At 41.0% G+C, this 72,089-nt stretch overlaps 1 protein-coding gene across 1 annotated transcript; it reads right to left on the reverse strand.

Annotated features, from left to right (window-relative positions):
* Positions 1–14,496: 14,496 nt before the first annotated feature.
* Positions 14,497–59,352, reverse strand: LOC148803180 (uncharacterized). Its single transcript, XM_088894341.1, has 16 exons — positions 59,290–59,352; positions 58,621–58,866; positions 48,729–48,993; positions 48,526–48,578; positions 48,160–48,273; positions 47,760–48,096; positions 47,398–47,525; positions 46,802–47,219; positions 46,533–46,693; positions 45,901–46,354; positions 36,266–36,469; positions 35,529–35,810; positions 35,262–35,408; positions 35,014–35,105; positions 34,741–34,833; positions 14,497–14,742 (listed from the first exon to the last, which is right to left on the reverse strand). Exons 1-16 carry the CDS (start codon positions 59,350–59,352, stop codon positions 14,497–14,499), a joined length of 3,303 nt encoding a protein of 1,100 aa, XP_088750467.1.
* Between the last annotated feature and the right edge of the window lie 12,737 nt (positions 59,353–72,089).

The raw sequence follows: 72,089 nt of genomic DNA on the forward strand, positions 1-72,089 counted from the left end.
AAGCTAGTTGCACTCGTTGGTCTGGTACAATATTTTTGAAATCAAAATATTTCTCTGCTTTGTAAATCCAGCAACTTGGGTCATCCCCTTTAAACATTGGGAAAGACAATTTGAGGTGTTGATGAGGGCGATCATTGGTGAGGTTGGAACGAGAAGTATGTTGGTGTGAGGACTCTTCATGTGTGAAGGGGTTGGTCTCGGGAGGGGTTTGTATGGTTCGAAGGTCTTGGAGCTCAGTTAACACTGCTTGTAAGGTAGCGTTCACCTGATCGAAGCTTGACTCATGCCGTGCTAAGATCTCATTGACTTCATTGCAAAATTCTGCGTTGGTTTTGCTGCGAGTGTCCAAGGTCGGAACCGGCTCTGATACCACTGATATGACTGAATTTAAGTAAAAGGAGAAGAGGGTCAGAGAGAGGGAGAAAGAAAGAATTCTACGGCACAAAATGCTAATGATTTTTATTCACTTCTTCAGGCTATATTTATAGCCTTACTGTGTAACAACAATGCTACAAACTAGGAAATAAAATAGGAACCGCTCACCCCTGGGACTTATCTACTAAAAAAACTAAGCTTATCTACTACTAGCTAAAAGATATTCAAAGATACTAACAGACTAAAGAAACAAACTTGACCAAGTCTCAAGCTGCCACTACCACATAATTTGTGCACATATCAGTTACATGTCCATTATTATCTATGGCTAGGTCTTGACTTACATTTGTTTCAACTAGCTTTGGTCTTTGACGGATTGTATGACAAGTTTGAGGTCTAGGCCTAGTTGTCGATGTTAGACAGTTTTGTATGCCCTTAGCTTCAATCAGAATGATGTACTTTATGAGTTTATTGTAAATTAATAAAAGTGCATATTTGATTCATGTTCCCTTGGTATGTTTCTGTGTAATACCCTTAAACTGAACACTTAATGAGACTCGTGTTAGTTTAGAATGTTCACAGCCAGTGGGTCAATCTGGGGAGATCTATCCTGACAAGGCTGACACTGTGGTGCCACCAAATCGGTTGGGGTGGCCTGTCTCAACTACCAGGGTGAGACCCTAGGCACATACAGTGTAGGATTAATTGAATCTTTGAACTGGACCAGATTTTCAGAATTGCCTTGGACCTTGGAGATTGATGGGCAAAACTGGGAAGTTACACCCGACCCCTAGACTCGATTATGATACTGCACTAGGTGTCAGATTAGGCTGTCTTTGATATACCAATCAGTGAGATCCTTAGCGGGGGTCAAAACCTAGGTATGTTGTGACTGTCTGAGAATTCATCTGAGTGGGTGATCATAGTGACAGGATCAGCCCCTTTGTTGGACAAAGGTAATGATCGGGGATGCACTCTCACTGATGGAAACCAAGACTGCCGGCAGCCGATTTCAATCGTTGAGATTTGTTTTTGCAAAATATATTTTATATGAGATATAAAAGTATATATATACTATGCTTTCTAAAATGTTTGCAAGAAGGTTTAATTCCCGGGATCCATATAAGTAGAGAGTGCAGCACTGTTCCCTGTAGCTGAGGGAGAGGTCCTCTCTTGTCGGGCAGTGTATGATCATCATGGGCTGAGAGGTTAAGTGTAAGGCCATTGAGGATAATACCTAATGGGCTAATCTTGCATCCGCCCACAGTCCCTAGGTGTTACAAGGTGGCTTGGCCCAAGGACCACTTAGGGTAAGTGTTGGGCTCATAGAGCCCATTTGATGGGTTTCAGGGGGTGCACTGTCCAGAACAGTGTATTCGGCCAGGCCTTGTAACAAAGGCTGGGCCGAACCCATGTGGCTGATGTGTAGATCAATGCTTGGGTCCCACGCCATACAAGGAAGCCCACCTTGGCAGCAGTTAGGATGGTTAAGTGAGTACATAAGCTTAATGGGCCTAAAGCCCATTTCGAACTGGGCTATTTATTTAATTAATTATGGGGCGAATTCTGAGATAGATTAGCAGAATGTGATTCAGATCTAGAAACCTCCTAATGAGATTAGGAGAAAGCTAATCTAATCTGCAGATAAGATAAGGGTTTGTCCTTATCACCTGAAGAGAAGGTTGATCCAAATATGATTTGGATAAGCTGCTCCTAATTGGATTACGAGTAGACCTTTTAGTTTAACAAAAGAAGGGGGCGGCAGCCTAAGCCTAACAGACATCAGATTTTCTTCAGTGCTGAAATCACAAGAAGAGAGATTTCTGCACCTTGCGAATATTCTCTTGCCGCCTCCCTGTTCTTGCCGCCCTGTTTGCCAGTTCGATCTCCAGTTGTGGGAGAAGTCAAGATTGGATCTGGACATCAGTTCTTGGAGGAAGAATTGATAGGAAGCTATGCTCACGTGCCATCCTGCTATTTCTTGCGAAGGACAGAGTTCTTGGAGAAGAACACTGCTGATTCTGCTCCATCCTGCACTGCGCCATCTTCAGTGGGAGTAGTCTTAGGATCCTTCCTTGGGCGTGAACACCTTCGTTGGGGGATATTATTTCTCCGTACCAGGTATAATCCTCCCCTACTCCTTTTGGTTTAGATCTGGTTCAATTTAAGGTTCAAGAATGATCCTTGAAAATATGATTTTCTAAATAGAGAATGCGATTCCTAGTTGAAGGGAGAGAAAAAATTTTGAAATTCGCCCCTAATTCCGCAATCTTTGGGCGTCCATGGCATGGATCTCTCATCCCTTCAGTGGTATCAGAGCCATGGTTCAAATCTTAGACCTTTTTGTTTCAGATCTGAACCTGCACAGATGGGCAGAAGGTGTTCTACCCGATTTGCGCAGATATGGGTTTTGGGAAATCTGTTCCCAAAATTAATGGGCGAATAATCTGAAATTATTTTTACATAAATCTGATTGAATTCTTGGTTTGCGTAGGGAACGTGCAAGATTTGCAGTTTCTTGATTTATTCATTACATTTGGTCTGTAAATAATTTTTTTTATTTTTAGACACAATGTATTAGGTATTCGATCTGATGTAATTATAAATAGAAGTAGGATTTCTATTTATTTTTATTTTTGGATCGAAGATGGCGGCAAAGAAAAGGAGATTTCATAGAGAAGGAGATTTCGTAGATGGGAGAACTGCAATCTACGATTTGCAGTTTGTGAAACTGCAAACTGTGATCTAACCTCTGTTTTGCAGGGTGGATTGTTCGAACAACCCTGATTGACTGATTCTTGATTTTATTTTATCAGTATTTAATTTCAGATTATTTTCTTGAATTAAAGATCAAACCCTAGACCCATTCGAACCAAGATTGGTTCAAATTGTTTGGACCGAATCTAGGGTTTAATCGAGGCTGAAAGTCAGCCCTAATTTTCCCACTAATGGGCCTCAGGATTGATGTTTAATTAAATGGTTAATTCGGCCCAATCTATAAAGGCCCAGTTTTAAAAGGTTAAAACTGCTAAAAGCCCACTTAACATTTAAAGCTATATGGGCTGAGCCATTCGGCCCATGTACCTAGATAACATTAATGGTTAATATTATGGATTTAAAATGGGCTTCAATTGGGCCTTACAGATGATTAATTGATTGGATCAATTTATACCTGCATGTGATGTATGGATGTGTGATGTGCAACGTACATGGGCCATAATAAGAACTAGGGCATAAATGGGCCTTACGTGCGGAACCCTAGCCGATTTAGGCCCACCGAAATCTAACTTTATGAAAGTCAGTGGGAGCCACTTTGGTTTGACCTAAAATAAGAACTAGGGCGTAATTAACTGTTCCCTCCGGCTAATATGAGTGCATGTGATAGGAAGATTCATATGATTAACTCTCTAAAGGCCTTCCATCATTAGCATGAGGATGGGTCCTTCAGTGTTTCATAAGATGATTGGGGCTATCCATTTGCTGTTGGGCTTGTCTGAGTGTTTCATAAGATGATTTGGGCATCATAGACCGATGTGGGAGGGTCTTCACCAGAAAATGGGAAATCTCTCACGGTACCTTGGTGTTCACGAACATGATGGGTAAGCACTCACTGGACAGAATACATGAAAACAGCTCTGAACGTTGTCTGACAGAGGCCAAAGGGAAAGCTCATGTGATGAGTGGATATGATCCTTCACAGAAAGGTGGTGGGGTTATGCAGCTGAAATAGTTGGCTCCATGCACCCTATGTGATTTCCCACATTTCCAGAGACAACCCGTAGTCTCCGTCACTGAGAAAGGAGGAAAATCTCAGAGACGAATAAATGGAAATGGAACATAGATTAAAATTCATATCTATGAAATGAACATGAATCAAATTAGTTTGTGGACTGATGTTTGCTCTTTTATCAGAAAATGGCAAACGGATCATTAACTGCTTGATGACAACAAGTTGAAGGGCCCAAACTATGCTGACTGGTACAGAAACCTTATACTGGTCCTAGCTTCTGAAAAGCTGGACAAAGTGGCAAAGAATCCTACCCCAGAGCGTCCGGCTGATAGGGCTTCTGAGACCCGAAGGAGAGACTATCAAGAATGGGAGGAGAAAAACTCCCTTGCCCGGTGTTACATCGTTGCCTCCTTAGACAACCCGATACAGAGGCAGTTCGATCAGATCGAACTTGCCAAAGACATATTGGACAGTCTCAGGACAATGTATGAAGAGCAGAATCGTTCTACTCGACAAAAGGTCTTGAAACAGTTCATGACCGCACAAATGTCCAAGGGTCAACATGTTCACGACCATTGTCTTCGGATGATTGGATACATCAATGAACTGGAGGCTCTTGGATCCGGGCTGGACCTTACAACCCAGATAGATGCTATCCTTAATTCCTTGCCTCCTTCCTTTAATCCGTTCATCTTGAACTATAACATTAACAAGCTGAATGTCAGCTTACAAGAGCTCAGCAATATGTTGCAAAGAGCTGAAGAACTGATTAGAAAGGATGAGCCTATAGCCATGCTTGTTGAAGTTGGCAAGACAGGCAAGAGAAAGAGGAAGGCAAAGAAGCCTCAAAAGAAAGCCACTAAGGGGAAGAAGCAGAAGAAAGACAAAGCATCGGATGCCTGTCACTTCTGCAAGAAGACCGGCCACTAGAAACTGAATTGTCCTCCCTACCTAGAATCCAAGAAAGGGGTTCAAAGTAAGCAGAAAGCTGAGTGGTGGAGAAATCACACTCTACTTGGGGACTAATGCAACTGTTGCAGCCGCGGCCATAGGAACCGTGGAGTTATTTTTTAGAGAAGGAACAATTGTATTGAAAGATTGTCTTTATATAATAAATTTAAGGAGAAATTTGATTTCTGTTTCAAAACTGTGTGCAGATGGTTATTCTGTCTTCTTTAGTAATACAATTACTATTAAAAGAAACAACAAATTCATCGCATACGGGGAACTAGAGAATGGTCTCTATGTTCTACATCCTTCTCTAGAAACTAACATAACCGAAACTACGTCGGCTGAAATCCCCAAGAAGAGAGCCCATGATACAGTTAATCCCATGTGTCTGTGGCATTACCGACTTGGCCACATCGGAGTTGACCGAATCACAAGGTTGGTAAAGGATGGTCCTTTGGATTTTCTAACTGTAGAAGATCTTCCCACCTGTGAGCCTTGCCTACAAGGCAAGATGACGAAATGGCCATTGAACGGTAAGCCTGAAAGATGCACAGGCACACTTGACCTAATACATACCGAAGTATGTGGTCCCTTGAGTATTAGGACACGAAATCAACACGTGTATTTCATCACATTCATAGAAGATTTTTCATGATATGGTTACGTGTACCTAATGAGACACAAGTCCGAATCCTTTGAAAAGTTCAAAGAGTTTAGACAAGAGGTCGAGAAATAGTTAGGGAGAGAAATTAAACCCTTCGATCAGATCGAGGTGGCGACTATCTCTCTGACGAATTCAGGGACTACTTAAAGGACAATGGGATAGTATCACAATTAGCTCCTCCTGCTACACCACAACTTAACGGTGTTTGAGAGAGGAGGAATAGGACCTTATTGGATATGGTCTGGTCGCTTCTTATACACTTAGAGTTACCCACATCCTTTTCGGGTTACGCATTAGAGACTGCGATTTATGTGCTGAATCGGGTTCCAACCAAATCGGTTCCGAATATTCCATATGAACTTTGGACCGGAAAGAAACCAATTGTCAGACACTTGAAGATTTGGGGTTGTCCAGCACACGTTAAAAGAACGAGTGCAGACAAGTTGCAATCCAAGGCCAGTCGTTGCCTATTTGAAGGCTACCCAAAAGGCTCTGTAGGATACCTATTCTATGACCCAAGTGAGTAGAAAGTGTTCTGCAGTCGAAATGCACAATTCTTGGAAATCGATTACATCCTAGACACCCATCGTCAGGAAATTGTTCTTGATGAAGAGAGCTCAGGAGCAGTGGGAGATGTCCCACCAGGATAGTTACCTGGTGGAAACCTTGACTAGTGAGGAGGATCCTGTGACTTACGTGGAAGCTATGTTGGACATAGATTCCCAGAAGTGGGTGGAGGCCATGAGAGCAGAGATGGACTCAATGGAGACCAATAGAGTCTAGACTCTAGTAGATCCGCCCTCTGGGTAAAAGCAATTGGTTGCAAATGAATTTACAAGAGGAAGAAGGGCCCCGATTGTAAAGTTGAGACCTTCAAAGCTCGTCTGGTGGTGAAAGGGTACACTCAGAAAGAGGGCATCGATTATGAGGAAACCTTTTCGCCTGTGGCCATGCTTCATTCCATTATGATCCTGCTAGCTGTAGCAGCATACCATGATTATGAGATTTGGCAAATGGATGTCAAAACTGCATTCCTGAATGGAGATCTTACTGAAGATATCTATATGCAGCAGCCGCAAGGCTTCATTGCTGCAGGACAAGAAAACATGGTATGTAAACTTAACAGATCCATTTATGGACTTAAGCAAGCTTCTAGAAGTTGGAACATCTGTTTTAACTCTGTTGTCAAATTGTTTGACTTCGAGTAGAATCCGAATGAACCCTATGTCTACAGGAAGTACAATGGAGATAAGGTTACCTTCTTGGTTCAGTATGTAGATGACATTCTACTCATTTGGAATGATGTAGGAATGTTAACTACGGTGAAAGTATGGCTATCACAGCAATTCTCCATGAAAGATCTTGGAGAAGCCTCCTATATACTGGGTCTTTGACTCTATAGAGATAGATCGAAGCAGATAATAGGATTATCCCAATCTGCTTACATTGACAAAATAGTCAAGAGATACAGCATGGAAAACTCCAAGAGAGGAAGTGTTCCTTTCAGGCATGGAGTCACTCTCTCCAAGAAGATGTCTCCCAAGACTTCTGAGGAGATTGATGGCATGAAAGACGTTCCCTATGCCTCTACCGTAGGGAGCATCAAGTATGCCATGCTTTGCACTCGTCCTGACATTGCTCAAGCAGTGAGTGTAGTAAGCAGATTTCATGCCAACCCAGGGCAGGAGCACTGGACTGCTGTGAAAAACATACTTAATTACCTTCGACGGACAAAAGAGTTTTGTCTAGTATTCGACGGTAGCTCACTACAGATCAAAGGTTATATAGATGCCGATTTCAAATCGGATCCAGATGATAGAAAGTCTACATCTGGATATGTTTTCACGATGGGATCATGGGTTGTTTCCTGAATGTTAGCAAACAGGGGTCCTAAGTAGCAAATTAAAATTCCTCAACCGAAGCCGAACACATTGCCGTAAGTGAGGCTGCCTTATGAATGAAAGTGTTCATTCCTGAATTAGGAATTCAGCACATCACCCATTCCACTGTTGTGTGACAACAAGAGGTTGATGTTAAGAGGTAGCATCAGTGGACCACTGTCACAGAAAGTGTTTGAGAAATACGTGGAAAGCATGGGACTCCGGCTAGCACTTGATTGGACCTAAGTGCCAGTGGGAGCTATTAGACAGTTTTGTATGCCCTTAGTTTCAATCAGAATGATGTACTTTATGAGTTTATTGTAAATGAATAAAAGTGCATATTTGATTCATGTTCGCTTGGTATGTTTCTGTGTAATACCCTTAAACTGGACACTTAATGAGACTCGTGTTAGTTTAGAATGTTCACAGCCAGTGGGTCGGTCTGGGGAGATCTATCCTGACAAGGCTGACACTGTGGTGCCACCAAGTCGGTTGGGGTGGCCTGTCTCAGCTACCAGGGTGAGACCCTAGGCACATATACTGTAGGAGTAATTGAATCTTTGAATTGGACCAGATTTTCAGTATTGCCTTGGACCTTGGAGATTGATGGAAAAAACAGGAAAGTTACACCTGACCCCTAGACTCGATTATGATATTGCACTAGGTGTTGGATTAGGCTGTCTTTGATATACCAATCTCTGAGATCCTTAGCCAGGGTCAAAACCTGGGTATGTTGGGACTGTCTGAGAATTCATCTGAGTGGGTGATCATAGAGATTGGATCAGCCCCTTTGTCGGACAAAGGTAATGATCGGGAATGCACTCTCACTGATGGAAACCAAGACTGCCGGCAGCCGATTTCAACCATTGAGATTTGTTTTTGCAAAATATATTTTATATGAGATATAAAAGTATATATTTACTATGGTTTCTAAAATGTTTGCAAGAAGGTTTTAATTCCCGGGATCCATATAAGTAGAGAGTGCAACACTGTTCTTTGCAGCCGAGGGAGAGGTCCTCTCTTGTCGGGTAGTGTATGATCATTATGGGCTGAGAGGTTAAGTGTAAGGCCATTGAGGATAATACCTGATGGGCTAATCTTGTATCTGCCCACAGTCCCTGGGTGTTACATGGTGGCTTGGCCCAGGGACCACTTAGGGTAAGTGTTGGGCCCATAGAACCCTTTTGATGGGTTTAAGGGGGTGCACTGTCCATAACAGTGTATTCGGCCAGGCCTTGTAACAAAAGCTGGGCCGAACCCATGTGGCTGATGTGTAGATCAATGCTTGGGTCCCACGCCATACAAGGAAGCCCAACTGGGCAGCAGTTAGGATGGTTAAGTTAGTACATAAGCTTAATGGGCCTAAAGCCCATTTCGAACTGGGCTATTTATTTAATCAATTATGGGGTGAATTCTGAGATAGATTAGCAGATAGGATAGGGTCTTAATCCTATCCACTCAGAGATTCTAGATCTGAATGTGATTCAGATGTAGAAACCTCCTAATTAGATTAGGAGAAAGCTAATCTAATCTGCAGATAAGATAAGGGTTTGTCCTTTTCACCTGAAGAGAAGGCTGATCCAAATATGATTTGGATAAGCTGCTCCTAATTGGATTAGGAGCTGACCTTTTAGGTTAACAAAAGAAGAGGGTGGCAGCCTAAGCCTAACAGACATCAGATTTTCTTCAGTGCTGAAATCACAAGAAGAGAGATTTCTGCACCTTGTGAATACTCTCTTGCCGCCTCCCTGTTCTTGCCGCCTTGTTTGCCAGTTCGATCTCCAGTTGTGGGAGAAGTCAAGATTGGATCTTGACATCAGTTCTTGGTGGAAGAATTGGTAGGAAGCTGTGCTCACGTGCCATCCTGCTGTTTCTTGCGAAGGACAGAGTTCTTGGAGAAGAACACTGCTGATTCTGCTCCATCCTGCACTGCGCCATCTTCAATGGGAGCAGTCTTTGGATCCTTCGTTTAGCATGAACACCTTTGTTGGGGGATATTATTTCTCCGTATCAGGTATAATCCTCCCCTACTCCTTTTGGTTCAGATCTGGTTCAGTTTAAGGTTCAAGAATGATCCTTGAAAATATGATTTTCTAAATAGGGAATGTGATTCCCAGTTGAAGGGAGAGAAAAATTTTTGAAATTCGCCCCTAATTCCGTAGTCGAGGCAATTTAGGACCGATGCTGAGTGCTTTAAATAAGAATCAACCAAGGCCAAGGGCGAGAATCAAAAATTAAAGGTGAAGCTCAAAGAGGACGAGTCCAGGTTGTGGGAGGTCAAAGAGAGGTGCTAGAAGTCCAAGGATGAGGCATCGTCTAAGAGGGAGCTCCTAAAGGAATTGAGGGAAGTTCTATGGTCCTTGTAGCGAAGGCTGTAGGAGGCACCTTTAAATGCCATTGAGGAGTATAAGGCCTCAGACTTGCACAATAAGGACTTGGTTGATTTTGCGTGTTGGTCCTATTTGGAGGGTTTCGAGCTATGCAAGGGGCATGTGCTGGCTACTGTCCTTGACTTTGATGTTAGTGTGTTGGACCCATTTGCAGAGGTTACCCAGGACAAGGTAGGTTTAAAGACAACCAAAGATGTTCAGGAAGTCATGACATCCAACGTACAAAACAAGGTCCGAGGTGATAACGCTCTTCTGGAGGCAATGGTGGCCGAGGCTGAGGAGCAGACGAGAGATGCCCCATCTTAAAAGTCTTCTTCAAGCTTTTATAGTTGGTTCTACATACCCTTTTGGATTTTAGTCTTTTTTTTTTAAGGGGCCGAGGTGCACTCCTTTTCGTATAGTTGTAAAGCTTCACTAAAGATATCAATGAAAATGAATTTTCTTGTTAAGTGTAGTTGTACTATGTTTTTTGACGAGGTGTGTCAGTAGTCAAACTTGTAGTGTTCATGGGGGCGCAAAGCGTCGGCTTACCGAGCCCTTTCCCTATTCACTTAGTCCTCACAAGCGATTGAGGTGTTTAACCTATGGTGGAAAAGGTTAATTTAAGCCTTGTCAATTATCGACACCTTAGTGATTGTTGAGATCTCAAGTTCTTTGGTCTGGCCGAGGTGTCCCGTTAAGCATGTAACTATAGAGGTTGTTTGCCAAAGACCGAGGCCAATGTTAAATAAGGCTCATAGGGTGCAGTGAAGAGGAACACATGCTTTTCTTATTATGATTTGGGTACATTGGCTTATGTCAGTGATAGTATATATGGAGATTTTCTAAATTCCATGTATAAGGCATTGGTCTTCTATTGAGGTGTTCAAAAGAAAAGGTTTCTAGTCCCACTACCTGTTTGACTATGTAGGGCCCCTCCTAGCTGGAGCCGAGCTTTCTCGTGCCAAGTTCTAGAATGATGACTTTGTTGAGGATGATATCACCTTCCTTGAATTAACGGTTTTTGACTAGGGAGTTGTAGTATCCTGCCACTTTCTATTGGTAGGCCACTACTCTTATCTAAGCTTGTTCTTAGATGCCTTCTAGTAGGTTCCGATCTCTGCTAGGATGATTGCCTCCATTTTGAAGGTAGGATTAAATGGGGTTTCTCTTATGGTCGGCCTTCTAAGGTGTTGTTTTCTAAGCCCACAACACATTGGGTAATTCATCTGCCCATAACCCTTTAGTTATGTCAAGTCTAGTATTTAGGCCATCAAGGATGGCTCTATTGGTGGCCTTGACCAAGCCATTGGTTTAAGGATAGCCGACCAAGGTGAACTACTACCTTGTCCCCAAACTTGCGCACCACTTCCTAAACTTAGAGTCATCAAACTATTGACCATTGTTTGTGACCAGCATCTAGAGTATACCAAAGCAGTAGATGATGTTGTTCTAGAAGAAATTTTGTATGTTCCTTGTTGTTATAACTACTAGGGGTTCAACTTTCACCTATTTGGTAAAGTTGTCAACTACCATTATTAGATGTTTCTTCTAGCCCATTATTGGGGAAAGGGGCCGAGGATGTCCATCCCCCACTTAGGAAAGGTCCAAGGGATGAGAGTGTCATGGTGGGCCGATGTGGAATGTTGGATTGTTGTTGGCATCGGTTGTAATTTTGGACTAATTTGGTCGTGTCTTCCTTCATGGAAGACACAGAGGCCTTCATGTATCTCATAGAGGACATGATTTTCCTCATTTGGACGTAGGCATTTGAGGTGGGGAAGAGTAAAGGATCCCTTGTAGAACTTGTCCTCTAGTAGTATGTATCAAGCTAATTAACATGTGACCCTTTGGGCTTCATTCTTGTCATCAGGTAGTGGGCCATGCCATAGACAAGAGAAGATTAGGTTCATCTAGCATGGCTCCGTCTGGATTGGACACTCTGGCTTCTCTTTAATAGTAGGCAAAGCAAGTTCTTTTATGTCAATAGTAAAGTTGAGGTTCGATCTCGAGGAGCAGGCGAGCTTAGAAAGGGTGTCAACTCTAGTATTCTTGGCCCGTACTACTTGTTGCAAGGTGAAGTTTTGAAACTATTCAATAAGTCTCAAACTTTTCTTAGGTATTTGGCCATGGTGGATTCTCTTGCCTCGTACTCCCTGTTCACCTAGTTGACCAATACCTATGAATCACTGAAGGTCTTAATTTGTTTTGCCCCTAGGTCTTTGGCTAAGTGTAGACCAGCTAGTAGGGCTTTGCATTTAGCCTCATTGTTTGAGGCGAGGAAGCTAAACTAAAGTACATATTCTAATTTTTTGTGGTTTGGGGTCAATAAGATGAGGTCAGCTCCACTCCCCCTAGTGTTTGAGGATCCATCAACGTGCAATGTCCAGGTGGGTTGGAGTTCTTTCAGTGTTAGGGCGAATTAGTACTGAAGATGCATTCGATCAAGAAATCTGCTGGTGCCTGGGCTTTAATTGTAGGCTTGACTTATGGTGATGTCAAACTTTGAAAACTCTATTGAACACTTTGTCAACCAACTTAAGGTCTCTAGCTTATATAGGATCTGCTTCAAAGGTTGGTGGGCTAAGATGACTATGGAGTGAGGTTAGAAGTAGGGTCTCAACTTTTTGTAACTGAGGTTACGAGTGCAAAGGTTGTTTTCTCCATGATAGGGTACCTAGTCTCCACATCATGAAGGATCTTGCTGACATAGTACAGAGGTTTTTGTATCCCATCATCTTCTCTAACCAATACTAAACTGATTTCTTCATTACCCACCAACAAGTATATGAAGAGTTCTTCTCCTAGGTTCGGCTTGCTTAGTAGTGGTGGGGAGGCCAGATATGTCTTTAGCTATCAAAGGCCTTGTAATAGTCCTCCATCCACTAGAAGGTCTCTTGATGGCCCAGAAGAAAGGTAGGCATCAGTCGGCAAATCGAGACATGAACTTGTTGAGTGCTACTATGCGGCTTGTAAGCTTTTGGGGTTCCTTGGCCAACCGCGTGGGATCCATGTCAAGGATGGCCTAGATATTTTTGGGGTTTGTGTCTCAATGCCTTTTTGAGTGACTACAAATTTGAGGAACTTGCCCGAGGTCACCCTAAAGGCACACTTCATAGGGTTCAACTTCATATGGTATTTCTATAGTATGTCGAAGACTTCGTTGAGGTCAGCAATGTGTTGGTTAAACTTAAGGATTTTCACCACCAAGTCATCAATATAGACTTCAACATTGTGGTTGATTTATTCCTTAAACACCCTCTTGACTAGCCTCTAATAGGTGGCATTAGTGTTCTTTAGTCCAAATAGTATCGCCTTGTAGTATTATGTGTCTACTATGGTGAGGGACATCTTTTCTTCATCATGGGGGTGCATCCTGATCTGGTTATAGCCGAAGAATGCATCCATAAATTTGAAAAGTTCATACCCTGAGGTGTTATTGACAAGGTGGTCTATTCTTGGTAAGGGAAAGCTATATTTGGAGCAAACCTTATTGATATCTATGAAATCAATGCATATATGCCATTTCTCGTTACCCTTTCTTACCATAACCATGTTAACTAGTCATTAAGGGTAGTGTACCTCTCTTATGAAGTCATCTTTAAGTAATTTGTCTATCTCCTCTCTGATTGCTTCCCAATGCTCTGTTGCAAAGTTCTTATTCTTTGGTCGAACCTGCTTACAGATCGTATCCATGCTCAGCCTGTAAGTAATAATCGAAGGGTCAATTCTTGGCATATTAATGGCAGACCAAGAAAAGCATTGGCATTGGCTTTGAAGAAGCTTACTAGTTCAGAAAGGGTGTTGTGAGGGAGGAGAAACCTGACTTGTATGGTTATTTTGGGCTTAACCTCATCCAAAGTGATAGTGATGAGGTTTTTCATTGGTTGATCTCAACTAGCAAGTTCATCCCTGAGGTCGAGCCTTTTTATCGGAAGGGCTTATTCATTCTTTCCTTTTAGTGCTGCTACATAACATTGTCCCACTGTCTACTACTTACCTCAGACCACCCTGATGCCATGTTCCATAGGGAACTTCATGGAAGGTGTTATGCAAATACCTCCAGTTTGAGAGCATGTCAGGACAATCAACGGAGGATGGCCTTGTAAGGTAAGCTGACCTTGACAAACAGAAACTCAATCATCAGGGTAGATGTGATGTGGTGTATCGCTCTTGAGTCCAGATATCAAGTTGGACCAAACTAAGATGAGTTGTCGGTGTGAAAAGTTGCTGGTTCAGGGTAGATTGATGATCACCACCAAGATAAGAAATATCAAATCGGCGACGACAATTCCAAACTTCATGACCATGAAGGTTATATAGATGACAAACAATGGTGTTGCACCCTCTACCACATCCTGAGCCATCAATGTAACCACCACGACTGCCTCTGCCTTGGCCATGATGGGATTTGTTGCATGGCTTCTGAGAGTGATTCTTATTGCCAAAGGAGGCAAGATTGGCAGAAGCATTATCATTGGCCTTAACAGATTGGTTCTCTTGGAGCCAAGATTTATGGTTATGTAATTAACCAACAATATCAGAAATTCTTAGTTTATCAAGATCAGATTGAATAGTAATAGCAGTAATAATCGATTCATACTCAAGTCCAAGTCCACCCAAAATAAATAGCACAAGATCCTGTTTTGAAACAGGTTCAACAACGACTGAAAGATTATCGACAATACCTTTGCCTTTTTGAATATATTCAGAAATAGAAAGAGTGCCTTTCTTGAGACTTTGAAGTTGTCTCCTTAGTTGAAGAATTTGGATCTGGAGTGTGAAGCAAATGAATTTTTAAACACACCCCATACTTTGGTTGATGAAGACATTCCTATTACTTGCACAAGAACTCCTTCTGTGAGAGATGAAACTATCCAGCTTCCAATTGGTACTAATGATCAAAAGTTGGGTTAAAATTCTTCATTGATGGATCCTCTAGGTCATCGATCTCTTCAAGAGGAGACTTTGAAGTTGTCTCCTTAGTTGAAGAATTTGGATCTGGAGTGTGAAGCAAATGAATTTTTAAACACACCCCATACTTTGGTTGATGAAGACATTCCTATTACTTGCACAAGAACTCCTTCTGTGAGAGATGAAACTATCCAGCTTCCAATTGGTACTAATGATCAAAAGTTGGGTTAAAATTCTTCATTGATGGATCCTCTAGGTCATCGATCTCTTCAAGAGGAGTAGGAGCTTTTCCTTCTACTATTCCCATGAGTTTATGGGCTCTGAGGATTGATAGAAGTTGTGCATGCGAAAGAAGATAATTGTCGTTGTTCAGCTGATGGACAAATAATGTGTGATGTTTGGAATCAATGTTGGTGCCCCTAGAGTTACTGCTGAAGCCAATGATCCAAGACTATTAATATCTCCTCCGGTCAAACTGTTGATCAATGACACGATGAATTTGGCTCTGATACCAAATTTGAAATAAAGAGGCATGATTTTGAGAATGGTTCGAATGAATGGGGTCATCGAACCTTGTTCTATTTATAGATAACTAGATTAAGTTTGAATACAACATAACTATTAGAGTTTGTGTACAATACTCAAGTTAGGAGATTAGTCTGATTTACAATAGGAGTCTGTCTAGGGAGAGATATAGAACTTATCAAGATAAGAGAGCAAATATCAAGATAAGAGAGCAGAGAACAGTTCAAGATTAAGTAGGTTGCAGCAATGTTCCATATAAAGTGATTATATGGTATGGATCCCATGTATGGATCGTGCGATTATATGGTGACATGTCACCATTATCCTTGATAAGGCCTATAGGTTGCAGCAATGTTCCATATAAAGTGATTGCAAAAGCTATCTCAAGAAGACTCAAATCCATACTTCCCTAACTCATTACTCCTCTTCAAAATGCATTTGTACTGGGTTGACAAATTTAGGATAATAAATTTATTGCAGCTGAGATCATCCATTCCATGAAAAGAAAGAAGGACAGGTATGATATTTTTTTTATTAAGATACAACTTTCAAAAGCTTTTGATCATTTATAATGGGATTTCATCATCATGTGGAGTAGTGGCAATTGGGCGGGTTGGGTAGGGTTTAGTTTGGGTTGAGCTTCAACCCAAACCCATCTAACCCGCCAACCCATTACTGACCCAGTTATATAGAATTAAATGGGATGGGTTCAACCCAAACCTGCTTTAACCCAGTCCAACCCACCCAAACCCATTAATCTTATACTTATGGACTACAAATAAGTTGGTCATAGCTTTGTGGTAATAGTAATTACTATTTACACAGGTGGTGAAGGTTCAAATCACATTACATGCATGTTATTTTTACACAAGTGACAAAGCCATTTGACTATGTTCGGATTTCGGGTTTGATAGAACCACGTAGGTTCAAACCAGTTGGACCGTTAAGATCTGGATCAGTCTAGTCAGACTGGACCGGTCCAGTCAATGGCTGATTGACTTGGTCTGGCCCATATTAGGATTGTGCACGGGTTTGGGACCAAACCGATTAACCCAAAGTGGGTCAATGGGAGTAAATCAGCTCCCGGATTCGGGTCGGGTTGTATGAATATTGGTCAGAGCAAACGGTCCAAACCGGGCAAAGAAAACAGACATTGAACCATCCTACATGGAACTGCTTCGGATTCGGGTGAACCGATTCGTCTCGAATCGGGTCGGGTTAGGATGTGGGGAAACTGGTTGGACCAGACAACCCAAACCAGGTAAAGCAAGCGATACTGAACCATCCCGCCCGAGGTCTATTTCGAATTCGAGTCAACCAAGATCATTATATGCTGGAACGGGTTAGGCACGTTGAAATGGTCTGGACTCGGGTCAAATTGATTTGGATTTATGTTTGGTGAAGTGTGTTGATTCAAGACAAAACTAAATTTAGTCAAATAATTAATAGAAAATTAATGCATTAATTATAAATTATTAAATTCAAATGAAGAAAAATCAAAAAAAAGGCTAAGGAATTAATACTTATGTCTGTAATGGTTAACCCAATGGTTATCCACAACCCAACCCATTTAAATGGGCGGGTTGGGGTATGGGTTGATCACACAACCCACCAAGTAAATGGGTGGGTTGGGTGAGTTAGATACTAGGTGGTGAAGGGATGAGAGATCCATCCCATGGACGACCAAAGATTGCAGAATAAGGGGCGAATTTCAAAAATTTTTCTCTCCCTTCTAACTAGGAATCGCATTCCCTATTTAGAAAATCATATTTTCAAGCATCATTCTTGAACATTAAACTGAATCAGATCTGAACCAAAAGGAGTAGGAGAGAATTGTACCTGATACGGAGAAGTAGTATCTCCCAACGAAGGTGTTCACGCCCAAGGAAGGATCCAAAAACTGCTCCCACTGAAGATGGCGCAGTACAGGGTGGAGAAGAATCAGCAGTGTTCTTCTCCAAGAACTCTATCCTTCGCAAGAATCAACAGGATGGTACGTGAGCACAACTTCCTTTCAATCCTTTCTTAAAGAATTGATGTCAAGATCCAATCTTGACTTCTCCCACAACTGGAGATCGAACTAGCAAACAAGGCGGCAATGAAGGTGTTCACGCCCAAGGAAGGATCCAAAAACTGCTCCCACTGAAGATGGCGCAGTACAGGATGGAGCAGAATCAACAGTGTTCTTCTCCAAGAACTCTGTCCTTCGCAAGAATCAACAGGATGGTACGTGAGCACAACTTCCTTTCATCCTTTCTTAAAGAATTGATGTCAAGATCCAATCTTGACTTCTCCCACAACTGGAGATCAAACTAGCAAACAGGGCGGCAAGAACAGGGAGGCGGCAAGAGAGTATTCGCAGGGTGTAGAATTCTCTCTTCTTGATTTCACCACTAAAGAAAATCTGATGATCTGTCTCTTAGGCTGCCGCCCCCTTATTTTTGTTAACCTAAAAGATCAGCTCCTAATCCAATTAGCAGCAGCTTATCCAAATCATATTTGGATAAGACTTCTCTTTAGGTGATAGGGATAAACCCTTATCTTATCTGCATATTAATTGAGCTTTCTCCTAATCTCATTAGGAGGTTTCCAAATCTGAATCACATTCAGATCTGGACTCTCTCAGTGGATAGGGTCAAGACCCCATCCTATCTACTAATCCATCTCAGAATTCGCCCCTTTGATTAACTAAATGAATAGCCCAGTTCGAAATGGGCTTTATGCCCATTAAACTTATGTGCTCACTTAACCTTCCTAACTGCTGCCCAGTTGGGCTTCCTTGTATGGCGTGGGACCCAAGCATTGATCTACACATCAGCCACATGGGTTCAGCCCAGCCTTTGTAACAAGACCTGGCCGAATACACTATTAAAGAAAGTGCACCCCCTGAAACCCATGGAATGGGCTCTATGGGCCCAACACTTACCCTAAGTGGTCCCTGGGCCAAGCCACCTTGTAACACCTAGGGACTGTGGGCAGATGCAAGATTAGCCCATCCGGTATTATCCTCAATGGTCTTACACTCAACCTCTCAGCCCATAATGATCCCACACTGCCCGACAAGAGAGGACCTCTCCCTCGGCTGCAAGGAACAGTGTTGCACTCTCCACTTATATGGAACCCGGGAATTAAAACCCTTTTGCAAACATTTGAAAAACCATAATATATATATACTTTTATATCTCATATAAAATATACTTTGCAAAACAAATCTCAACGGTTGAAATCGGCTGCCGACAGTCTTGGTTTCCATCAGTGAGAGTGCATCCCTGATCATTACCTTTGTCCGACAAAGGGGCTGATCCTGTCACTATGATCACCCACTCAGATGAATTCTCGGACTATCCCAACATACCCATGTTTTGACCCCCGCTAAGGATCTCACGGATTGGTACATCAAAGACAGCCTAATCCAACACCTAGTGCAGTATCATAATCGAGTCTAGGGGTCGGGTGTAACTTTCTAGTTTTGTCCATCAATCTCCAAGGTCCGGGGCAATACTGAAAATCTGGTCCAATTCATAGATTCAATTAATCCTACACTATGTGTGCTTAGGGTCTCACCCTGGCAGGTGAGACAGGCCACCCCAACCAACTTGGTGGCACCACAGTGTTAGCCTTGTCAGGATAGGTCTCCCCAGACTGACCCACTAGCTGTGAACATTCTAAACTAACACGAGTCCCATTAAGTGTCCAGTTTAAGGGTATTACACAGAAACGTACCAAGGAAACATGAATAAAAAATGCACGTTTAGTCATTTACAATAAACTCATAAAGTACATCATTCTAATTGAAGCTAAGGGTGCCTGTACATCTTTCAGGCTTACCGTTAAATGGCCGTTTCATCATCTTGCCTTGTAGGCAAGGCTCACAAGTGGGAAGATCTTCTACAGTTAGAAAATCCAAAGGACCATCCTTTACCAATCTTGTGATTCGGTCAACACCGATGTGGCCAAGTCAGAAATGCCACAGACACGTGGGATTAACTATATCACGGGCTCTCTTCTTGGGGTTTTCAGTCGACGTAGTTTCGGTTATGTTAGTTTCTAGAGAAGGATGTAGAACTTAGAGACCGTTCTCCAGTTCCCCATATGCGATGATTCTATTGTTTCTTTTAATAGTAATCGTATTACTAAAGAAGACAGAATAACCATCTGCACACAGTTTTGAGACAGAAATCAAATTTCTCTTTAAATTTTGTACATAAAGACAATCTTTCAGTACAATTATTCCTTCTCTAAAAAATAACTCAACGGTTCCTATGGCCGCGGCTGCAACAGTTGTAGTAGTCCCCAAGTAGAGTATGACTTCTCCTTCACTCAGCTTTCTGCTTACCTTGAACCCCTGCAGTGAGTTACACGCATGAGTTGAAGCCCCAGAGTCAATACACCAGCACGCAGAAGCTACCAACAAATTGGTTTCTATAACACAAGTTTTGAAGTTACCTTCCTTGGATTCCAGGTAGGCAGGACAATTCCTTTTCCAGTGGCCGGTCTTCTTGCAGAAGTGACAGGCATCCGATGCTTTGTCTTTCTTCTGCTTCTTGCTCTTAGTGGTTTTCTTCTAAGGCTTCTTTGCCTTCCTCTTTCTCTTGCCTGTCTTGCCAGCTTCAACAAGAATGGCTACAGGCTCACCCTTTCTAATCAGTTCTTCAGCTCTTTGCAACATATTGCTGAGCTCTTGCAAGCTGGCATTCAGCTTGTTCATGTTATAGTTCATGATGAACGGATTAAAGGAAGGAGGCAAAGAATTATGGATAGCATCTATCTGAGTTGCAAGGTCCAGCCCGGATCCAAGAACCTCCAGTTCGTTGATGTAACCCATCATCTGAAGACAATGGTCATGAACCTGTTGACCCTTGGACATTTGTGCGGTCATGAACTGTTTCAAGACCTTTTGTCGAGTAGAACGATTCTGCTCTTCATACATCATCCTGAGACTGTCCATTATGTCTTTGGCAAGTTCGATCTGATTGAACTGCCTCTGTATCGGGTTGTCTAAGGAGGCAATGATGTAACACCGGGCAAGGGAGTTTATCTCCTCCCATTCTTGATAGTCTCTCCTTCGAGCCTCAGAAGCCCTATCACCCGGACGCTCCAGGGTAGGATTCTTTACCACTTTGTCTAGCTTTTCAGAAGCTAGGACCAGCATAAGGTTCCTGTACCAGTCAGCATAGTTTGGGCCCTTCAACTTATTGTAATCAAGCAGTTTTGCAAATGATCTGTTTGCCATTTTCTGATAAAAGAGCAAACATCAGTCCACAACCTAATTTGATTCATGTTCATTTCATAGATATGGATTTTAATCTACCTTCCATTTCCATTTATTCATCTCTGAGATTTCCCTCCTTTCTCAGTGACAGAGACTACGGGTTGTCTCTGGAAATGTGAGAAATCACATAGGGTGCATGGAGCCAATTGTTTCAGCTGCATAACCCCACCACCTTTCTGTGAAGGATCATATCCACTCATCATATGAGTTTTCCCTTTGGCCTCTGCCAGACAAGGTTCAGAGCCATTTTCAGGTAAACCTTTCTGTCCAGTGAGTGCTTACCCATCATATTCGTGAACGCCAAGGTACCGTGAGAGAGTTCCCATTTTCTAGTGAAGCCTCTCCCACATCGGTCTATAACGCCCCTATCATCTTATGAAACACTTAGACAAGCCCAACAGCAAATGGATAGCCCATTTTCTGGTGCATTTCCTCATTACTGAAGGACCCGTCCTCATGCTAATGATGGAAGGCCTTTAGAGAGTTCATCATATGAATCTCCCTATCACATGCACTCATATTAGCTGGAGGGAACAATTAATTATGCCTTAGTTCTTATTTTAGGTCAAACCAAAGTTGCTCCCACTGACTTTCATAAAGTTAGATTTCGGTGGGCCTAAATCGGCTAGGGTTCCGCACATAACCTCTTGATGAGGTGTGGGGCCCACCACTGAGGCAGGTCATCCAATGACCAAAAAGGGACACCATGACAATGATGTGCATCCAGCCATGGTGTGCGCAAGAGCCACTGTCGATTGATAATGGGCCAAGTATTTATGGCCCATGTACGTAGCACATCACACATCCATACATCACATGCAGGGATAAATTGATCCAATCAATTAATCATCTGTAAGGCCCATTTGAAGCCCATTTTAAATCCATAATATTAACCATTAATATTATCTAGGTATATGGGCCGAATGGTTCGGCCCATTTAGCAGTTTTAACCTTTTAAAGCTGGGCCTTTACAGGTTGGGCCAAATTAACCATTTAATTAAACACCAATCCTTAGGCCCATTAGTGGGAAAATTAGGGCTGACTTTCAGCCTTGATTAAACCCTAGATTTGGTTCAAACTATTTGAACCAATCTTGGTTCGAATGGGTCTAGGGTTTGATCTTTAATTCAAGAAAATAATCTGAAATTAAATACTGATAAAAGAAAAACAAGAATCAGTCAATCAGGGCTTTTCGCACAATCCATCCTGCAAAACAGAGGTTAGATCACAGAATGCAGTTTCACAAACTGCAAAACGCAGATAGCGATTCTCCCATCTGCGAAATCTCCTTCTCTGCGAAATCTCCTTTTCTGCGCTGCCATCTTCGATCCAAAATGAAATAAATAGAAATCCTATTTCTATTAATAATTACATCAGATCGAATACCTATACATTGAGTCTAGAAAATAAAAAAAAAAAATTATTTACAGAACAAAAATAATTCAAGAACTGCAGAATCGCAGGTTCCCTGCGCAAATCAAGAATTCGATCTCCTCTTGTACGAACAGCCCATAAATCAAGAAAATCATAAAGAACAATTCTAAATAATAATCAGATTTATGTAAAATTAATTTCAGATTATTCGCCCATTAAGTTTGGGAACAAATTTCCCAAAACCCATATCTGCGCAAATGGGGTAGAACACCTTCTGCCAATTTGCATCGGTTCAGATCTGAAACAAACTGGTTCAAGATTTGAACCTGGCTCTGATACCACTGAAGGGATGGGAGATCCATCCCATGGATGCCCAAAGATTGCGGAATAAGGGGCGAATTTCAAAAATTTTTCTCTCCCTTCAACTGGGAATCACATTCCCTATTTAGAAAATCATATTTTCAAGGATCATTCTTGAACCTTAAACTGAATCAGATCTGAACCAAAAGGAGTAGGAGAGAATTGTACCTGATACGGAGAAGTAGTATCTCCCAACAAAGGTGTTCACGCCCAAGGAAGGATCCAAAAACTGCTCCCACTGAAGCTGGTGCAGTATAGGATGGAGCAGAATCAGCAGTCTTCTTCTCCAAGAACTCTGTCCTTCGCAAGAATCAGCAGGATGGTACATGAGCACAACTTCCTTTCAATCCTTTCTTAAAGAATTGATGTCAAGATCCAATCTTGACTTCTCCCACAACTAGAGATCGAACTAGCAAACAGGGCGGCAAGAACAGCGAGGTGGCAAGAGAGTATTTGCAGGGTGCAGAATTCTCTCTTCTTGATTTCACCACTAAAGAAAATCTGATGATCTGTCTCTTAAGCTGCCGCCTCCTTCTTTTTCTTAACCTAAAAGATCAGCTCCTAATCCAATTAGGAGCAGCTTATCCAAATCATATTTGGATAATACTTCTCTTTAGGTGATAGGGATAAACCCTTATCTTATCTGCAGATTAGATTAGCTTTCTCATAATCTCATTAGGAGGTTTCCAAATCTGAATCACATTCAGATCTGGACTCTCTGAGTGGATAGGGTCAAGACCCCATCCTATCTGCTAATCCATCTCAGAATTCGCCCCTTTAATTAACTAAATGAATAGCCTAATTCGAAATGGGCTTTAGGCCCATTAAGCTTATGTGCTCACTTAACCTTCCTAACTGCTGCCCAGTTGGGCTTCCTTGTATGGCATGGGACCCAAGCATTCATCTACACATCAGCCACATGGGTTCAGCCCAGCCTTTGTTACAAGGCTTGGCTGAATACACTGTTAAAGACAGTGCACCCCCTAAAACCCATCGAATGGGCTCTTTGGGCCCAACACTTACCCAAAGTGGTCCCTGGGCCAAGCCACCTTGTAACACCCAGGGACTGTGGGCAGATGCAAGATTAGCCAATCAGGTATTATCCTCAATGGTCTTACATTCAACCTCTCAGCCCATAATGATCACACACTGCCCGACAAGAGAGGACCTCTCCCTCGGCTGCAAGGAACGGTGTTGCACTCTCCACTTATATGGATCCCGGGAATTAAAACCCTTTTGCAAACATTTGAGAAACCATAATATATATATATACTTTTATATCTCATATAAAATATACATTGCAAAACAAATCTCAACGGTTGAAATCGACTGCGGGCAGTCTTGGTTTCCATCAGTGAGAGTGCATCCCTGATCATTACCTTTGTCCGACAAAGGGGTTGATCCTGTCACTATGATCAGCCACTCAGATGAATTCTCGGACTGTCCCAACATACCCAGGTTTTGACCCCCGCTAAGTATCTCACTGATTGGTACATCAAAGATAGCCTAATCCGACACCTAGTGCAGTATCATAATCGAGTCTAGGGGTCGTGTGTAACTTTCCAGTTTTGCCCATCAATCTCCAAGGTCCAGGGCAATACTGAAAATCTGGTCCAGTTCATAGATTCAATTAATCCTACACTGTGTGTGCTTAGGGTCTCACCCTGGCAGCTGAGACAAGCCACCCTAACCGACTTGGTGGCACCACAGTGTCAGCCTTGTCAGGAAAGGTCTCCCCAGACCGACCCACTGGCTGTGAACATTCTTAACTAACACGAGTCTCATTAAGTGTCCAGTTTAAGGGTATTACACAGAAACATACCAAGAGAACATGAATCAAATATGCACTTTTTTTCATTTACAATAAACTCATAAAGTACATCATTCTGATTGAAGCTAAGGGCATACAAAACTGTCTAACAGGTGGGTTAGGTGGGTTCAACGGGTTGGGTGAAAAATTGCCACTCCTAATCACATGTTAAAACTCAGAGGTTTCTCAATTAATTTTTGTAAGCTAGTTAAGCATTGCATCTCTTCAGTCACTCTTTGAGTCCTCATTAATGGTTTCCAATCAGCTCCATTTCTTCCAAATAGAGGTCTCAAACAAGGATGCCCTTTATCACCATACCTATTATTTTATCAATGGATGTCTTGTCCTAAATGTTGCAATTCAATTTGCATAAGAACATTCCATAGGGCTTGAAGTTTAATTTTCATGTGTACAAGCTTAACCACTTGATGTTTGCTAATTGTAGCCTTCTAGTGGGTAAAAGAAGCACTTGGAAAGTTGAAAAACTCAAAGAAGTTCTTGATACTTTTGGTAGATGGTTGGGACAATAGGTTAATTTTAAGAACTGTTCTCCTAAAAAGCATAGTTGTGGCTATCCCCTGCATCCATATAGCCTCTCAGTTATTCTCTAAGTCTTCTTGACATAAAATTCAAAAATTAGAGAAGGATTTTTGGTGGGATGGGGTTTCAAAGAAGACAAAAGGTCTTTCCATATTTGGAGTTCGGACCTAATGCAACGCCCCAAAGCTAATGGTGGACTAGGTATTCACAATCCTTACAAAAAAATAAAGCCTAAGTCATAAGATTTAGTTGGAGATTTCTTAAGGCTGAGGAAGAACTTTGGACACAAGTTTTGAAAGAGAAGTACATGATAAATAAAACATCCTTTTGGTCTTTAAAGCTAAGTCATTCTAGCCTTACTACTTGGAATAGCATTTTGTCATGCAGAAAGGAGCTTATAATGGGTGCCTTGTGGACGATAGGCAATGGGTGGAGCATCTCAACTTTTGAGGACTCCTGGATCCTCAAATGTTTTAACCCCATTGACTATTTATAGGAGGGTGCTAGGAACAGAAATTTTAAGGTGGCATCACTCATTAACTATATGAAGGAAACTGTTGGAAGATAAATGAGGTGATTAATCTATTCTAGGAGAACCTAAGTTGCAAACTCCTAAATATTCAGATCCCAGATAAAGTTTTATCTTGCTGAAGGGAAGGGAGATCCATCATATGGATGGCCGAACCATGCAGGGTGGCTAGGAGAAATTTCAAAAATTTCTTTTCTCCCCTCTGGGAATCGTATTCCTAGTTTTAGAAAAACTACATCTTTCAATGATCATTTTTTATCCAAACTAAACCGGATCTAAAACCAAAAGAAAGTGAGAGCAATACCTGATACGGATCCCACACGTGTAGCTCCCAAAGTAGGTGATCACGCCCATTCATGCCCAAAGAGGGTACCAAAACCCATTTCCACTGAAGATGGCGCAGCTTGAGATGAAGTAGGTTCAACAATACAGTCCTTCAACAAGAACTGCAATCCAACATCTTGGATTAAGCAAGGGAGTTGAGCATGAAATTAGATCTGATTTTTCTTGCAAAAATCAAAATCAGAACTGATCTCTATCAGTTCAACAATGGAGGTCAAATTAGGGTTAGGGTGGAAAGAGAAAAAGGAGAGAGGGAGAACTGGGAGCAGTGTGTAAACCTGGAGCAGTTCGCCCTCTTCTATTTATATAGCTTAAAAAGTTGCACTCCTAATCCAATTAGGAGCTTCCTGATCCAAATCTTTATTTAGATCTAGACTCTTTTAGTGGATAAGATTTATCTTCTTATCCTTATATGTTGATCCAAACCCATATCTCTATCCAAATTTGCCCAGACTAATTAATTCAATTAATCTTTGGGCTTTAGGCCCATTAAGGAGGTAACTCACATCCCTTATTAATTTCTGGCTAACTTGGCTCTTTTTTTATGGTGTGAGACCCTAACATTGATCTTCACAAAAGTCATATGGGTTCAGCCTAGCTTCTATGATGACAAAGCCTGACTGGATTCACTGCTAAATACAGTGAACCCCTGAGTCCATTAGTATGGGCACTTAATGGGCCCAGCATTTACACTAAATGGTCCTTGAGTCCATCCATCTTATGAAGGCCCAGGGACAATGGCTTTAAGTGAGATCATACCATCAGGTAAAGAAGCCCTAAATGGTCTTACACTTAACCTCTCAACCCTTAATGATCAAACACTGTCCAACAAGAGAGGATCTCTCCCTCGACTGCAAGGTACAGTGTTGCACTCTCTGCTCAGATGGATCCCGTGAATTAAAACCTTTAGCAAACCTTTTCCATAAAACATAATATATATATGTATATATATATTCATATAAATATATTTTTGCAAAACAAATCTCAAACACAATTGAAATTGACTACCGACAGTTTTGGTTTCCATCACAGAGAGTGCAGTCCCCAATCATTCACTTTGTCTGATAAAGGGACAGATCCTGTCACTATGATCACCCACTCGAGTGAATTCTCAAACTGCCCCATCATACCTAGGTTTTGATGCTCGAAGGATCTCACTGATTGGCATATTAAAGACAGCCTAATCCGACACCCAGTGCAATACAATAATCGAGCCTAGGGGTTAGGTGTAACTTTGTAGTTTTGGCCACCAGTCTCCAAGGTCCAGGGCATAATTGGAAAATGGTTTGGGTTCAGTGTTTCAAGCAAACACACACTTCATGTGTTTCAGGTCTAACCCTGGTAGTTGAGACAAGCTACCTCAATCAACTTGGTAGCACATTAGTGTTAGCCTTGGTAGGATAAACCTCTCCAAGTCTATCCAATGGCTGTGAGCATTCTAAACTAACACAAGTCTCATAAGTGTCCAGTTTAAGGGTAGTTACATATAAACACGCCAAGTATAACATGAATCAATTATGTACTTTTATTCATTTACATTAAATGTCTAACATACATCAATCTGATTGGAGCTAAGGGTATTATCTAACAGCTCCCACTTGCACTTAGGTCCAATCGGGTACAAGCCGGAGTGCCTTACTGTCCACATGTTTCTCAAACACTTTCTATGTCAGTGGCTTTGTTAATGGGTCTACTACATTTTCCGCCGATGCTACCTTTTGAATCTGGACGTCCCCTCTACCAACATTCTCCCGTAGTATATCGTACTTCTTCTCAATGTGCTTTGACTTCGAGTAGGCTCTTGACTCCTTTGTTGAGCAATAGCTCTAGTGTTTGTTAGACAGTTTATGTATGCCCTTAGCTTCAATCTAATTTGATGTACTTTTGTTATTTAGTGGAAATAAATAAAGTGCATGTTTGATTCATGTTGTTTGGTTTAATTCTGTGTAAAACCCTAAAACTGGACATTTGTAGAGACTCATGTTAGTTTTAAATGTTCACAGCCGTTGGATAAGTCTGGGGAGATTTATCCTGCCAAGGCTGATGCTGGTGTGCCACCAAGTGTTGGGATGGCCTGTCTCAGCCATCAGGGTAAGACCCGAGGCACATATAGTATGGGATTACTTGAATCCTTGAACCAGACCAGATTTCCAGTCTTGCCCTGGACCTTGGAAGCTAATTAAACATTGAACACTTAATGGGCCAAAAGCCCATTTCGAGGTGGGCTGATATGATCACCCATCCAGGGGGCAAATTTTAGATTGAAGTTAGTAAAAGGATTGGGCTCTTAGCTCTATCCACTCTTAGAGACCAAATTCAATTCAGATTTGAATCTGGTAACCTCCTGATAAGATCAGGAGTAAGCTAACTCTATCTGGGAAAGGGATTCAGATCATCCCCTATCCAAATACTGATTTGGATTGGGATAACTCCTAAGGAGGAGATTTCTTAATCAAGAAGAAAGGAGGAGATTTCGAACCAACTAAGAGGAAGAAATATCAGATTTCGAACCAAGCAAGATTGCAAGAAGGGTTCCTGCGATTTGAGATTAGATCTCATACTCTCCAGAAAAGAAAAACAATTCAGCCTTTTTCGTTTCGGGAGATCTCCTCCTGCCGCCGCCATCTGCAATATTGCAAGATTCGATCTTTGCAGAAAAGAAAGTCAAGAAACCAGGTTCTTGACATCAGTCTTGCAAGAAAGACTAAAAGAATTCAGTGTTTAGTACATCCAGGGGATTCTTGTGAAGGATCCAGTGTGTAGGACGCACCCTGCTGGTTCTGTTCCATCCACAGCTGTGTCATCTTCAGTAGGGACAGATCTTGGAGCATTCTTTGGGCGTGAACACCAACTTTGGGAGATACTGTTTCTCCGGATCAGGTATAATCCTCCCATTTATCTTTTGGTACAGATCTGGTTTGATTAGGGTTCAAGTAGATCCTTGAATATTGTATTCTAAATTTAGGGATTATGATTCCCAGTTGGGAGAAGGTAGGAAATTTTTGAAATTCGCCCACCCATTCCGCAACCTTTATGGCGTCCATTAGATGGATCCTACCATTCTTTCAGTGTTGTCACACAACAACAGAATGGGTGATGTATAGGATGGAATTACTCCTAATTCATGAGTGAACTTCTTCATCCATACTGCTTCCTTGGCAGCTTCACTTGCGGCAATATACTCGGCCTCGGTTGTGGAATCTATTGTGGACCCTTGTTTGTTGCTTTTCTAGCTAACTGTACAGGACCCCATCGTAAAGATGAAACCAGATATAGACTTTCTATCATATAGGTTTGACTGGAAGTCAGCATCAATATACCCTAGGATGTATAGTGAACTACCATCAAATACCAGATAAATCTCTTTTGTTGTTTGAAGGTATTTGAGTATGTTCTTTACAGCTATCCAGTGCTCCTGTCCTGGGTTTGATTGGTATCTACTTAACACAATCATGGCCTAAGCTATGTCTAGTTGAGTGCACAACATGGCATATATGATGCTCCCTATGGCTGAGGCATATGGAACTTCATGCCCTCAATCTCCTTAGGAGTCTTGGGAGACATACCCTTGGAGAGAGTGACTCCGCGTCTGAAAGGGACAAATCCCTTCTTGGAGATCTCCAAGTTGTATCTTTCAACAATCCTATCAATGTAAGTAGACTGGGATAATCCTAATATCCTTTTTGATCTATCTCTATAGAGTCGAAGCCCCAAGATGTAGGAGGCCTCTCCAAGATCTTTCATGGAGAATTGCTGCAAAAGTCATACCTTTATCGTAGTCAATATTCCTACATCATTCCCAATGAGTAGAATGTCGTCTACATACAGAACCAAGAACATAACCTTATCTCCCACTGATTTCCTATAAACACTGAAGGGAAGGGAGATCCATCATATGGATGGCTAAACCTTGCAGGGAGGTTGGGGGAGGTTGGGCGAAATTTCAAAAATTTTCTTTCTCCCTTCCGGGAATCCTATTCCCTAATTTAGAAAACTACATTTTCAATGTTCATTCTTGAAACAAACCGGACCAAATCTGAAACCAAGATTAGGGAGAGGAATACCTGATATGGAATCCACACAAAAAGATTCTCCCAATGTAGGTGTTTATGCCCAAAGAGGTTACCAAATTCGCCTCCACTGAAGATGACACAACGAATGTTGAGTCAGGATCAACAAGAAGGGTTCTTCAGCAAGAATCGTGCAAGGTTGTGTGAGCACGACTACAGATTGTTTCTTCACCAAGAAACAATATCAAGAATAGTTCTTCATCACTCCAAGAGGTGGAGATCAAAATAGGTAGGGCGGCAAGAGCAAAGGGACAACAAGATTGCAGAAAAGAAGTGATCTTTCTGTAGAATTCGCCCCCTTATTTATAATCTTCCCTAGATCAGCTTCCTAATTCAATTAGGAATGAGTTTCTTGATCTAAATCCGATATTTGCATCTGGACTCTAAAGTGGATAAGACTTAACTTATCCAACTACTAATCCTAATAAGATTATAAACCCAAATTCGCCCATTTAGTTAAACCACTTAAGCCCAATTCGAAATGGGCCTTAGGCCCATTAAGTCGCACTGCTCACTTTACCCTTTAAATGCTGGCTAGTTTGGCTCTCTTTGTATGGCGTGGGACCCTAGCATTGATCTACACATCAGTCACATGGATTCAGCCCAGCCTTTGTTACAAGGCCTGGCCGAATTCATTGTAGAACACAGTGAACCCCTGAGTCCATCAGTATGTGCTCTTAATGGGCCCAACATTTACACTAAATGGTCCTTGGGTCCAGCCATCTTATGAAGGCCCAAGGACTGTGGGTAGATGCAAGATTAGCAGTCCATCTAGTGTAACCCTCAATGGTCTTACACTTAACCTCTCAACCCATAATGATCAAGCATTGCCCGACAAGAGAGGACCTCTCCCTCGGTTGCAAGGTACAATGTTTCACTCTTTACTCACATGGATCCTGTGAATTAAAACCTTTTGTAAACATTTTGTGAAACTATAATATATATGTATATCTTTATATAAATATATTTTGCAAAACATATCTCAACAATTTGAAATCAACTCCAGCAGTTTAGGTTCCATCGGAGAGAGTTCATTCCCCAATCATTCACTTTGTCTCATAAAGGGAATGATCTTGTCACTATGATCACCCACTTAGGTGAATTCTCGGTCTACCCCAACATACCTAGGTTTTGACACGGTCAAGGATCTCACTGATTGGAATATGAAAGATAGCCCAATCCGACACCTAGTGTAATACCATAATCGAGTCTAGGGGTCAGGTGTAACATTGAAGTTTTTCCCATCTGTCTCCAAGGTCCAGGGCAATATTGGAATTTGGTCCGATTTAGGGTTTCAAGAAAACCCAACTACATGTACCTCAGGTCTCACCTTGACAGCTGAGACAAGCCACCCTAACCCACTTGGCGGCATATCAATGTCAGCCTTGGTAGGATAAATCTCCCCGGATCTATCCAATGGCTGTGACGATTCTAAACTAACACGAGTCTCATAAGTGTCCAGTTTAAGGGTATTGCATAGAAATACACCAAAATAACTTGGATCAATTATGCACTTTATTCATTTACAATAAGGGCATAACTGTCTAACAAACATAGGGCTCATTTGGATTCTACTCAAAGTTAAACTGTTTGACAGTAGAGCCAAATCGGATGTGCCAACTTCTTGAAGATTGCTTAAGTCCATAGATGGATCAGTTAAATTTACACACCATGTGTTCCTGAGCCGTAGTAATGAAACCTTGTGGTTGCTGCATATAGATATCTTTAGTAAAATCTCCATTCAGGGACACGGTTTTGACATCCATTTGCCAAATCTCGTAGTCACAGTGTGCTGTTACAGCTAGCAAGATCCGTATGGATTCAAGCATGCCACTGGTGAAAAGGTCTCCTCATAATCGATTCTCTCTTTTTGAGTGTACCCCTTCGCTACAAGTCAAGATTTATAGGTCTCAACCTTCCCATCAGGGCCCTTTTTCCTCTTGTAGATCCATTTGCATCTAATTGCTTTCACCCCACGGGGTAGGTCTACAAGAATCCAGACCTTATTGGTTTCCATCAAGTCCATCTCGGCTCTCATGGCATTTACCCACTTCAAGGAATATATGCCCAACATAGCTTCCGTATAAGTCAGGGGATCTTCCTCCCTGGTTGTGGCTTTCATCAAGTAACTTTTTTGACCATAGCTATAACGAACTGGAGGCCTAGAAACTCGGGTAGATCTTCTCAATTGGGTGTTGTCTAGAGCCTGTGGGACATCTCCCACTACTTCAGGGCTCTCCTCATCAAGAATAATTTTTTGATGATAATTGTCCAGAATGTAATCTTCTTCCAAGATGTAGGAATTTCGACTACAAAACACTTTTTGCTCTCTTGGGTCATAGAATAGATATCCTACAGAGCTTTTGGGGTACCTACAAATAGGCAATGACTGATCTTGGATTCCAATTTGTCATCACTTGTTCTTTTAACATGTGCCGGACAACCCCAAATCTTTAAGTGCCTTACACTTGATTTCTTACCGGTCCAGAGCTAATAGGGAGTCTTAGGAACGGATTTGGTTGGAACCTGGTTTACCACTAATGGGTTGTCGAAGCCCTCAAAATTAATGCTACTCCCACATTACAATAAATTTGTAGTAACAGTGGTACCAGGTCGAATCGCATAGGGAGCTAGAAATTTCTCAGTCGAATGCGCAATGAGTGGGAAATTCAAATGATTAAATTCCTAAAATAACAATTAACAAGGAAACTTTAGTCTTACCAAGGGTTCGGATTGAGTCAATTGGTCATCGATCATAGGTAAACTTCAGCAGTCTTGCAATTCAAGTATTTAATCTTAGGATTTATTAGGATAGCCATAATAAACCTCGTGTTTTCCTGAATTAGTTGACCAAACCCAGCATTCGATCAACACTTATCATTAACCGACTGGGTACGATATCGTTCCATATCAATTAAGGATAGCAATAACCATTGTGAAAACAGTTAAACCAAAATAGCAATAATTGAGATAGCTACAATTATCGAATCTTGTTCTGTTTATTCCCCTTAGGTTAAAACTTGCCAATACATTGGTCAAAGGCTGTCATGAACAATTGACCCAAAAAGATAATAACCTAATTGCTACTTGTACCACTATTCGTGATAATTACGGATCATCAAACCATGGATAGCAGTAGGAAGATCAACATTAATTAATTTGTCAGACTAATTAACATTAACATCCATAAGAACTTGCAGAAGAATCAATGAATACTTGAATTAAAAGCAAGAATTTAAATTAAACACAGAACCTCATGATGACACAATTGAATCAAAAATCCCCCTTGAATCAGAAAAGAAAAGCTTAGTCGCTCATGGTTGTCGACTCCTTCTTGCTCTGCTTCCCAGATGGATGAACTGATTTTCTGAATTGGTTGAGTGCTGAAGCTAGTCCACCCTCCCCCCCCCCTCCTTTATATAGCTTTAGGGAGAGGGCTGTTTTCCAACTCCCTTTAGGAGATTATCCTCAAAAATTAGAAAGTCCTAATTGGTTTTGAACTAATCCTGTCCTATCTCTTATCTAGTGATCTAATCTCAATCTTCTTATCCTTCTATGATTACATTTGAAATTTAAATCTGATGGGACTCTTTATTCTTGAATTCGAGTTGGGCTCTTTAATAAATTGGGCCGCTACAAGGCATTTTTGCGAATTGGGCTTCAGCTGTGAACTGGGCTTTACTACGAATTTTCTCTGACTTTGGGCCCAATTTTGACCTCGATTTAGACCGAATCTGTCAAAACCCAAAATATGATAATTGTGGAGTTCTCCCTTATATTTCCAGTGCATCTTGAATCATCCCAATCGGAGTCCGGAGTTGAGAGTTATGCCCCGATTACTGAATGGTGCCGAAACTGTACAAAATCATCCGATTAGCCTTGTTTTCCTCCAGTTGCCTTCTTGCTTGCCCTGAATCGAAATACAAGATTAATGAGTCCAATTAAGTACTAATTTTCTGTAAAAGAATGAGTAATTGGGGATAAAAATATGATAATTTTTATTCATATCAAATCCCCCCACACTTAAACCTTGCCCATCCTCGGGCAAGACAAAACTCAAGGAAAAACAAAACAAACCTACTGATTTTTAAATTCTCTCTCAACATGATGCTGTCCTTTCCCATGCTTCAATCCAGACTTAATAGTCTTCCCATTTTTCATTTCTTTCTCCCCTTTAACTTGTCAAGGATTAACCTCAAATCACCATTCCTCATGATTCCACGTTAAATCAACAGTAAAGGAAACAAGCCTTCCACCGTCTAAACATTATTGGACTAAAATAGGCACTCATTGTTTTAATAATCAAATGCAGCTAGATTCAAACATCCTCTCTCTAGTTTTGAGGTGTCAGTAGTCTCTCATGTCAAAACAAGGTATATTTTTACCATAAACATGCTTATGTATCACATCTCCTCCACTTAGCATGAGTTCAATGCATCAAAAATTGAAATGGAGTGCTAGGGGTGAGTGCATTTTATGCTCCATCTCACCCTTTTCTTTCGCTTCTAAATGTGAGTGCATTTTATGCTCCATCTCACATTTGTCTTTCACTTCTAAATGTGAGTGCATTTTATGCTCCATCTCACATTTGTCACAAATTTTATTATATTATTATTATTATTTTTTTTTTGCACATAGTAGACATCACCATTTCCATTCCGATCCATGAACTCATTGACGTGGTCTCAACATGACTACAAAGCAAGTTCTAGAATAATCAAACCATGTTTGATAGGCTTTTGACAGACCTTTAGGCGAAAAAAAATGCTCATAAGGGTTACATTTGTATTAAATCTTGCTTATTCCAAAATAATGAGGTGCCTTACGTAGTCAAAAAGTTCAGTTAGTCATGCTTGCATCCTGTCTTGTCTATTCAACTTAAGCATATAATTTATGATAGTTTGAAATTATTCAAAGATAAGTTTCTAGGGGGTAGAAACCTCAAAAAGCAAGGTTAAAAAGTGATGGTCGAAGCATGCTAGAGTTAACCTAGAATTTATCAAATTCCCTTAATCCCCCCACACTTAAGGTATACATTGTCCTCAATGTATATGACTATGCGTAAGATAGGAAGATTTAAGAGAACTTCCCTGAATGCCTTGTTGAGATCCTTCAAATGTGAAATCAGCTGCTAAACATGATCATATTCCTAAAATGTAAAAAAAAACAATAAAAATAACTGAACAAAAATAATTGAACTCAATGGGTTGCCTCCCACAAGCGCAATTGTTTAGCATCGTTATGATCGACGACCTTCTTTGTTTTCTTATTTTGATGAATAATGAGGAAAATCCAACAAAATGTCTACCAAGTAGGAGACAATTGCATCCTCATGGAACAACTTTAATCTATGCCCATTCACTTTGAAAACCTTATTTGTATCGAGACTTTTGATCTCCACTGCACCATAAGGAAACACATTAGTAACAACAAATGGACCCATCCACCTAGAACGCAACTTACCTGGCATGAGTTGGAGTCGAGAATTATATAATAACACCTTTTGACCAACCATAAATTGTTTCCTTAAAAGCAAATTATCATAGAACAACTTACTCTTCTCTTTGTAGACTCTCGAATTCTCATATGCTTCTAACCGCAACTCCTCCAATCCTTGTAATTGGAGCTTTCTTGCCTTGCCAGCTTCTTCTATGTCCATATTGCAACGTTTGATTGCCCAATATGCCTTATGGTCGATTTCAACTAGTAAATGAAAAGATTTGCCAAAAACTATCCTATAAGGAGACATCTCTATTGGTGTTTTGTATGTGGTTCGGTATGCCCAAAGTGCGTCATCTAGACATAAGCTCCAATCCTTTCTACCTGGATTCACAGTCTTCCCTAAAATGGACTTGACTTCTCGATTGGAAACCTCAGCTTGTCCATTTGTTTGAGGGTGATAGGCAGTGCTGACTTGGTGATGCACCCCATACTTTTTCTGCAAGGCTTCAACGGCTCTATTGCAGAAATGAGTCCCTTGATCACTTATGATGGCCCGAGGAATACCAAACCTACTAAAAATGTTAGATTTGATAAAACCTAGAACACAATTAGAATCATTAGTTTTGGTGGCTTTTGCTTCCACCCATTTTGAGACATAATCAACTGCCAGAAGTATGTAAACAAAACCACAAGAGGAAGGAAAGGGTCCCATAAAATCAATACCCCAAACATCAAAAATTTTGCAAATAAGAATGGGGGTTTGGGGCATCTCATTTCTGCGAGACAATGCACTTGTTCGTTGGCATCTTTCACAATTTTTACAAAACAAGTATGCATCTTTAAATAAAGTTTCCCAATACAACCCACTATCTAAAATCTTCCTAGCAGTTCTTTTTGGCCCAAAATTACCACCACAAGCATAATTATGACAAAAATTTCACTTTCAGGGACGCATCTCCTAATCACTTGATCAGAGCAAAATTTCCACAAATAAGGTTTGTCCCAAAGATAATATTTTGCCTCACACCTGATTTTATCCTTCATCAACTTGCTAAGATAACTAGGCAAAATTCCAGTAACTAAGTAATTCACGATATCAGCATACCAAGGGACCATACCTTTTATTTGGAACAGTTGCTCATCAGGAAAAAGCTCAGAGATGGGTGAGGAGTCTTCATCTTTTACTAACCTGCTTAGATGGTCCGCCACCGAATTTTCAGCCCTCCTTCGATCCTTGATTTCTAAATCGAACTCTGGGAGCAAAAGTATCCACCTTATCAGCATTGGCTTTGACTCCTTTTTTGCCAATAAGTATTTCAAAGCTGCATGATCAGAATGTTAGACAGTTTTGTATGCCCTTAGCTTCAATTAGAATGATGTACTTTATGAGTTTATTGTAAATGAATAAAAGTGCATATTTGATTCATGTTCCCTTGGTATGTTTCCGTGTAATACCCTTAAACTTGACACTTAATGAGACTCGTGTTAGTTTAGAATGTTCACAGCCAGTGGGTCGGTCTGGGGAGATCTATCCTGACAAGGCTGACACTGTGGTGCCACCAAGTCGGTTAGGGTGGCCTGTCTCAGCTACCAGGGTGAGACCCTAGGCACATACAGTGTAAGATTAATTGAATCTTTGAACTGGACCAGATTTTCAGTATTGCCCTGGACCTTGGAGATTGATGAGCAAAACTGGAAAGTTACACCCGGCCCCTAGACTCGATTATGATACTGCACTAGGTGTCGGATTGGGCTGTCTTTGATATACCAATCAGTGAGATCCTTAGCGGGGGTCAAAACCTAGGTATGTTGGGACTGTTTGAGAATTCATCTGAGTGGGTGATCATAGTGACAGGATCAGCCCCTTTGTCGGACGAAGGTAATGATTGGGGATGCACTCTCACTGATGGAAACCAAGACTGCCGGCAGCCGATTTCAATCATTAAGATTTGTTTTTGCAAAATATATTTTATATGAGATATAAAAGTATATATACTATGGTTTCTAAAATGTTTGCAAGAAGGTTTTAATTCCTGGGATCCATATAAGTAGAGAGTGCAACACTGTTCCTTGCAGCCGAGGGAGAGGTCCTCTCTTGTCAGGCAGTGTATGATCATTATGGGCTAAGAGGTTAAGTGTAAGACCATTGAGGATAATACCTGATGGGCTAATCTTGCATCTGCCCACAGTCCCTGGGTGTTACAAGGTGGCTTGGCCCAGGGACCACTTAGGGTAAGTGTTGGGCCCATAGAGCCCATTTGATGGGTTTCAGGGGTGCACTGTCTTTAACGGTGTATTCGGCCATGCCTTGTAACAAAGGCTGGGCCGAACCCATGTAGCTGATGTGTAGATCAATGCTTGGGTCCCACACCATACAAGGAAGCCCAACGGGGCAGCAGTTAGGAAGGTTAAGAGAGCACATAAGCTTAAATGAGCCTAAAGCCCATTTCGAACTGGGCTATTTTATTAGTTAATAATGGGGTGAATTCTGAGATAGATTAGCAGATAGGATAGAGTCTTGACCCTATCCACTCATAGAGTCCAGATCTGAATGTGATAGACATCTAGAAACCTCCTAACGAGATTAGGAGAAAGCTAATCTAATCTGCGGATAAGATAAGGGTTTATCCTTATCACCTGAAGAGAAGGCTGATCCAAATATGATTTGGATAAGCAGCTCCTAATGGGATTAGGAGCTGATCCTTTAGATTAACAAAAGAAGGAGGGGGCGGCAGCCTTTAGGAGACATCCAATCAGTTTTTTCTTCTGTGCTGAAATCACAAGAAGAAAGAATTCTGCACCCTACGAATACTCTCTTTCCGCCTCCCTGTTCTTGCCGCCCTGTTTGTCAGTTCGATCTCCAGCTGTGGGAGAAGTCAAGATTCGATCTTGACATCAGTTCTTTGAGAAATAATTGATAGGAATCTATGCACACGTGTCATCCTGTTGTTTCTTGCGAAGGACAGAGTTTTTGGAGAAGAACACTGCTGATTCTGCTCCATCCTGCACTGCGCTATCTTCAGTGGGAGCAGTCTTTGGATCCTTCCTTGGGCGTGAACACCTTCGTTGGGGGATATTATTTCTCTGTATCAGGTATAATCCTCCCCTACTTCTTTTGGTTCAGATCTGGTTCAGTTTAAGGTTCAAGAATGATCCTTGAAAATATTATTTTCTAAATAGGGAATGCGATTCCCAGTTGAGGGGAGAGAAAAATTTTTGAAATTCGCCCCCTAATTCCGCAATCTTCGGGCGCCCATACAATGGATCTCTCATCCTTTCAGTGGTATCAAAGCCATGGTTCATATCTTGAACCATTTTGTTTCAGATCTGAACCTGCGCAAATGGGCAGAAGGTGTTCTACCTGATTTGCGCAGATATGTGTTTGGGGAAATCTGTTCCCAAAATTATTGGGCAAATAATCTAAAATTAATTTTACTTAAATCTGATTATTATTTAGAACTGTTCTTTATGATTTTCTTGATTTATGGGCTGTTTGTACAAGAGGAGATTGAATTCTTGGTTTGCGCAGGGAACCTGCAAGATTTGCAGTTTCTTGATTTATTCATTACATTTGGTCTGTAAATAAATTTTTTTTTTATTTTTAGACACAATGTATTAGGTATTCGATCTGATGTAATTATTAATAGAAATAGGATTTCTATTTATTTTATTTTGGATCGAAGATGGCGGCAGAGAAAAGGAGATTTCGCAGAGAAGGAGATTTCACAGATGGGAGAACTGTAATCTACGATTTGCAGTTTGTGAAACTGCAAACTGTGATCTAACCTCTGTTTTGCAGGGTTGATTGTGCGAACAGCCCTGATTGATTGATTCTTGATTTTATTTTATCAGTATTTAATTTAAGATTATTTTCTTGAATTAAAGATTTAATTAAAGATCAAACCCTACACCCATTCGAACCAAGATTGGTTCAAATTGTTTGGACCGAATCTAGGGTTTAATCAAGGCTGAAAGTCAGCCCTATTTTTCCCACTAATGGGCCTAAGGATTGATGTTTAATTAAATGGTTAATTTGGCCCAACCTGTAAAGGCCTAGTTTAGAAAGGTTAAAACTGCTAAAAGCCCACTTAACATTTAAAGCTATATGGGCAGAACCATTCGGCCCATGTACCTAGATAATATTAATGGTTAATATTATGGATTTAAAATGGGCTTCAAATGGGTCTTACAGATGATTAATTGATTGGATCAATTTATCCCTGCATGTGATGGTGTCCCTTTTGGTTATTGAATGCACATCATTGCCATGGTGTCCCTTTTGGTCATTGAATGACCTCCCTTAGTGGTGGGCCCCACACCTCATCGAGAGGTTACGTGCGGAACCCTAGCCGATTTAGGCCCATCGAAATCTAGCTTTATGAAAGTCAGTGGGAGCCACTTTGGTTTGACCTAAAATAAGAACTAGGGCATAATTAACTGTTCCCTCTGGCTAATATGAGTGCATGTGATAGGGAGATTCATATGATGAACTCAATAAAGGCCTTCCATCATTAGCATGAAGATGGGTCCTTCAGTAATGAGGAAACGCACCAGAAAATGGGCTATCCATTTGCTGTTGGGCTTGTCTGAATGTTTCATAAGATGATAGGGGCGTCATATAACGATGTGGGAGGGGCTTCACCAGAAAATGGGAACTCTCTCACGGTACCTTGGCGTTCACGAACATGATAGGTAAGCACTCACTGGACAGAAAGATTTACCTAAAAACGGCTCTGAATCTTGTTTGACAAAGGCCAAAGGGAAAGCTCATGTGATGAGTGGATATAATCCTTCACAGAAAGGTGGTGGGATTATGCAGCTGAAACAGTTGGCTCCATGCACCCTATGTGATTTCCCACATTTCCAAAGACAACCTGTAGTCTTCGTCACTGAGAAAGGAAGGAAATCTCAGAGACGAATAAATGGAAATCGAACGTGGATTAAAATCCATATCTATGAAATGAACATGAATCAAATTAGGTTGTGGATTGATGTTTGCTCTTTTATCAGAAAATGGCAAACGGATCATTTGCAAAACTGCTTGATGACAACAAGTTGAAGGGCCCAAACTATGCTGACTGGTACAAGAACCTTATGCTGGTCCTAGTTTCTGAAAAGCTAGACAAAGTGGCAAAGAATCCTACCCCGAAGCATCTGGGTGATAAGGGTTCTGAGGCTCGAAGGAGAGACTATCAAGAATGGGAGGAGAAAAACTCCCTTGCCCGGTGTTACATCATTGCCTCCTTGGACAACCTGATACAAAGGCAGTTCAATCATATTGAACTTGCCAAAGACATATTGGACAGTCTCAGGACAATGTATGAAGAGCAGAATCGTTGTACTCGACAAAAGGTCTTGAAACAGTTCATGACCGCTCAAATGTCCAAGGGTCAACAAGTTCACGACCATTGTGTTCGGATGATGGTATACATCAACGAACTGGAGGCTCTTGGATCCGGGCTAGACCTTGCAACCCAGATAGATGCTATCCTTAATTCTTTGCCTCCTTCTTTTAATCCGTTCATAATGAACTATAACATGAACAAGCTGAATGTCAGCTTGCAAGAGCTCAGCAATATGTTGCAAAGAGCTGAAGAACTGATTAGAAAAGTTGAGCCTGTAGGCATGCTTGTTGAAACTGGCAAGACAAGCAATAGAAAGAGGAAGGCAAAGAAGCCTCAGAAGAAAGCCACTAAGGGCATGAAGCAGAAGAAAGACAAAGCATTGGATCCCTGTCACTTCTGCAAGAAGACCGGCCATTGGAAAAGGAATTGTCCTGCCTACCTAGAATCCAAGAAAGGTAACTTCGAAACATGTGTTATAGAAACCAATTTATTGGTAGCTTCTGTGTCCTGGTGAATTGACTCCGGGGCCTCAACTCATGCGTGTAACTCACTGCAGGGGTTCAAGGTAAGCAGAAGGCTGAGTGAAGGAGAAGTCACACTCTACTTGAGGACTAATGCAACTGTTGCAGCCGCGACCATAGGAACCGTAGAGTTATTTTTTAGAGAAGGAACAATTGTACTGAAAGATTGTCTTTATGTGCAAAATTTAAGGAGAAATTTGATTTCTGTTTCAAAACTGTGTGCAGATGGTTATTCTGTCTTCTTTAGTAGTACAATTACTATTAAAAGAAACAACAGATTCATTGCATACGGGGAACTAGAGAACGGTCTCTATGTTCTAAATCCTTCTTTAGAACCTAACATAACCGAAACTACGTCGGATGAAATCCCCAAGAAGAGAGCCCGTGATACAGTTAATCCCACGATTCTATGGCATTACCGACTTGGCCACATCGGTGTTGACCGAATCACAAGGTTGGTAAAGGATAGTCCTTTGGATTTTCTAACTGTAGAAGATCTTCCCACCTGTGAGCCTTGCCTACAAGGCAAGATGACGAAACGGCCATTGAACTATAAGCCTGAAAGATGTACAGGCACACTTAACCTAATACATACTGATGTATGTGGTCCCCTGAGTGTTAGGACGCGGAATCAACACGTGTATTTCATCACCTTCATAGATGATTTTTCACGATATGGTTACGTGTACCTAATGAGACACAAGTCTGAATCCTTTGAAAACTTCAAAGAGTTTAGACAAGAGGTCAAGAAACAGTTAGGGAGAGAAATTAAAGCCCTTCGATCAGATCGAGGTGGCGAGTATCTCTCTGACGAATTCAGGGACTACTTAAAGGACAATGGGATAGTATCACAATTATCTCCTCCTGCTACACCACAACTTAACGGTGTTTCAGAGAGGAGGAATAGGACCTTATTGGATATGGTCCGGTCGCTTCTCATACACTCAGAGTTACCCACATCCTTTTGGGGTTACACATTAGAGACTGCGATTTATGTGCTGAATCGGGTTCCAACCAAATCGGTTCCGAATACTCCATATGAACTTTGGACCGGAAAGAAACCAAGTGTCAGACACTTAAAGATTTGGGGTTGTCCAGCACACGTTATAAGAACGAGTGCAGACAAGTTGGAATCCAAGACTAGTCGTTGCCTATTTGTAGGCTACCCAAAAGGCTTTGTAGGTTACCTATTCTATGACCCAAGTGAGCAGAAAGTGTTCTGCAATCGAAATGCGCAATTCTTGGAAATCAATTACATTCTGGACACCCATCGTCAGGAAATTGTTCTTGATGAGGAGAGCTCAGGAGTAGTGGGAGATGTCCCACAAGTTCCAGGTAGTGACCAACCTAGAAGATCCACTCGGGTATCCAGGCCATCAGTCCGTTATGGTTATGACCAGGATAGTTACCTGGTGGAAACCTTGACTAGTGAGGAGGATCCCGTGACTTACGCGGAAGCTATGTTGGACATAGATTCCCAGAAGTGGGTGGAGGCCATGAGAGCAGAGATGGACTCAATGGAGACCAATGGAGTCTGGACTCTAGTAGATCCGCCCTCTGGGGTAAAAGCAATCGGTTGCAAATGGATTTACAAAAGGAAGAAGGGCCCCGATTGTAAGGTTGAGACCTTCAAAGCTTGTCTAGTGGCGAAAGGGTACACTCAGAAAGAGGGCATCGATTATGAGGAAACCTTTTCGCTTGTGGCCATGCTTAAATCCATTAGGATCCTGCTAGTTGTGGCAGCATACCATAATTATGAGATTTGGCAAATGAATGTCAAAACTGCATTCCTGAATGGAGATCTTGCTAAAGATATCTATATGCAGCAGCCGCAAAGCTTCATTGCTGCAGGACAGGAAAACATGGTATGTAAACTTAACAGATCCATTTATGGACTTAAGCAAGCTTCTAGAAGTTGGAACATCCGTTTTAACTCTGCTGTCAAATCGTTTGACTTCGAGTAGAATCCGGATGAACCCTGTGTCTACAGGAAGTATAGTGGAGATAAGGTTACCTTCTTGGTTCTGTATGTAGATGGCATTCTACTCATTGGGAATGATGTAGGAATGTTAACTATGATGAAAGTATAGCTATCACAGCAATTCTCCATCAAAGATCTTGGAGAAGCCTCCTATATACTGGGTCTTCGACTCTATAGAGATAGATTGAAGCGGATAATAGGATTATCCCAATCTGCTTACATTGACAAAATAGTCAAAAGATACAGCATGGAAAACTCCAAGAAAGGAAATGTTCCTTTCGGGCACGGAGTCACTCTCTCCAAGAAGATGTCTCCCAAGACATCTGAGAAGATTAATGGCATGAAAGGCATTCCCTATGCCTCTGCCATAGGGAGCATCATGTATGCCATGCTTTGCACTCGTGCTGACATTGCTCAGGCAGTGAGTGTTGTAAGCAGATTTCAGGCCAACCCAGGGCAGTAGCACTGGACTGCTGTGAAAAACATATTGAAGTACCTTCAGAGGACAAAAGAGTTTTGTCTAGTATTCGACGGTAGCTCACTACAGATCCAAGGGTATACAGATGCCGATTTCCAGTCAGATCCAGGTGATAGAAAGTTTACATCTGGATATATTTTCATGATGGGATCGTGTGTTGTTTCCTGAATGTCAGCAAACAGGGGTCCTAAGTAGCAAATTAAAAGTCCTGAACCAAAGCCGAACACATTGCCGTAAGTGAGGCTGCCTTATGAATGAAAGTGTTCATTGTTGTGTGACAACAGGAGGTTGATGTTAAGAGGTAGCATTAGCGGAAAATGTAGCAGACCCATTGACAAAGCCACTATCACAGAAAGTGTTTGAGAAACACGTGGAAAGCATGGGACTCCGGCTAGTACCTGATTGGACCTAAGTGCAAGTGGAAGCTGTTAGATAGTTTTGTATGCCCTTAGCTTCAATCAGAATGATGTACTTTATGAGTTTATTGTAAATGAATAAAAGTGCATATTTGATTCATGTTCCCTTGGTATGTTTCTGTGTAATACCCATAAACTGGACACTTAATGAGACTCGTATTAGTTTAGAATGTTCACAGCTAGTGGGTCGGTCTGGGGAGATCTATCCTGACAAGGGTGACACTACGGTGCCACCAAGTCGGTTGGGGTGGCCTGTCTCAGCTACTAGGGTGAGACCCTAGGCACATACAGTGTAGAATTAATTGAATCTTTGAACTGGACCATATTTTCAGTATTGCCCTGGACCTTGGAGATTGATGGGCAAAACTGGAAAGTTTCACCCGACCCCTAGACTCGATTATGTTACTACACTAGGTGTCGGATTGGGATGTCTTTGATATACCAATCAGTGAGATCCTTAGCGGGGGTCAAAACCTGGGTATGTTGGGACTGTCTGAGAATTCATCTGAGTCGGTGATCATAGTGATAGGATCAGCCCTTTTATCGGACAAAGGTAATGATCGGGGATGCACTCTCACTGATGGAAACCAAGACTGCCGGCAACCGATTTCAATCGTTGAGATTTGTTTTTGCAAAATATATTATATGAGATATAAAAGTATATATACTATGGTTTCTAAAATGTTTTTAAGAAGGTTTAATTCTCGGGATCCATATAAGTAGAGAGTGCAACACTGTTCCTTGCAGCCGAGGGAGAGGTCCTCTCTTGTCAAGCAGTGTATGATCATTATGGGCTGAGAGGTTAAGTGTAAGACCATTGAGGATAATACCTAATGGGCTAATCTTGCATCTGCCCACAGTCCCTGGGTGTTACAAGGTGGCTTGGCCCAGGGACCACTTAGGGTAAGTGTTGGGTCCATAGAGCCCATTTGATGGGTTTTAGGGGGTGCACTGTCTTTAACAGTGTATTTGGCCAGGCCTTGTACCAAAGGCTGGGCCGAACCCATGTGGCTGATGTGTAGATCAATGCTTGGTTCTCACGCCATACAAGGAAGCCTAACTGGGCAGTAGTTAGGAAGGTTAAGAGAGCACATAAGCTTAAATGGGCCTAAAGCCCATTTTGAATTGGGCTATTTTATTAGTTAATAATGGGGCAAATTCTGAGATAGATTAGCAGATAGGATAGGGTCTTGACCCTATCCACCCATAGAGTCCAGATCTGAATGTGATTCAGATCTAGAAACCTCCTAATGAGATTAGGAGAAAGCTAATCTAATCTGCAGATAAGATAAGGGTTTATCCTTATCACCTGAAAAGAAGGCTGATCCAAATATGATTTGGATAAGCAACTCCTAATGGGATTAGGAGCTGATCCTTTAGATTAACAAAAGAAGGAGGGGGCGGCAGCCTTTAGGAGACATCCAATCAGTTTTTTCTTCTATGCTGAAATCACAAGAAGAAAGAATTCTGCACCCTGCGAATACTCTCTTGCCGCCTCCCTGTTCTTGCCGCCCTGTTTGTCAATTCGATCTCCAGCTGTGGGAGAAGTCAAGATTCGATCTTGACATTAGTTCTTTGAAAAAGAATTGATAGGAATCTGTGCTCTTGTGCCATCCTATTGTTTCTTGCGAAGGACAGAGTTCTTTGAGAATAACACTACTGATTCTGCTCCATCCTGCACTGCGCCATCTTCAGTTGGAGCAGTGTTTGGATCCTTCTTTGGGCGTGAACACCTTCATTGGGGGATATTATTTCTCCGTATTAGGTATAATCCTCCCCTACTCCTTTTGGTTCCGATCTGGTTCAGTTTAAGGTTCAAGAATGATCCTTGAAAATATGATTTTCTAAATAGGGAATGCGATTCCCAGTTGAAGGGAGAGAAAAATTTTTGAAATTCGCCCCTAATTCCGCAATCTTCGGGCATCCATATGGTGGATCTCTCATCCTTTCACAGAAAACAAAATCACTTTAGAGCTAAGCAAATATGATCGAAATTTATCTAAAGCAAAAACAATTGCTTAGCTCCTTTTCGGTGGTTGTGTAGTTGCATTGTGCAGCATTCAGTGTTCTCGAAGCATAGTAAATGACATGACTCTTCCCATCAATCTGTTGACCTAGAACAGCTCCTACCACATAGTTGCTTGCATTGCTCATGATTTCAAAGGGCAAGTTCCAGTCCAGTGGTTGAATAACGGGTGCAATCGTCAGCAAATTCTTGAGTTTACCAAATGCTTCCTTGCATTCATCCCCAAAGTCGAAAGGCACATCTTTTTGAAGCAATTTGGATAATGGCAGGGCAATCTTTGGAAAGTCCTTAACAAACCTACGATAAAAACCTGCATGTCCAAGAAAAGCACACACTTTCCTAATATTTGTCGGGTAAGGTAAGCTCACAATTAAATCAACCTTTGCCTTATCGACCTCTATGCCTCTTGCAGAGATAACATGTCCCAACACAATGCCTTCCTTTACCATAAAGTGGCATTTTTCATAATTCAAAACCAAATTAGTTTCAACACATCTAGCCAGAATTTAACTCAAATTATCTAAACAATCATCAAACGAATCACCATAGATAGTAAAATCATCCATGAACACTTCAATACACTTCTCAATAAAGTCAAAAAATATACTAATCATGCACCTTTGAAAAGTATCCATCTTTTACCAACCTGCTTAGATGGTCCACCACCGAATTTTCAGCTCCCCTTTGATCCTTGATTTCTAAATCAAGCTCTTGGAGCAAAAGTATTTGCCTTATCAGCCTCGACTTTGACTCCTTTTTCGCCAATAAGTATTTCAAAGCTGCATGATTAGAAAACACAACCACTTTAGAGCCAAGAAAATATGATCAAAATTTGTCTAAAGCAAAAACAATTGCTAATAGCTCCTTTTCGGTGGTTGGGTAGTTGCATTGTGCAGCATTCAGCGTCCTCGAAGTATAGTAAATGACATGACTCTTCCCATCAATCCGTTGACCTAGAACAGCTCCTACCGCATAGTTGCTTGCATCGCTCATGATTTCGAAGGGCAAGTTCCAGTCTGGTGGTTGAATAACGGTTAAAATCATCAGCAAATTCTTGAGCTTATCAAATGCTTCCTTGCATTCATCCCCAAAGTTGAAACGCACATCTTTTTGAAGCAATTTGGACAATGGTAGGGCAATCTTTGAAAAGTCCTTGACAAACCTATGATAAAAACCAGCATGTCCAAGAAAAGCACGCACTTCCCTAACCTTTGTAGGGTAAGGTAAGCTCACAATTAAATCAACCTTTGCCTTATCGACCTCTATGCCTCTTGCAAAGATAACATGTCCCAACACAATGCCTTCCTTTACCATAAAGTGGCATTTTTCATAATTCAAAACCAAATTAGTTTCAATACATCTATCCAGAATTTTACTCAAATTATCTAAACAATCATCAAATGAATCACCATAGACAGTAAAATCATCCATGAACACTTCAATGCACTTCTCAATAAAGTTAGAAAATATACTAATCATGCACCTTTGAAAAGTACCTGGAGCGTTGCACAGACCAAAAGGCATCCGTCTGTAGGCAGGCGAAAGTGCCAAATGGGCAAGTAAAAGTCATTTTCACTTGGTCCTCTTGAGCAATAACAATTTGATAATAACCTGAAAATCCATCGAGAAAACAAAAGAATGCCTTGCCGACTAACCTTTCTAACATTTGATTTATGAAGGGCAAGGGGAAATGGTCTTTTCTAGTGGCTAAATTAAGTTTCTGAAAGTCAATCACCATATGCTAGCCATTTTGTACCCTCATTGGGACTAGTTTGTTATTTTGATTTCTTACCATAGTGATCCTAGTTTTCTTGGGTACAACATGTATTGAACTCACCCACTTACTGTCCGAAATTGGATAGATTATCCCTTCATCTAGTAACTTAAGCACTTCTTTCTTTTCCACTTCTTTCATTGCCGGGTTGAGCTTCCTTTGTAATTCTCTGACTGGCTTGGCACCATCTTCCAAAAGAATTTTGTGCATGCAGATTGAGGGGCTGACTCCTTTTATATTGGCTAAGGTCCAGCCAATCGCCGCCTTGTGCTCTTTCAGAACCTCGATGAGCCGTGCCTCTTGATCATCAGTCAACCCTTTTGCAATGATCATTGGCAATGTTTCTTTGTCACCCAAGTAGGCATATTTAAGGTGATCTGGCAAGGTCTTCAGTTCTAACTTCGGAGCCTGCAAAACAGAAGGCAACAATTTCTTTTGAGAAAATGATGATGGAATATTAAAATTTGTTACCTTTTGTTCTAATATCGGTTCTGAAGCTTCACAGGATAAATCTAGCTCTTCCTTCATATCCAATTGTGCACTTAATTCGAGCTCCTCATTCATATCCTCTTCCCCAAAAATTTCCTACACAATTGAGTCAACAATGTCAACTGAACAAATCGAATGACATTCATTGGGGTACTTCATTGCTTTGAAAATATTAAATTTAACAATCTCGCCGTCAAACTCGACGGAGAGGGTGCCCTCATCCACATCTATTTTGGTTTTGGCCATTTTCATAAACGGTCCGCTTAATAGAAGTGGAGCTGAACTTGTGGTAGTATCTTCCTCCATCTTCAAGATGTAAAAGTCGGCTGGAAATATAAGGTCATTAACCTGCACCAAAACATCTTCAACAATCCCTTCAGGGTAAGCGTTAGAACGGTCAACTAACTAGATGACAACCCCAGTTTGTTTCAATGGACCTAAATTCAAAGCACAATAAATTGAGTATGGCATGACAATGATGGATGCACCTAAATCTAGCATGACACACTCAATTCTTTTATTGCCAATCACGCAAGGTAAAGTAAATATACCTTGATCAGCACGCTTTTCCAGCAGGGTCCTCTTGATGACATCTGACACGTTCTCCCCAACCTTTACCTTCTCATCTCCTCTCAGCTTCCTTTTGTTAGTGCACAACTCCTTCAGAAATTTTGCATATTTGGGGATTTGTTTGATGGCATCTAACAAGGGAATATTTATTTCCACCTTCCTAAAGGTCTCCAAGGTTTCTTGCTCGTACTCTTCTTTCTTAGATTTTTCCAACCTACTAGGAAATGGTGGCACAATGGCATTAGACTGTAAGACAGTTTTGTATGCCCTTAGCTTCAATCCAATTTGATGTACTTTTATTATTTAGGGGAAATAAATAAAGTGCATGTTTGATTCATGTTGTTTGGTTTAATTCTGTGTAAGACCCTAAAGCTGGACACTTATAGAGACTCGTGTTAGTTTTAAATAATCACAGCCATTGGATAAGTCTAGGGAGGTTTATCCTGCCAAGGCTGATACTGGTGTGCCACCAAGTGTTGGGATGGCCTGTCTCAGCCACCAGGGTAAGACCCAAGGCACATATAGTATGGGATTACTTGAATCCTTGAACCAGACCAGATTTCCAGTATTGCCCTAGACCTTGGAGACAGATGGGCAAAATTGGAAAGTTACACCTGACCCCTAGACTCGATTATGACATTTCACTTGGTGTCGGATCGGGCTGTCTTTGATATGCCAATCAGTGAGATCCTTAGATGGGGATCAAAACCTGGGTATGTTGGGACAATCTGAGAATTCATCTGAGTGGGTGATCATAGTGATAGGATCAGCCCCTTTGTCGGACAAAGGGTAATGATTGGGAATGCACTCTCCCTGATGGAAACCAAACTGCCGGCAATTGATTTCAATCGTTGGAATTTTGTTTTGCAAAATTAATATATTTATATATATATATGTACGGTTTCAAATTGTTTGCAAATGGTTTTAATTCCTGGGATCCATGTGAGTGGAGAGTGCGGCACTGTTCCTTGCAGCCGAGGGAGAGGTCCTCTCTTGTCGGGCAGTGCTTGATCATTAAGGGCTGAGAGGTTAAGTGTAAGACCATTTAGGGTAGTACCTGATGAGCTAATCTTGCACCTACCCACAGTCCCTAGGTTTTTATAAGATGGCTTGGCCCAGGGACCACTTAATGTAAGTGTTGGGCCCATAGGGTCCATATGATGGGCTCAGGGGTTTACTGAGTCTTTCAGTGAATTCGGCTGGGCCTTGTATTAAAGGCTGGGCCGAACCCATGTGGCTGGTGTGTAGATCAATGCTTGGGTCCCACGCCATACAAAGAAGCCCAACTGGGCAGCAGATTGGAAATTAGTTAAACACTGAACATCTAATGGGCCAAAAGGCCATTTCGAGCTGGGCTGATATGATCACCCATCTATGGGGCGAATCTGAGATTAATGTTAGTAAAAGGATTGGGCCTTTAACCTTATCCACTCCAGGAGACCAAATTCAAATTAGATTTGAATCTGGTAACCTCCTGATAAGATCAGCAGTAAACTAACTTAATCTGCAGATAGGATTAAGATAATCCCCTATCCAAAAATAGATTTGGATTGGGATAACTCCTAATTAGGAGGTTTCTTAATCAAGAAGAAAGGAGGAGAAAAACAAGAGAAAATACATCAGAATTCGAACTAGGGTTTTGGTGAAAAAGGAAAACTCCCTACGAATTGAGATGAGATCTCATTCATTCTCCAGACAGAAGAAAAGCAGTTCAGCCATCTTCGTCCCTGGAGTTCTCCTCCTGCCGCCGCCATTCACCCTTGCAAGATTCGATCTTTGCAACAATAGGTAGTCAAGAAATCAGTTCTTGACATCAGTCTTGCAAGAAAGACTGAAGAAGATTCGGTGTCCAGAGTTTCCAGGGGATTTTTGCGAAGGATCCAGTGTGTAGGACGCACCCTATTGGTTCCGTTCCATCCACAACTGTGTCATCTTCAGCAGTAGCGGATCTTGGTTTCTTCTTTGGGCGTGAACACCAACTTTGGGAGATACTGCTTCTCCAGATCAGGTATAATCCTCCCATTTACCTTTTGGTTCAGATCTGGTTCGATTATGGTTCAAATTAGATCCTTGAATATGGTATTCTAAATTTAGGGAATACGATTCCCAGTTGGAGGAAGGTAGGAAATTTTTGAAATTCGGCCACCCATTCCGCAACCTTTTTGGCATCCATTAGATGGATCCTACCATTCCCTTCAGTGGTATTAGAGCCACAGGTTCGAATCTTGAACCAAAAGAAAATCAGATCTGACCCTGCGCAGATGGATAGAAGTTGTTCTTTCAAGATTTGCGCAGATTGTTTTCTTTATTTCAAGAAACTGTTTCTTGTTAAGGGCGATTGATCTGAAATTAATTTTTGTTAAATCCAAAATTTATTTAGAATTGTTCTTTATTTATTTTGATTTAATGGACTGTTCGAACCTGGAGATCGTAGTGCAGATTTGGCGCAGATGGTCTGCGCACCCATTTTCCTTTCTATTTATTTATTTCATTCAATTCAGTCTGTAAATAATTTTTTTTTTTATTTTCTAGACTGAATGTATAGGATTTGATCAAGAATGTAATTAATTAATAGAAATAGGATTTCTGTTATTTATTTTCTTGATTAAAGAAGAAGGAAGAAGATGGCGGAGCTGGAGATTTGCAGATGGAGAAATCGCTTCCTGCGATTTGCAGTTTGTGAAACTGCAACATTGGTGATTAACCTCTATTTTGCAGGTGGTGCGAACAGTCCACAATTGATTTGTGTTTGTTTAAAATTCAAGGTTATTAATTTCAGATCTTTCATGAATTAATTCTTGAATTGAAAATCAGTTTTGGACCTTTTTGGACCAGATTGGACCAAAACTGTTTGGACCGAATCTGGGTTTCAAAGGGGACTGTTTTTCAGTCCATATTTCTCACACTTACTGTTCCAAATCTGATGTTCAATAACAGGGATTAATTCGGCCCACCTGTAAAGCCCAGTTTTAAAGGGTTAAAACTGCAAAAGCCCATTATTGTGAGATAAGCTGTATGGGCCGAACTGCTAACTACGATTCTGCCCATACACCTAGTAGACATTAATTGTTAATGATTTAGTTTTAAATGGGCTATTCGATGGGCTTTACAGCAGTTAATTGATTGGATCAATTCCTCCTTTACATGTGATGTTTGGATGTTTGATGTGCTGCGACCATGAGCCATAAGCACTTGGCCCATGAAGACTCGTTAGTGGCTCTTGCGCACACCATGGCTGAATGCACATCATTGCCATCGTGTCCTTTAAGGTCATTAGATGACCCCTCTTTGTTTGGTGGGCCCCCACAACCCTGAAAAGGGATGCGTACGGAACCCCTAGCCGATTAAGGCCCACCAGAAATCTGACTTTATGAAAGTCAGTGGGAACCATTCTAGTTTGACCTAAATTAGAACTAGGGCGTAATTTTGTTCCCTCCAGCAAATATGAATGCATGCGATAGGGAGATCCATGTGATGGACTCTCTAAAGGCCTTCCATCATTAGCACAATGATGGGTCCTTCAGTAATGAGGAAACGCACCATAAAATTGGGTTATCCATTTGTTGTTGGATCTGTCAGAGTGTTTCATAAGATGATAGGGGCATCATAGACCGATGTGCGAGGGGCTTCACCAGAAAATGGGAACTCTCTCACGGTACCTTGGCGTAACCTGAATATGATGGGTAAGCACTCACTGGACAGAAAGGTTTACCTGAAAATGGCTCTGAACCTTGTCTGACAGAGGACAAAAAAAAGGGAAACTCATTTGATGAGTGGATATGATCCGTCACAGAAAGGTGGTGGGGTTATGCAGCTGAAACAATTGGCTTCACGCACCCCATGTGATTTCCTACATTTCCAGAGACATTACGTCGTCTCCGTCACTGAGAAAGGAGGGAAATCTTAGAGATGAACAAATGGGAGTGAAACATAGATTAAAATCCATATCTATGTAAGTAACATGAATCAAACTAAGGTTGTGGACTAATATCTTTGCTGTTTTATCAGAAAATGGCAAACGGTCAATTTGCAAAGCTGCTAGACGATAACAAGCTTAAGGGCCCAAACTATGCCGACTGGTACAGAAATCTTATGCTGGTCCTAACTTCCAAAAAGTTAGACAAGGTGGTGAAAAATCCTACCCTGGAACGTCTGGGTGATAGGGCTTCTGAGGCCCGTAGGAGGGACTACCAAGATTGGGAGGATAAGAACTCCCTAGCCCACTGCTTTGTCATTGCCTCATTAGACAACTCAATACAGAGGTAGTTCGATCAGATCGAACTAGCCAAGGACATATTGGATAGTCTAAGAACAATGTATGAAGAGCAAAACCGTTCTACTCGACAGAAGGTCCTGAAACTGTTCTTGACCGCGCAGATGTCCAAAGGGCAGAAAGTTCATGACCATTATCTTCAGATGATGGGATACATTAATGAACTAGAAGCTCTTGGATCCAGGCTAGATCTTGGCACGCAAGTGGATGCCATCCTAAATTCTTTGCCCTCTTCCTTCAATGCATTCACAATGAACTATAATATGAATAAGCTGAATGTCAGCGTCCAGGAACTCAGCAATATGTTGTAGAGAGTCGAGGATCTACTCAAGAAGGATGAGCCTGTGGTTATGCTTGCCGAAGCTAACAAATCGGGCAAGAAAAAGAGAATGGCAAAGAAGCCCCAGAAGAAAGCTGCCAAACCTAAGAAGTAGAAGAAGAACAAGGCATTTGTTGTCTGTCACTTCTACAAGCAGACCGGCCACTGAAAGAGGAATTGTCCTGCCTACTTGGAATTTAAGAAAGGTAACATCGAAACTTGTGTCATAGAAACTAATATGTTAGTTAATTCTGTGTCTTGGTGTGTTGACTCTGGGGCTTCAACTCATGCGTGTAACTCACTACAGGGATTCAAAGTTAGTAGAAGATTGAGTGAAGGTGAAGTGACACTATTTTTGGGAACAACTGCAAGTGTTGGAGCTGCGGCAAAAGGAACTGTAGAATTAGTTTTTAGAGAAGGAGTACTTGTGCTTAAAGATTGTCTTTATGTACAAAACTTGAGAAGAAATTTAATTTCTGTTTCTAAACTATGTGCTGATGGATATACTGTTTATTTTAGTAATATGATTACTGTTAAACGGAATAACAAATTCATCGCATGTGGGGAACTGGAGAACGGTCTCTATGTTCTACATCCTTCTCTGGAAACTAACTTAACCGAAACTACGTCGGTCAAAAATCCCAAGAAAAGGAATCGTGATATAGTAAATCCGACGTGCCTCTGGCATTACCGACTTGGCCATATCGGTGTTGACCGAATCACAAGACTGGTAAAGGATGGTCCTTTGGATTTTTTAACCGTAGAAAATCTTCCCACTTGTGAACCTTGCCTTCAAGGTAAGATGTCTAAGCGGCCATTTGACGGTAAGCCTGAAAGATCTGAAGGCACACTTGACCTAATACATACTGATGTATGTGGTCCCCTGAGTGTTAGGACACGGAATCAACACATGTATTTCATCACTTTTACAGATGAATTTTCACGATATGGTTACGTGTACCTAATGAGACGTAAGTCTGAATCCTTTGAAAAGTTCTAAGAGTTCAGACAGGAAGTCGAGAAACAGTTAGGGAGAGAAATTAAGGCCCTTCGATCAGATCGAGGTGGCGAGTATCTCTCTGATGAATTCAGGGACTACTTAAAGGACAACGGGATAGTGTCACAATTAGCTCCTCCTGCTACACCTCAACTCAACGGTGTTTCAGAGAGGAGGAATAGGACCTTGTTGGACATGGTCTGGTCATTTCTCGTACGCTCAGAATTACCCACATCCTTTTGGGGATACGCATTAGAGACTGCTATCTACGTGCTGAATCGGGTTCCAACCAAATCAGTTCCGAAAACACCATATGAACTTTGGACCGGAAGGAAGCCAAGTGTAAGACACTTGAAGATTTGGGGTTGTCCTGCACACGTTAAAAGAACAAGTGTGGACAAGTTGGAATCTAAAACCAATCGTTGCCTGTTTATAGGCTACCCAAAGTATTCGTTGGGTTATCTATTCTATGACCCAAGTGAGCAGAAAGTGTTCTGCAGTCAAAACGCCCAATTCTTAGAATCCGAATACATCCTGGACACCCATCGTCAGGAAATAGTTCTTGATGAGGAGAGCTCAGGAGCAGTGGGAGATGTCCCACAAGTTCCAAGTAATGACCAACCTAGATGGTCCACCCGGGTATCCAGACCACCAGTCCGATATGGTTATGACCAGGATAGTTACCTAGTGGAAGCCTTGACTAGTGAAGAGGATCCCATGACTTACGCGAAAGCTATGTTAGACATAGACTCCCAGAAGTGGGTGGAGGCCATGAGAGCTGAGATGGACTCGATGGAGACCAATGGAGTCTGGACTCTAGTAGATCCGCCCTCCGGGGTAAAAGCAATTGGTTGCAAATGGATCTACAAGAGGAAGAAGGGCCCCGATGGCAGGATTGAGACCTACAAAGCTCGATTGGTGGCGAAAGGGTATACTCAGAAATAAGGCATCGATTATGAGGAAACCTTTTCGCCCGTGGCCATGCTTAAATCCATTAGGATCCTGCTAGCTGTAGCAGCGTACCATGACTATGAGATTTGGCAAATGGATGTCAAAACTGCGTTCCTGAATGGAGATCTTAGTGAAGACATCTACATGTAGCAGCCGCAAGGCTTCATTGCTGCTGGTCAAGAACACATGGTATGTAAACTTAATAGATCTATATATGGACTTAAGCAGGCTTCTAGGAGTTGGAACATCCGATTTGATTCTACAGTCAAAATGTTTGACTTTGAGCAAAATCTGGATGAGCCCTGTGTTTTCAAGATATCCAGTGGGGATAAGATCACCTTTTTGGTGTTGTACGTGGACGATATCCTACTCATTGGGAATGATGTAGGAATGTTGACTTCGGTCAAGGTATGGCTATCACAGCAGTTCTCCATGAAAGATCTTGGAGAGGCTTCATACATACTAGGTCTTCGACTCTATAGAGATAGATCGAAGCAGATAATTGGATTATCCCAAGCTGCTTATATTGACAAAATTGTCAAAAGATACAGATTGGAAAACTCCAAGAAAAGAAACGTTTCTTACAGGCACGGAGTCACTCTCCCCAAGAAGATGTCTCCCAAGACTTCTGAGGAGATTGAGAGCATGAGATACGTTCCCTATGCCTCAGCCGTAGGGAGCATCATGTATGCCATGCTATGCACTCGCTCGGACATTGCTCAAGCGGTGAGTGTGGTAAGCAGATTCCAGGCAAACCCAGGGCAGGAACATTGGACTGCTGTGAAGAACATACTCAAATACCTTCGAAGGACAAAAGAGTTTTGTCTGGTATTCGATGGTAGTTTACTACAAGTTCTAGGGTATACCGATGCCGATTTCCAGTCGGATCCAGATGATAGAAAGTCTACATCTAGGTATGTTTTCACGATAGGATCGTGTGCTGTTTGCTGGAAAAGCAGCAAACAGGGGTCCACTGCAGACTCCACAACTGAGGCCGAGTACATTGCCGCAAGTGAAGCTGCCAAGGAAGCCGTGTGGATGAAGAAATTCATACACGAATTGGGAGCGATTCCATCCAGCCCATCACCCATCCCGTTGTTGTGTGACAACAATGGAGCGATCGCCCAGGCTAAAGAGCCTTGGGCTCACTCGAGGTCAAAGCACATCGAGAGAAAGTACCATGTACTGCGGGAGATCGTTGGTAGAGGGGACGTCCTAATTCAGAACGTAGCATCAGCGGATAATGTGGCAGACCCATTGACTAGGCCACTGACACAGAAGGTGTTTGAGAAACATGTGGAAAGTATGGGACTCCGGCTTGTACCAGATTGGACCTAAGTGCAAGTGGGAGCTGTTAAACAGTTTTGTATGCCCTTAGCTTCAATCCGATTTGATATACTTTTGTTATTTAGTGGAAATAAATAAAGTGCATGTTTGATTCATGTTGTTTGGTTTAAATTTGTGTAAGAACCTAAAATTGGACACTTATAGAGACTCGTGTTACTTTTAAATAATCACAGCCGTTGGATAAGTTTGGGGAGGTTTATCCTGCCAAGGCTAATAGTGGTGTGCCACCAAGTGTTGGGATGGCCTGTCTCAGCCACCAGGGTAAGATCCAAGGCACATACAGTATGGGATTACTTGAATCCTTGAACCGGACCAGATTTCCAGTATTGCCTTGGACCTTGGAGACAGATGGGCAAAATTTGAAAGTTACACCTGACCCCTAGACTCGATTATGACATTTCACTAGGTGTCGGATCAGGCTGTCTTTGATATGTCAATCAGTGAGATCCTTAGGTGGAGATCAAAACCTGGGTATGTTGGGACAGTCTGAGAATTCATCTGAGTGGGTGATCATAGTGACAAGATCAGCCCCTTTGTCGGACAAAGGGTAATGATCGGGAATGCACTCTCCCTGATGGAAACCAAACTGCCGGCAATTGATTTCAATCATTGGAATTTTGATTTGCAAAATTAATATATATATATATATATGTACGGTTTTGAATTGTTTGCAAATGGTTTTAATTCCCGGGATCCATGTGAGTGGAGAGTGCGGCACTGTTCCTTGCAATCGAGGGAGAGGTCCTCTCTTGTCGGGCAGTGCTTGATCATTAAGGGCTGAGAGGTTAAGTGTAAGACCATTTAGGGTAGTACCTGATAGGCTAATCTTGCACCTGCCCACAGTCCCTGGGTTTTTATAAGATGGCTTGGCCCAGGGACCACTTAATGTATGTGTTGGGCCCATAGGGTCCATATGATGGGCTTAGGGGTTTACTGAGTCTTTCAGTGAATTCGGCTGGGCCTTGTATTAAAGGCTGGGCCGAACCCATGTGGCTAGTGTGTAGATCAATACTTGGGTCCCACACCATACGAAGAAGCCCAATTGGGCAGTAGATTGGAAATTAGTTAAACACTGAACATCTAATGGGCCAAAAGCCCATTTCGAGTTGGGCTGATATGATCACCCATCTATGGAGCGAATCTGAGATTAATGTTAGTAAAAGGATTGGGTCTTTAACCTTATCCACTCCAGGAGACTAAATTCAAATTAGATTTGAATATGGTAACCTCCTGATAAGATCAGGAGTAAACTAACTTAATCTGCAGATAGGATTAAGATAATCCCCTATCCAAATACAGATTTGGATTGGGATAACTCCTAATTAGGAGGTTTCTTAATCAAGAAGAAAGGAGGAGAAAAACAAGAGAAAATACATCAGAATTCGAACTAGGGTTTTGGTGAAAAAGGAAAACTCCCTGCGAATTGAGATGAGATCTCATTCATACTCCAGACAGAAGAAAAGCAGTTCAGCCATCTTCATTCCTAGAGTTCTCCTCCTGCCGCCGCCATTCACCCTTGCAAGATTCGATCTTTGCAACAATAGGAAGTCAAGAAATCAGTTCTTGACATCAGTCTTGCAAGAAAGACTGAAGAAGATTCGGTGTTCCGAGTTTCCAGAGGATTCTTGCGAAGGATCCAGTGTGTAGGACGCACCCTGCTGGTTCCGTTCCATCCACAGCTGTGTCATCTTTAGTAGGAGTGGATCTTGGTTTCTTCTTTGGGCGTGAACACCAACTTTGGGCGATACTGCTTCTCCAGATCAGGTATAATCCTCCCATTTACCTTTTGGTTCAGATCTGGTTCGATTATGGTTCAAATTAGATCCTTGAATATGGTATTCTAAATTTAGGGAATACGATTCCCAGTTGGAGGAAGGTAGGAAATTTTTGAAATTCGTCCACCCATTCCGCAACCTTTGGCGTTCATTAGATGGATCCTACCATACCCTTCATAGATATCTTAGGTAGAGGGGGGTCGGGTTTTACCTTATGGGAGTTCTCATGTGATACTTGTTCCTCCTCTTCTTTTTGCTCTTTATCCTCTTTCCTTGGTGAAGTAGGCTGTGATTGTAATTCCTTCCCACTTCTTAGCACCACTGCACTCGCATTCTCCTTGGGATTGACTACCGCCTGTGATGGTAGCTTTCTAGAGTTCTGCGTCTCCAACTTGCTAATAGAAGTAGCAAGTTGACTGATTTGGTCCCCTAAGTTCAGGATGCTGGCCCTTGTTTCCTGTTGGAATTTTTGAGTGTTAGTCGCTAAAGCCTTAACTATCTCATCTAAAGACATACCTGAACTCGAGAGTTGATTTTGAGCTTGGGTAGGTGTTGGAATTGGAAGTTGTCTATTGAAAGCTTGGGACTGGAATCTCTATGGCCCTCCTTGATTTCTGTAGCTCAGATTGGGATGATCCCTCCACCCAGGATTGTAATAGTTGGAATAGGGATCATACTTGCATTGAGGTTGGCCTGGAAATCCTTCTACGGCACTGACTTGTTGTATCGAACCATCTTGTAATGATGGGCACATATCCATAGGTTGCCCAGGAATCGAGCATATGCCACAAACCCTTGTCGTTTGTAATTGCCCTATAGCCAATTGATGAACCAAAGCAGTTAGATCAGATATTTGACTTTCCAAATTAGAATGTCTTACCTCATTAACACGTCTGATAGCACCATCTGTTCTTGCTCCAAATTGTTGGGAGTTTTCGGCCATATTGGAAATCATTTCCCTAGCCGCCTCAGGTGTTTTGTTAACCTAGGCTCCTCCACTAGCTGCATCTACCATACTTCTATCCATAGGTTGGAGTCCTTCGTAGAAGTATTGGATTAAGAACTGCTTAGGTATTTGGTGGTGTGGACAGCTAGCATAGAGTTGTTTAAACCTTTCCCAATACTCGTATAGTGTCTCACCACTAAACTGCATTACCCTACAAATCTCTTTTCTAATATTTGCAGCTTGTGATGCAGTGAAATATTTATCTAAAAGCATCCTATTCATCTCATCCCATGTACGTATTGAACCAGGAGGAAGAATATATAACCAGTCCTTTGCTTTATCTCGTAAAGTAAAAGGAAAAGCTATAAGTTTTACCTGATCCTCAGTCATACCCTATGGTTTCATGCTCAAACAGATGACATGGAACTCTTTAAGATGCTTATGAGGGTTCTCACCTGGAAAGCCATGAAAAACAGGAAGCAATTGAATCAAACCCAATTTAAGTTCAAAAGCTACCTCAAGAGTGGGATAGATTATGCATAAAGGTTGCTGATTCATGATTGGTGCAGCTAACTCTCTTAGTTTTCTTTCTCTATCAGCCATCCTTTCTTCCTCTTCAAAAATGGGTCAGTCCCAAGTTGTCAAATCAATCTCAGAATTCACCCTTGGAGGTGTACGGTCCTTCCTTGGTTTTGCCTCCTTTCTCAATCGACAGGTGGTCTTCTCAATTTCAGGATTATATTCTAGTTCACCTTGGTGAGAAGCACGAGTCATAAAACAAAGGAGGTTAACACAAACAGAAGGTACAAAGCTAAGAAATTAAAGTAGCTCCCCGGCAACGGCGCCAAAATTTTGGTGGGTTGTCGAAGCCCTCAAAATTAATGCTAGTCCCACCTTACAATAAATTTGTAGTAACAGTGGTACCAGGTCAAATCCCACAGGGAGCTAGTAATTTCTTAGCCGAATGCGCAATGAGTGGAAAATTCGAATGATTAAATTTCTAAAATAACAATTAACGCAAAATAGCAAATAACAATTAACAAGGAATATTCAGTCTTACCGAATTCTGATCCAAGGGTTCGGATTGAGTCAATTGGTCATCGATCATAGGTAAACTTCAGCATTCTTGCAATTCAAGAATTTAACCTTAGGATTTATTAGGATAGCCATAATAAACCTCTTGTTTTCCTGAATTAGTTGACCAAACCTAGCATTCGATCAACACTTATCATTAACCAACTGGGTACAATAGCGTTCCATATCAATTAATGATAGCAATAACCTTTGTGAAAACAATTAAACTAAAATAGCAATAATTGAGATAGCTGCAATTATCAAATCTTGTTCCATTGATTCCCCTTTGGTTAAAACATACCAATACATTGGTCAAAGGCTGTCTTGAACAATTGACCCAAAAAGATAATAACCTAATTGCTACTTGTACCACTATTTGTGACAATTACGGATCATCGAACCATGGATAGCAGTAGGAAGATCAACATTAATTAATTTGTCAGACTAATTAACATTAACATCCATAAGAACATGCACAATAATCAACGAATACTTGAATTAAAAGCAAGAATTTATATTAAACACAAAACCTCACGATGACACAATTGAATCGAAAATCCCCTTTGAAACAGAAAAGAAAAGCTTAGCCGCTCATGGTTGTCGACTCCTTCTTTCTCTACTTTCCAGATGGATGGACTGATCTTCTGAGTTGATTGAGTGCTGAAGCTAGTCCGCCCCCCCCTTTATATAGATTTAGGGAGAGGGCTGTTTTCCAACTCCCTTTAGGAGATTATCCTCAAAAATTAGAAAGTCCTAATTGGTTTTGAACTAATCCTATCCTATCTCTTATCTAGTGATCTAATCTCAATCTTCTTATCCTTCTAGGATTACATTTGAAATTTAAATCTAATGGGACTCTTTATTCTTGAATTCGAGTTGGGTTCTTTAATAACTTGGGCCGCTACAAGGCTTTCCTGCGATTTGGGCTTCATCTGTGAACTGGGCTTTACTACAAATTTGATCCGACGTTGGGCCCAATTTTGACCTCGATGCAGATTGAATCTATCAAAACCAAAAACATGAGAGTTGTGGAGTTCTCCCTTATCTTTCCAGTGCATCTTGAATCATCCCAATAGAAGTCCGGAGTTGAGAGTTATACTTCGATTACTGAACGGTGCCAAAATTGTGCAAAATCATCCGATTAGCCTTGTTTTCCTCCAGTTGCCTTCTTGCTTGCCCTGAATCGAAATACAAGAGTAATGAGTCCAATTAAGTGCTAATTTTCTGTAAAGTAATGAGTAATTGGGGATAAAAATATGATAATTTTTATTCACATTAACCACATATATCGTAGTCTCCAATGCATATCCCCAAAAGGATGTAGATAATTCTGAGTGGACAAGAAGTGATCGGACCATATCTAATAGAGTCCAATTTCTCCTCTCTGATACACTATTTAGTTATGGTGTAGTAGGAGGAGCTAATTGTGATACAATCCCATTGTGCTTTATGTAGTCCCTGAATTCATCAAAGAGATATTTGCCTCCTCGATCTGATCAAAGGGCTTTAATTTGTCTCCCCAACTATTTCTTGACCTTTTGTCTAAACTCTTTGAACTTTTCAAAGGATTCAGACTTATGTCTCATTAGGTACATGTAACCATAACGAGAATGATCATCAGTGAAAGTTATAAAATAAACGTGCTGGTTGCGTGTCCTAACATTTAGGGGACCAGATACATCAGTATGTATCAGGTCAAGTGTACTCGTAGAACTTTTAGGCTTTCCTGCAAATGGTTGTTTTGTCATCTTACCCTAAAGTTAAGGTTCACAAGTTGGAAGATCTTCTACAATTAGAAAATCCAAAGGACCATCCTTTACTAACCTTGTGATATGATCTATATTAATGTGGCCAAGTCAGTAATGCCACAAGCACGTGGAATTGACCATATCACGCGATCTTTTCTTGAGTATAATTTCCAACGTAGTTTTGGTTATGCTTGTTTCTAGAGAAGGATGAAGTACATAGAGACAATTCTCAAGTTCTCCATAAGTAAGGAATTTCTTATTTAGTTTAATAATAATGATATTACTAAACAAAATAGAATAACCATCCTTGCACAATTTTGAAACAGAAATCAAATTTCTTTCCAAAGTAGGTACATAAAGACAATCATTAAGCCTAATAGTTCCTTCTATGAAAATTAAATATACAGTTCCTATAGCTGTAGCTGCAACTATTGTAGAAGTCCCCAAGTAAAGCGTCACTTCATCGTCACTCAGCATTCTGCTTTCTTTGAACCCCTGCAATGTGTTACATGCATGAGTAGAAGCCCTAGAGTCAATACACCAGGATGCAGAAGTGACCAATATATTGGTCTCTATGACTAGAGATTTAACTTTCTTTGTTCTTGTTCTCCAAGTACTAAGGATAGTTCCTCTTCCAGTGTCTAGTCTGCTTGCAGAAGTGACACGCTTTCGATGCCTTGTCCTTCTTCTGTGTTCTAGGCTTGCTTGATTTCTTCTTACCCTTCCTCTTTTTCTTGCCTGACTTGCCACCTTCAACAAGCATGGCTATCAATTTATCATTTTTTATTAGTTCTTCAAACCTCTACAACTTATTGTTGAGTTCCTGAGGGAAAACTTTTAGCTTGTTTATGTTGTAATTCATGACAAACTGATTGAAGGAGGGAGGTAGAGAGTTTAAGATAGCATCAGTTTTAGTGTCCTCATCTAGCTGAGAACCAAGAGCCTCTAGTTCATTGATATAACCCATCATTTTAAACAATGGTCATGGACATGTTGGCTCTTAGTCAGCTATGTGGTCATCAATAGTTTGAGGACCTTCTAACGGGCAAAACAATTCTACTCCTCATACATTTTCTTTAGACTATTCATGATATCCTTGGACATTTCGATCTTATCGAATTGTCTCAGTATCTGATTGTCTAAAGATGCTATGATGTAATACCAAGCAAGAGAGTTCTTTTTTCATTCTTGATACTCTTTCTTATGGGCCTCGAAAGCCTTGTTACCTAGATGTTTTGGTGTAGGATTTTTGGCAACCTTGTCCAATTTCTCAAACACTGGAACCAACATAAGGTTACAAAACCAGTCGGCATAGTTGGATCCTTTTAGTTTGTTATCACCCAACAACTTGGCGAATTGTCCATTTTCCATTTGTGATGAAAAGGCAACACAAATAAGTCCACGACCTAAAATTGATTCATCATAGAAAGGTCTTTTATCTATGTTCCATTTCCATTTATTCACCTCTGAGATTTCCCTCCTATCTCAGTGATGGAGATGCAGTTATGTCTCTAGAAATGTGGGGAATAACATAAGTGCATGGAGCCAACTATTTCAGCTACGAAACCCCACCACTTTCTATGAAGGATCTTATCCACTCATCTAATGAGCTTTCCCTTTGGCCTTTGTCAAACAAGGTTCATTGCCATTTTAGATTAAACCTTTCTGTGCAGTAAGTACTGACCTGTCATATCGTGGACCCCAAGGTACCATGAGAGAGTCTTCCATTTTAGGATAGGCCCCTCCCAATCGGTCTATGATGCCCATATCATCTTATAAAGCAATCCAACAAATTGGACCAGCAAATGGATAGCCCAATTTTATGGTGCATCTCTTCATTGCTAATTCAGCCCATCTTCATGCTAATGACGGAAGGCTTTTAAAGAATTCATCATATAAAATTCCCTATCACTTGCACTTATATAAACTAGATGGAACAAATTAAAATGTCCCTAGATCTGATTATGTCAAAACAAAGTGGTTCCCACTGACTTTCATAAAGTCAGATTCAAATGGGCCCAAAATGGACTAGGGTTCTACACGGTTCCTCTTGGGGAGGAAGCTGATCTGGGGCCCATTGAGAAAGAGGATCATCCAATGATCTTTAGGGCATCATGGCAATGATGTGCATTCAAAAATGGTGTTCGCAGAGAGCCACTAACAATTAAACATGGGCCATGTACTTATGGCCCATGTGCGAATCACATTCAACACATCACAAACAATCACATCCACAAATTGATTCAATCAATTAGATTACTTGTAAAACCATTAATTACTTTAAGTTAACACAAAATCAGCCCATTAAGGCCCATATATTATCCAATAATATTATTTGGTTATATGGGCTAAACTGCAAATGGTAGTTTGGCCCATACAACAGTTGGGTTGTTCTTGCTTTAACTTAACATAAATTAGGTTTTATAAGGGAGGGCAGAACTGTATCATGTGATGGGCCATCAAACCCCTAGCCCATAACTGAATTTGAGTCACTTAAAATGTGACCCATGGGGCTGAAAACAGACCCCATCGAACTATGGGTTCGGTCCAACCAGTTTGGACCAAATTGGGTTAATTTGGCCTAAGGTTTGGTGTCCAAAACATGTTATAGTTTTCAAGATTTTGATCTGAATTAATTATCAGCTGAAATTGACATTCAATCACAGCAAGAAAACACATCACATGGGCTGCAAGTGTAATGGTTCGAATCTGATCGGGACGAACTGCAAACCTGCAAGAAAAGGGTTAATCGCAGATTGCAGATTTCTTTTATGCAAAAGCTTCTTCTTCTCCTCCGCACACTCCAGCAAATCTTCCAATGTAAATAAAAAATAGAAAAACCTAATTTCTATTAATTACATTAGATCGAATCCTATACATTTTGTCTAAAAATAAAAAAAAATTATTTATAGACCAAAATTGAATAGAATGAAATTGCAGGATGCGCAAATCTTTGGCACCAATAAAGAATTCAATCTCCATCACACCAACAACCCAAAATTCAGGAAATAATCATAGAACTATTCTAAAATTATTGCAGAATAATAAAGAATTATTTTCAGATCAAAACACCCAAAATTGAGAACCAATTCTCAGAAAAACTGCTAACTACGCAAATCAGGTAGAACAATTTTGTTGATTTGGATCTGCTTCAGATCTGATTTGATTTAGTTCAAGATTGAACCTAGCTCTAATATCACTGAAGGGAAGGAAGATCCATCATATGGATGGCTGAACTATGCAGGGTGGCTGGGCAAAATTTCAAAAATTTCTTTTCTCCCTTTTGGGAATCGTATTCCTAATTTTAGAAAAATTGCATTTTTTAAGGATCATTTTTTATCCAAACCAAACTATATCTGAAACCAAAAGAAAGTGAGAGCAATACCTAATATGGAATCCACACATGTAGCTCCCAATGTCGGTGTTTACGCCCAAAGAGGGTACCAAAACCCGCTTCCACTGAAGATGGCGCAACTTGAGATAAAGTAGGTTCCGCAATGCAGTCCTTCAGCAAGAACTGCAATCTAACAGCTTGGATCAAGCAAGGAAGGTGAGCACAAAATCAGGTCTGATTTTTCTTGCAAAAATTAAAATCAGAACTGATCTCTATCAGTTCAAGAATGGAAGTTGAATTAGGGTTAGGGCGGCCAGAGCAGAAGGAGAGAGGGAGAATTGGGAGTAGTGTATAAACTTGGAGCAGTTCGCCCTCTTCTATTTATATAGCTTAAAGAGCTACACTCCTAATCCAATTAGGAGCTTCCTTATCCAAATCTTTATTTGGATATGGACTCTTTAAGTGGATAACTTACGTCCCCTATTAATTGCTGGCTAACTTGGCTCTCTTTTAATGACATGGGACTTTAACATTGATCTTCACAAAAGCCATATGTGTTCAACCTAGCTTCTATGACAAAGCCTGACCGAATTCACTGCTAAAGACAATGAACCCCCGAGTCCATCAGTGTGGGCTCTTAATGGGCCTAGCATTTACACTAAATGGTCCTTGAGTCCAACCATCTTATGAAGGCCTAGGGACTATGGTTTTAAGTGAAATTAGCCCATCAGGTATAAAAGCCCTAAATGGTCTTATACTTAACCTCCCATCACTTGATGATCAAACACTGCCCGATAAGAGATGACCTCTCCCTCGGCTACAAACCGAGGATATATTTATAACCTTTTGCTCAAATGGATCCCGAGAATTAAAACCTTTGCAAACCTTTTTAATAAAACAATATATATATATATAATATATAAATATATTTTTGCAAAAAAAATCTCAAGCATGGCTGAAATTGACTGCTAGTAGTTTTGGTTTCCATCAGAGAGTGCAGTTCCTAATCATTCACTTTGTTCAACAAAGGGGCTGATCCTGTCACTATGATCACCCACTCGAGTGAATTCTCAGATTGCCCCAACATACCCTGGTTTTGACCCGTGAAGGATCTCACTGATTGGCATATCAAAGACAACCTAATTCGACACCCAATGTAGTACCATAATCGAGTCTAGGGGTCAAGGAGGTTTTGGCTTGTAAATCTAATCATGTGGATTGTTTCTGCCCAATGTGTAATGAGGCAGAAGAGTCTCTCAATCATCCATTCTTCTAGTGTGATTGGGTGAGAGTGGTATGGTATGCCTCTGCTCTTGGGATCCGTACTAGATCAAACAAGTTCTCTCTAGCGCATTGGCTTGGAGAATGGGCTAAGTAGGATGATATCTTCTCTTCATCCTCTATTTCTACCTTTGCTAAGGGAGTAGTGTTTCTCTGGCATATATGGAAATCCAAGTTCAAGGTTACTCTAGAGAGCAAACATTTGGCGATTTCTAAAGTGGTTTCTAATGCAGAAGATAAAATTGCAGAGATTAGTTGTAGAGTGTCTTTGCTTTTTGGGGGGCAAGGTCCGATTGATGATAGTAATATCCCACCTCCACATTGGTGCAGGCCTCCTAAAAGTTATCTAAAGCTTAACTTCGATGGAGCTGCAAATTTCTTGAATTCTCTAGTGCTAGTTGTTAGCACCCAATTTTTGATTAGTCCCTTTACCCTAACTCTTTGTACCCCCATCTTGCACTCCAAAAACTTAGAAACACAACCAGATCAACTTGAGACTTTCCAAAACCCGAAAAACCCTCCTTTGCACAACCCAAAGGACAAACAAGAACCTTGATCAGACATCATCCCTAGACTTGAAAAACTATAACATAGTTACACATCACTTTTCATGACTAAAATTCAAAGATCCACCATTCTTCACGCCAACTTCCTTTCTAATAGTACCAAACTATGCAATATTCAAATTCTAACTCCTTCAAAATCAAATCCAACACACCCATCACCTCAAGATCACTAGGAAATAATCAACTAGTGAATCCCATCATAAATCTATGATGATCAACCATAAAAACATCAAGATCCCATTTTGATGGATTTGAACAATTACCAAGATCGACCATATTTTTCTCAGTTTAGAACCTTCCACTTGACTCCTCATCCTAATCCATGCCTACCTACCGAATTGTAGCTCAAAATTCCCCCGTTTGACCCATCATCAAGCTTATATCCTATTTCAGCAAATCTCATTAATTAGAACTTACCATCCATCATCCCAACTTTGTATGACCAATCAGACCTTATTACTGTGTTTGGAGACCCAAAAAAACCCAGAAAGTCAAATTTCATGACCAAACACCTCTTTTTGACTATTGAAAAAGTAAGATTCCATTTCGAGCCCTCTCGTTGATTAGAAAGCCATAAGCTAAGACCATGATCTGAACTAGAACAGCCAATCTATACCTCTGATCAAAGATCCATCACTTCCATTAGATTTAGGATGTTCAAAAGTGCCAATCCATCAAATTTCATTCTAAAATTCCCTCGTTTGATCATTCATAAAAAAGATTCTATTTTAGTAAATCTCATTTACCCAAACTTGTCAGCCATAGTTCTCATTCATCCCGAGTCTATTTGACCAGTCAGACCTCACCACAATGTTTAGAAACCAAAATCACCCCCAGCACACCAAATTTCACATCCTAATTCATCTGTTTGACCGTTAAACTAGAAAGATACCATTTTGACGCACCATATTAAATTTCTATCATCTGTCCCAACTATAAGCCTCAAAAGGGTGATGGCTGATGTCAAACCCATTCTTGAGCCATTTGAACACTTGGACCAATGAAATAGAGCCTAATAGACCCAAAAATCCCCAAAACCCAAAGATACCCCCACTTAAAACCAAGAAAAAACAAAATAGCTTTTAAAAGTTCATTAAATTTATGTTTTTTGCCACTATCAGCCCTAAATATGGGGCTGCAATGTCTGGCACGCCCAAAACTCCCATTGGACACACAAAACCCATCAAAAACCACCCCTAAATCAGAGAAAATGTTTCACCAAATAGGTAAGCTTGACTAGACATTTATTTCTTTGAAGAATCTTTACCTTTTCTGTGAAAAACCTTTGTTGAATCCTAGTTACTGTAGCTAGATGAGATTCAGAGCCCCTCTCCCTCCATTTTCGCTATAAATAGAGGCCTAGCTTGAGTTTGGGAGAGGAGGGAGTTTTCCAACTTTTGTGATACACCCATTTTGCTTGAAATCCCGAAGTCCCTGAAGCCAAGCTCAAGCCTCATCTCTTGTCTTCCAAACTTAACACCAGAAAGCTCAACTCAATTCTGTGCCTTAATCAAGTTTTGTTTGAAATCCTTTTAGTTGCTGGAAATCTTTTGACAAGGTACATACAAAAGGTAAGTCCTTTTTTTTAGTTTTCTGAGTTGCTTGAGGATCTAAAATGTTGGAGAACCATTGTTTGCATTTTCTTCTTAACTAAGAATAGAGGTAGAGAGGCAAGGGTCTTAAGGAAATTAGTACCTAAGACCCAATAACATCACCTCAATATTGGTCTTAGGAGAAGTTGAAAGCATGTTCCTCCAGATTTAAGAAATTATTACATCCATTTCTGTTTTTCTGTGAAAGAAACTAAGCCTGAACAGCTCCCGTATTGAGCTACTATAGCAGCTTGGAGAGAGGGGTGCCTAATACCTTCCCTCTAAAAATCCTTGGAACTCGAACTCTCTCGATTGTGTGCCTATCTCATGGAAAATGAAGTCACTATCAAAGACTTAAATCGAGTTTTTCAAATCTAAAAATGAGGCCCCATTTCCTCTAAAAATTGGGTGGCGACTCCATCTTTTTGAGCCGACCATGAGCTTCCCAGAGCTTACACTAGTTTAATAATTTGGGACTGGTATGGCAATTTCTGCTATGCTCGTGCAATGGGTCTCCCCCTGATGTCAGCGGTGGAATCAAAAGTGAGAATTCTCCTTGAAGGCATTAAATTCTGCTTTAATGGGCTGCTATAGCAGCTTGGAGAGAGGGGTTCCTAATACCTTCCCTCTACCAATCCTTGGAACCCAAACTCTCTCGATTATGTGCCTATCCCATGGAAAATGAAGTCACTATCAAAGACTTAAATCGAGTTTTCCAAATCTAAAAATGAGGGCCCATTTCCTCTAAAAAATGGGTGGCGACTCCATCTTTTTGAGCCGACCATGAGCTTCCCAGAGCTTAAACTAGTTTAATAATTTGGGACTGGTATGGCAATTTTCTGCTATGCTGGTGCTATGGGTCTCCCCCTGATGTCAGCGGTGGAATCAAAAGTGAGAAGTCTCCTTGAAGGCATTAAATTCTGTTTTAAGTTGGGGATCTCGTCAATTATTATAGAGGGCCACACTAAGAATGTAATCCAGGCTCTATTGGAGAATTCCATTTCCCCTTCGTGGCAAATTCAGCATATGATTGCAGACCATAGAGTAATGCTTCTCTCCTTCACCCGGTGTCACTGAATTACATTCCAAGGAATTCCAATAAAGCTGGTTATATCCTTGCCAAATTTGGTTTAAGAGCGAAAAGGGTCCACATTTGGTCTGTGTGTCCTGATTTTCTTATTGGTTGTATTCATTCGGATGTATCTCAAAGTTCCTGATGAATTTGCCAAACTTGGCTCCAAAAAGAAAGAAAAAGAAAGAAAGAGCTTTGATCAATCAAAATCCTTGCACGAATTTTGATGAATACAACCTGATTGATTGTCATTTTTATTATACTGGTTGATTGGTTCCAAATGTTTCCGCTAACATGTCTTTTTCTAATGTTGTTTTTGTTTTCCCTACCTTTTCCTTCAAACCAAATACAGCATAAATTTTTTGTTAAAATGAAAAGGTATTTCTTTCCTGAAAGATAAAAATAGGAATTAGACTCGAGTTATCTTTATACATTACAAATTACTAGTAAATCTATATGTACTTTGCACGTGACAATTTTTTATGATGAAGATAGTAATATACATCCAAATTATTTTACATTTTGTATATATTTCGTGCCCCCCTCTTGCGGTCGAGCCTACAACAGCTCCCGTAGTGGTTAACGTGCAGTAGTTCAATGACCTGGTACGATGCATGCAAGGGATGACCGAACAACTCAGGTCTTGGGAAAATAGATTCACCTTCATGGCCAGACAACAACAACAACAATAACAACAACAACAACAACAATAGCAGCAATAGCGACAACAACAACAACGATTTCCACAGGTACCCCTCCAATAGGTACCTTGGAACAGTCAACAAGTACCTCGGAACAGTCAACAAGTACTTCTGAATAGTCAACAAGTACCTCGGAATAGTTAGCAAGTACCTTGAAACATCCAGCAGGTACCTCCCCAGAACATCAGCTTGAGCCAGCCTAACCATGAAGATCCAACTTGCCTACGGGTTCGCAACCTGGTTCAGGTCCTCAACGGAGATGATAACCGAAATCATGTTTACAGTGCAGCTCGAAATGATTAGTTCCCAACAGAGAGCCAAGCTGAAGTTCCTGCTGAAGCTGATGCTATAGTGCAGCTCGAAATCATGTTTGCAGTTTCTGGATTATTTTACATATGGGGTGTAAAATAATTTTTTTTTTATTTTTAGACTAAATGTATAGGTATTCGATCTGATGTAATTATTAATAGAAATTAGGATTTCTATTTATTTTATTTTGGATCGAAGAAGGCAGCGCAGAGAAGGAGATTTTGCAGAAAAGGAGATTTCGCAGAGAAAGAGATTTCGCAGATGGGAGAATTACAATCTGCGATTTGCAGTTTATGAAACTGCAAACTGTGATCTTACCTCTATTTTGCAGGATGGATTGTGCGAACAGCCCTGTTTGACTGATTCTTGATTTTTCTTTTATCAGTATTTAATTTCAGATTATTTTCTTGAATTAAAGATTTAATTAAAGATCAAACCCTAGACCCATTCGAACCAAGATTGGTTCAAATTGTTTGGACCAAATCTAGGGTTTAATCAAGGCTGAAAGTCAGCCCTAATTTTCCCACTAATGGGCTTGAGGATTGATGTTTATTTAAATGGTTAATTCGGCCCAACCTGTAAAGGCCCAGTTTTAAATAGTTAAAACTGCTAAAAGCCCACTTAACTCTTAAAGCTATATGGGCCGAACCCATGAACCCTAATTCGGCCCATATACCTAGATAATATTAAATGGTTAATATTATGGATTTAAAATAGGCTTCAAATGGGCCTTACATATAATTAATTGATTGGATCAATTTATCCTTGCATGAGATGTATGGATATGTGATGTGCTACGTACATGGGCCATAAGTGCTTGGCCCATGCTCAATCGACAGTGGCTCTTGCACACACCATGGATGAATGCACATCATTGCCATGGTGTCCTTTTTGGTCATTGGATGACCTCCCTCACTGGTGGGCCCCACACCTCATCAAGAAGTTACGTGCTGAACCCTAGCCGATTTAGGCCCACCAAAATCTGGCTTTACGAAAGTCAGTGGGAGCCACTTTGGTTTGACCTAGATCAAACTAAGGCGTAATTAATTGTTCCCTC

This window comes from Nelumbo nucifera, chromosome 1 (assembly GCF_055504915.1).
Source record: "Nelumbo nucifera cultivar China Antique chromosome 1, China Antique-T2T, whole genome shotgun sequence".
Lineage (NCBI taxonomy): Eukaryota > Viridiplantae > Streptophyta > Magnoliopsida > Proteales > Nelumbonaceae > Nelumbo > Nelumbo nucifera.

Coding starts and splice junctions, on each gene's coding strand:
- LOC148803180 (XM_088894341.1), bottom strand. CDS start 59,352: ATGGCCGAAAACTCCCAACAATTTGGAGCAAGAACAGATGGTGCTATC. Junction 36,470..45,900: donor CGAAAAGGAGCTAAGCAATT/GTTTTTGCTTTA, acceptor CTGATCATGCAG/CTTTGAAATACTTATTGGCA. Junction 35,409..35,528: donor AGGGAAGACTGTGAATCCAG/GTAGAAAGGATT, acceptor TTCATTTACTAG/TTGAAATCGACCATAAGGCA.